The following is a 72,089-nucleotide window of genomic DNA, read 5'->3' as shown; positions in this document are numbered from 1 at the left end:
TTTCATTAATAACCTTGGAATTCTGGACCTTTTATTCTTCCAGATGAATTTTGTTATTTTTTTCTAGCTCTAAAATATATTTTGGTAGTTTGATTGGTAGGGCAGTGAATAAGTAATTTAATTTAGGTAGAAGAGTTATTTTTATTATATTACCTTGACCTACTCATGGTCAACCGATGTTTTTCTAATTATTTAGATCTGACTGTATTTATGTCAAAAAATTTTTTTTTACTTCTGTTTATACAGTTCTTGGGTTTGTTTAGACAGGTAGAATCCCAATTATTATATGTCTACAGTGACTCTAAATTGAATTTCTCTCTGTAGCTCTTTCAATTGGGCTTTATTAGTAACATGTAGAAATGCTGATGATTTATGTGTGTACATTTTATGTTCTGCAACTTTGCTAAAGTTATTTCTTTTTTTCTTTTTAAACTTTTATTTACGTTTCACAGAAAGTGGGGTTTTATCTTTTAACATTCATTTTTTTTAAAGTTCTGAATTGTCTCCCTTCCTCCAGTGCCTCCCCCCACCCTTTGAGAAGGGAAATAATATGATACCCATTATATATGTGACTTCATAAAAATATTTCCATATTAGTCATGTTGCAAAAGAAAATGTAAGAAAGCTTAAAAATATTTCAATCTGCACTTAAAGTTCATCAGTTCTCTGGAGATGGGTAGCATTCTTTCATCATGAGTCCATTGGAGTTGTCATAAATCATTGCATTGAAACAAATATCTAAGTCTTTCAAAGTTGATTCGATCTAATATTTTTTTTACTCATTACTTTAAAAAAAATTGAATAATTTATATTTTGTTTTCAACATTCATTTCCTCAAGATTTTGAGTTCCAAATTGTCTTCTCATCTCTCCCCTCCCCCAATCCCAAAATGGTGTTCATTCTGAATACCCCTTCTTCCAATCTGCCCTACTTCTATCACCAATCAACCTTTTTTATCCCTTTGATTGTTTTCTATACCCCATTGCCTGTATATCTTATTTCCAAGTTGCATGTAAAAACAATTTTTAACATTTGTTTTTAAAACCTTGAGTTCCAAATTCTCTCACTTCCTCCCTCCCCATCAACCGTCACTGAGAAGGTTAGAAATTCAATGTAAGTTATACATGTGTAGTCACGCAAAATACTTGTATAATAGCCATGAAACACTAACTGTATTTCCTCCCATCCTATGCCTCCCCCCTCCATTTATTCTGTTCTCTCCTTTCACCTTGTCCCTTCTCAAAATCTTTATTTTTGATTACCCCATCTCCCAAACTGCCCTCTCTTCTATCTCCCCCCCCATTCTTTTCCCCTCTATTTTTCTGTAAGATAAGATAGATTTCCATATTACAATTGAGTGTATATGTTATTCCCTCCTTAAGCCAAATCCACTGACAGTAAGATTCACTCACTCCATTTCATTTCCCCTCTCTTTCCTTCCACTGTAAAAGCTTTTTCTTCCCTTTTATGTGAGATAATTTACCCCATTCTGCCTCTCCCAGTACAATCCTTTCTCACCCTTGGTTTTGTTTTTTAAATATCATTACTCCATATTCAACTCACCCTGTGTCCTGTGTGTATGTATGTATACATGTATGTTTGCTTATGTATATGCATTTACATATGTGTATACATGTGTGTACATATGTAAATGTATAAGTACATGTATGTGCATGTGTATGTATGCGTTTATGTGTGTATATTTATATATGTGTGTATCAACTTTAATAAGTCCCTCAAGATATATCTTTCCTGTATGCTTTTTCTTGATTCTCTTGAGTCTTCTACATGAAGGACAATTTTTCTATTCAGCTCTGGTCTTTGCATCAAGAATGCTTGAAAATCTTTTTTTTTTTCACTGAATGTCAGTTTTCTGTCATAGCATTATACTCAGTTTTGCTAGATAAGTGATTTTTGGTTTTAATCTTAGCTCCTTTATCATATTCTAAGCCCTCTGACCTCTTAAAGAAGGTGCTAAATCTTATGTTATCATGACTGTGCTTCCACAATACTTTAATTGTTTCTTTCTGGCTGCTTGCAATATTTTCTCCTTGACCTGAGAACTCTGTAATTTGATTACAATATTCCTAGGAGTTTTCCTTTGGGGATCTCTTTCAGAAGGTGATCAGAGGATTCTTTCAATTTCTGTTTCACCTTCTGGTTCTAGAATATCAGGGTAGATTTCCTTGATATTTTCTTGAAAGATATTTTCTAGGCTCTTTTTTTGATCATGGTTTTCAGTTAGTCCAATAATATTTTTTAATTATCTCTCTTGGATCTATTTTCCAGGTCAGTTGTTTTTTCAATGACATATTTCATATTGCGTTCTATTTTTTTCATTCTGCTTTTTTAAAAAAATAATTCCTTGATTTCTCATATAGTCATTAACTTCTATTTGCTCCATTCTAATTTTAAGGAATTATTTTCTTCAGTGAGCTTTTGGACTTCCTTTTCCATTTAGCCAATTCTGATTTTTAAGACATTCTTCTCTTTCTTGGCTGTTTGTAACTCTTTTGCCATTTGGGTTAGACTTTTTTTTAAATTTTTTTTTTTTAATATACATATATATATATATGAGGCAATTGGTGTTAAGTGACTTGCCCAGAGTCACACAGCTAATGTGTGCTATATGTCTGAAGCCAGACTTGAACTCAGGTCCTCCTGACTCCAGGGCTGATGCTCTATCCACTGCACCACCTAGCTGCTTCTAGACTATTTTTAAGGTGTTATTTTCTTCAGTATTTTTTGGGTCTCCTTCAGCAAGCTATTTACTCATTCTTCATGATTTTCTTATTTCTATTTCTAATTTTTCTTTTACTTCTCTTTCTTTATTTTCAAAACCCATTTTGAGATCTTCCACAGCCTGAGACCAATTTATATTTTTTTTGGAGGCATTAGATGTAGGAGCTTTGACTTTGTTGTCTTCTTCTGATTATTTGTTTTGATGTTCTTTATCACCAAAGTAAGATTCTATAGTCTGAGGTTTTTTTTCTGCTGTTTTCTCATGTTCCCAGCAAATTACTTAACTATTTAACTCTTTGTTAAAGTAGACCTCTGCTTTCAGTGTTGAGGGTGTAATGTCCCAAGCATCAGGGGTTTTCTGAAGCTATTTTCAGAGATACTTCAAGGGACCTATAAATTTTCATTTTTTCCAAGGAGATATGAGCAAAGGAGAAGTGTTTACTCCTGTCCTGGCCTTTGCTTTGGTCTATGGGTGACTACAAGCACTCTTCTCTGCCTTGAAACTGTGAGGAGGATTCCCTTTTCCCAGCCAAAGCTCTCTCCACACCAGCATTCCTCTTTGCCCCATAACCACCAAGGACTGTGATCAAAGTCCAAGCAAAGGCAAAGCAAAAGAATCTGGCCTCCCTGCCAGCAAAGAGATCCCTGTAATCCTCCTCATATCAGCCACTCCATCTTCCCACTATTTGTGGACTGAGATCTCCAGAAACATCCACAGCCATTGCCTGAAGGCTCCACCAGGGTTAGGCCTGGACTACGCTTCTCTCTCACTAATGTCCAATAGAACATTCCTACTAACCTTCTAAGCTGTCCTTGGCATTTGTGAGTTGAGAAGTCTGGAAACTGCCACAGCTGCTCGTGATTAAGTCCCCTGAAGCCAGATCCAGATTTGTTTGGGACCCATCTTTGCCTATATAGCCCATGCTGAACTGCGCTCCTCTGCTAGCCAGCACAACCAACATTTCCCATCAACCATCGAGGTTATCTTGTGCTGGAAATTTGTTTCACTCTGTTTGTGAAGGTTCTGCTGCTCTAAAATGTGTTTAGAATGATTTTTACAGGCATTTGGAGGGGTTTAGGAAAGAGCTCAAGCAAATCACTGCTTTTACTCAGCCATCTTGGATCTGCCACCAGAAGTTTATTATTTAAAGTAGATTTTTACGTGATTTTTGAGGATTCCATAAGTACATTATCATGTCATCTGCAAGGAGTGATAGCTTTGTTTTCTTTTTGCCTATTCAAATTTTTCAATTTATTTTTCTTCCCTTATTACTAAAGCTAATGTTTATATTGGCATATTGAACAACAGTGGTGATGATAGACATCCTTTAACTTCTGACCTTATCAGAAATGCTTCTAGCTTATCCCCATTATGTATAACACTTGCTGAGGGTATTAGTTAGATGCTCCTTATCATTTTAAGGAAGATTGAATTTATTGTATGCTCTGTAGTGTTTTTAATAAGAATGGGTGTTGTATTTTGTCCAAAGCTTTTTCTGCATCTATTGAGATAATTATATGGTTTCCATTAGTTATGTTGTTTATATGATCAATTATACTGATAGTTTTCCTAATATTAAACCAGCCCTGAATTTCTGGTATAAATCCTACCTGGTCATAGTGTATTATTCTTGTGATAAGTTGTTGTAATCTGTTTGCTTATATTCTATTTAAAATTTTGTCAAGTGAATTCATTAGGGAAATTTATCTACAATTTTCTTTCTCTGTTTTGACTGTTCCCACTCTAGGTATCAGCACCATATTCATATCATAAAAAGAATTTAGGAGAAATCCTTCTCAGCCTATTTCCCTAAATAGTTTATACAGTATTGGAATTAATGGTTCTTTTAATGTCCGATAGAATTCACTTGTAAATCCATCTGGCCCTGGGGATATTTTCCTAGTGAGTTGATTGATGACTTTCTCAATTTTTTTTCTGAAATAGGGTTATTTAAAAAATTTATTTCATCTTCCATTAATCCAAGCAATGTGTATTTTCATAAATATTCACCCATTTTACTAAGATTTTCAAATTTATTGACATACAGTTGGGCAAAATAGCTCATAATTATTGTTTTAATTTCCTCTTTGTAGGTGGTAAATTCACCCTTTCCATTTTTTAGTACTAGTTATTTGTGTTTATTCCTTTTTTTAATTGAGTTAAACAAAGTTTTATGTATTATTGTTCTTGTTCATAAATCCATTTATTAGTTTTATTTATTAATTCAATAACTTTTATATTAGTTTTATTAATCTCTTCTGTCATTTTCTGTATTTTTAATTTGTTTTATAATTGGGGATTTTTAATTTGTTCTTTTTCTAGGTTTTTTAGTTTTATGTTGAATCCATTGACTTCCTCTTCCTGTGTTTTATTCATGTAAGCATTTAGAGATAAAAACTTCCCCTAAAATCAACTTTTGCTACATCCCGTAAGTTTTGGCATGTTGTTTCATTATTGTCATTCTCTTGGATGAAGTTAATGGTTGTTTCTATGATTTGATGTTTAACCTATGTTTTCTTTGGAATTAGGTTACTTAGGGGCAGCTACATGGTGCAGTGGATAGAGCATTGGCCTTGGATTCAGAAGGACCTGAGTTCAAATCCAGCCTCAGACACATAACACATACTAGCTATGTGACCCTGGGCAAGTCACTTAACCCCATTGCCTATCTTGAAAAGAAAAAAAAAGAATTAGGTTATTTAGTTTCCAATTAATTTTAGTCCATTTTTCCATGACCCTTTATTACATGTAATTTTTATTGCATCATGATCTGTAAAGAATGCATTTAACATTCCTGCCTTTTTTCATAGGATTGTGAGGTTTTTGTGCCCTAGTAAAATGTCAAATTTTGAGTAGGTACTGCGTGCACCTGAGAAAAGGTGTATTCCTTTCTAGCCGCATTAAATTTTCTCCAGAGGTTTACCATATCTAAGTTTTCTAAAATTCTTTTCACCTTAATTTTTTTTTTTACTTTGTGGTAAAATTTATCTAGTTCAGACTGAAGAAGGTTGAGGGCCCCACTAATATAGTTTTGCTCTCTATTTCTTCCTCTAACTCCCTTAACTTCTCCTCTAAGAATGTGGGTGCTATACCACTTGGTGCTCATATGTTTAGCAATGATATCACTTGATTGTCTATGGTGACATCTAGCATGATATAGTTTCCTTCCTTATCCCTTTTTAATTGGATCTATTTTTGCTTTTGTCTTGTCTGATATTAGGATTACTACCCCTGTTTTATTTTTCTTCAGCTGAAGCATATGTTCTACTCCAGCCTTTTACCTTTATCCTGTGTGTCAAATGTGTTTCTTGGGGTCATGGAGGCAGAGCCAAGATGGCATAGTGAATGCTCTAAATACCTTTACTTTTTTGCATCTATATTCATTAGGGAAATATCTCTAAAAAGTGACTCTGAAAAAATTCTAGAGTGATAAAAGTCTAGAGTGACAAAGAGACAGAGTAAGACAGATTTCCAGCCCAAGACAACCTAGAAGGTGGACAGAAAAGGTCTGTTGCACCAGCCTGAGAGGAGCATCCAGCATGTAGGGCATAGTGGAGACATGACCTAAGCCAGTTGCAGCAGGCTTTGGGGGACTGAATCATCAGCAGTAGTGGTGGGTTCCTGTCTCTTCAGCCCACAGATTCCACAGACAACTTAGAAGGACTGCAGGAGGGGTCTATCAGATTTAGGTGAGAGAGAAGTACAGTTCAGCACAGGTCTTGCAGTCAATAGAGCCCTGGCACCAGTAAACCAATAATAGGCCTCGGGAGTCGGGCTGCTGTGGCAGCAGTGGCAGCTCTGCTCCTTGAGCTCTTAGCCCACAGACTGAACGTTTGAAAGTCATCTATTTATACTTCCAGGACTCAAGATGGTGGAAAAAGCAGTAAGTCACTATCACTTTCCCTTTTTGACCTTGCAAAACTCAGAGAATATTGCCTCAGGAAAAAATCCTAAAATAGTAGAGTTAGCCGAAAGTCTAGCTAGATACAGCAATCTTTTAGCTCATGAGGTTAGGGAGATTAATGGAAAGGTCCCTCTTGCTGTGGCTGAAGGAGACTAGTACAGGAAGGGAGGTGTCCCAGCAAGCCAGTGGCAAGTTGCACCTCAGTAAACCAGTAACCAGGCCCCTAGCCTCTATCCCTCTTTTGAAATGTATTTTCTATGAACAAGATATTGTAGGATTATGATTTTTAATCCATTCTGCTATCCACTTCCATTTTATGGGACAGTTCATCCCATTCACATTAACAGTTAAGATTGCTATCTGTATCTTTCTCTCAATTCTATTGCCCCCCCATCCAATTATGCATTTCTTTCTCCTTTTTCCCTTACCCTCCTCATTACAGTTTTGCTTTTGACCATCACTTCCCTCAGTCTGCTCTATCAGCTCCCTCCCTTTTCTTCCCCTTTACCCTTACTACTTCTTCCCTCCCTTCTATTCCCCCTCACTTTTATTTCCCCTTTCCCTTCCTACTGTTTATAGGGCAAGTTAGATTTCTATACCTAAGTCAGTATGTTATTACCTCCTGGAGTAAAATCTGATGAAAATTCAAACAATGCTTATCTACCTCCCATCTTTCCCTTTAATGTAATATATCTTTCTGCCTCTTCATGGGATGTAATTTACCCTTTTCTGCCACCTCTTTTCCTCATTTACCATTACAATTCCTTTTCACCAATTCATTAAAGTTTTTTTTTAATCATTACAGCAAAGTCAACTTAAACCCACCCCATCTATCTATGTATATCACTTCTAAATGTCATAGTAAAGATACAGTTCTTGAGAGTTATAAGTATTGTCTTCCCATGAAAGGATGTAAAATGTTTTCCCTTATTGAATAACATATTTTTTTTCCTTTCCTGTTTACCTTTTTATGCCTCTCTTGAGTCTTGTATTTGAAAATTAAATTTTCCATTGAGCTGTGATCTTTTCACGAGAAATTCTGGAAGTCCTCCATTTGATACAATATTCATCTCTTCTCCTGAAAGATTATGTCCATTTTTGCTGGGCAGTTGGTCCTTGGTTGTAATCCAAGCTCCTTTGCCTTATGGAATATCATTCCACACCCTCAAGTCTTTTAAAGTAGAAGCTGCACAATCCTGTGTAATCCTGACTTTAGTTCCGTGATATCTAAATTGTTTCTTTCTGACAGCTTGCAGTATTTTCTCCTTCAGCTGATAGTTCTAGAATTCGGTTACAATAGCCATTGGGATTTTCAATTTGGGATCTCTTTCAGGTGTTTGGTGGATTCTTTTGATGACTGTTTTACCCTCTGATTCTAGAACCTCAGGACATTCTTTTGATGATTTCTTGAAAGATGCTGTCCAGGCTCTTTTTATGATGATGATGATGATGATGATGATGATGATGATAGAGGCAATTGGGTTAAGTGGCATGCCCAGGATGACCCAGGCTCTTTCTTTTTTTTTATCATGGCTTTCAGGTAGATCAATAATTCTTAAATTATCTCACTTGGATCTATTTTTCAGGTCAGTTGTTTTTCCAATGATGTATTTTATGTTTTCTTCTTTTTTTTTTCAGTCTTTTGATTTGGTTTGACTGATTCTTGATGTTTCATAGAATCATTAGCTTCCACTTGCCCAATTCTAATTTTTATCAAATTGTTTTCTTCAGTTAAATCTTTTACCTCCTTTTCCATGTGGCCAATTACACTTTTTAAGGAGTTGTTTCTTCAGTGTCCTTTTTTTCTCCCATTTTGTGAGTTGTATTTTTAAAATAATTGTTCAATTTTTCTTCTACCACTCTTATTTGACTTTTAAAATCCTTCTTGAGCTCTTCCAAGGAGGCTTTTTGGGCTTGAGTCCAGTTCACATTCCCCTTTGAGGTTTTTTATGTGGGTATATTAACAATGTTGTCCTCTCCTGAATTTGTGTTTTGATCTTACCTGTAACCAAGGTACTTCTCTATGGCCATTACTTTTCTACATTGCTTTTTGCTCATGTTGTTTGCTTTTGTCTGGCTTTTTTTTTCTTTGGTGAGGCAATTGGAATTAAGTGACTTGCCTATAGTCATACAGTTAGTGAGTGTTATGTGTCTGAGGCCAGATTTAAACTCAGGTCCTCCTGACTACAGAGTTGATGCTTTATCCATTATGCATTTTTCTGGCAGCCCCTTTTTTTCTGGCTTTTAAATTCTGATCTCTGCTTCTTGGGCATAGGGGCCACTGTCCCAAGCCTTTTGTGCTGGGGGGTAGGGGCCTGGTTACTGGTTTTGTGTGCTGGAGCCTCAGGTGCTGGCAACTAGAAGCAGAAGGTATCTGGTAGCTTATGCGTATTCTGCTGGAGCAGGTGGTAGTGGCTGGTGTATGCCTGGTGTTGGAGACTTTCTGCTCCACCTCTCTGGGGCTCATGATCTCCCATTTGTTTGTTGAAGTTGGGCTTACCACCGGCTTGCTGGGTTGCCTCTCTTCTTGTACTGGTCCCCTTTAGTCATAGCAAAGTGATCCTGTTAATCCCCCTAGCCTCCTCTGCTAAAAGATTTCTACACCTCATCTTTCTACTTTGTCCACTATTTCAGGATTTTTCCTATATAGTATTCCCTTGGTTTTTCAAGGTCAGTAACGTATGGTGAGAGTGACTTACTGCTTACTCTACCATCTTTGCTCCCAGAAGTCAAAATACGTGATTTTCAAACATATTGGCTGTGGACTGATAACTTCAGGATCAGCCGCTGCAGCTGCTGTGTCAGTCACTCCCAATGCCTTCTCGTTGTTGGCTGGGGCTGGGGCTGTATTGGTACTTTCTGTGCTGATCTGTGCTTCTCTCTCACCCAATTCCTACAGACTCCTGTCACTGACCTTCTAAGTTGTCTCTGGCATCTGTGGGCTGAGAAGTCTGGAAACCACCACTAACCCTGAGGCTTACTCCAGCTTTGCTCTGGCCAGGTCTATGCTGGAACACCCTATGCTAAACTGTGCTCCTCTCTCAGCGTGATGCAATAGACATCTCCTTTTGAACTTCCATGTTGTCTTGGGCAGAAAATCTGCCTCATTCTGTCTCTTTGTGGGTTCTGCCACTGCACAGTTTGTTCATTGCTGCAAGTGTCTGCTTCCACAGCAGTGTTTGTTTTTCGGCTGAGTATGAGAGAGAGAAAGACACGCAGGCCAAATGGGATAAAAGTAAAGAACCAAGTCTGATAATTAATCTGAGGGCTAAGGTTTTTGTACCTCATTCATGGGAACAGAACCCAGAGTAGCAAAGGCAAAGTATTAACAATTATTTTTCTCATGGGAACAGTAACAAGGGGGCGTCACCCCCAAACAGTTTCCCCGCCTCCTGTAATCTTCAAGGTTCTTCTGTTCTCAAGAGAGACAGAGCAAGGGGGATTGGAGAGCCCACATTTCTGACCTAGGTAGCCAATCAAACATAGGAAAACAATAGGTAGAACGTGGACTGGCCTGAATCATCTGACTTGTCAGTACTGGCCCTCGACTGTTCATAGTCACTTTTTCAAAGTATTTGAAGAGATTAGGGGAACAGCTTATGTCAGTCTTTGCTTTCACTCCACCATCTTGGTTCCATAAGCAGGAATTTTTAAAAGACTTCAACATGATGCTAAAATAAAGCCAGCAAATGGATGAATATAGTGTCAATGCACAATCTTGTAAAATAAAAAAAAATCAGGAATTTTAAAGTGAAGTGTAAGTGGAGACCATGGTAGAAAAATAAAGAGAATAAAAAAAAAATTAAGTTTATATGGGGATAGAAAGATTATTTTTAATAAGTTAGGTATTTTGCCTGAGGTGCAAAGGATGATGCTAAGTTAAAACTGAAGGAACAAAGGTACTCAATCCTTCTTTTGTTTCTGTTTTCACTCTCACAAGGAGTGATACGTGCACTAGAATTTGGAAAAAATGATGAGCAAGGAGCCAGCATCAGTTTTTAAAAAGTAGTATGTACCCCTGATTGATTGAGTCCTGTAACCATAATGAGGCCATCCAGATGGCACAGGCTTAGAGTCAAGAAGACTCATCTTTCTGAGTTCAAATCTGGCCTCAGACAGTTGCCAGTTATGGGCAAGTGATTTAATTTTGTTTGCCTCAGTTCTTCATTTGTGAAATGAGCTGGAGAAGAAAACAGCAAGCCACTCCAGTATCTTTGCTAAAAAGCTCCGAATGGGTCAGAAAGAGTTAGATATGATTGCAAAACAACTAAAAACAATAATAAACTGCATTGTAGGTTCCTGAAAACCTAGTGGACTGTATTGTTGAGTCAGTATTAGTGACCTTGACAAAGAATGAAAATGGGAAAGTTAGCACAAGGTGAGAGAATTACCATTTGGCTAAAACTTGAAGAAGAAGGAGGAGGAAGAGGAGGAGGAGGAGGGGGAGAGGAAAGGGGGAAGAGGGGGAGGGGGAGAAGGGGGAGAAGATGATGATGATGATGAAGGAGAAGGATGAGGAAATGAGAAGGAAAAGCTGGAGAAGATGAAGGAGTAGAAGAGGAAGAGGAAGGAAGGAATGAAGGATGGATGAAGGAGGAGTCAGCAAACCATAAAATACTAAAACACTTTTTTTATTCCTTGGGAATTTTTTTTTTTAGTGAGGCATTTGGGGTTAAGTGACTTGCCCCGGGTCACACAGTTAGAGAGTGTTATGTGTCTGAGGCCTGATTTGAACTCAGGTCCTCCTGACTCCAGGGACAGTGCTCTATCCACTGCGCAATCTAGCTGCCCCAACATGGGGAAATTATTGAAAGAATCATCAAAAACTATTCTTAGTACATCTCTAAAAATGCAATTAATTGTTACAAAATGCATGTCGTTTCATGAAGAAAGATTACTAATGAGAGGGAAATTATGAAAAAAATAAGTAATAAAATATTATCTTTATTTTTACAAATCAGTTTTTGCTAAGTAATCACACTCTTGAAGAAATGATTGATACATATCAGAAGATAATGGAATCAGAATAACAGTTACTAGAATTTATATAGCTCTTTAATTTTTGCAAAGAAAATTCTATGTTATCATATTTGATTGGATTGTATGGCAAGGGTCAGAGAGTAGTTATTAATGGTTGAGTCCATTTATCAGGAGATCTCTAATGGAGTATTTCAGAGGTCTATACTTGCTTTCTACTATTTAAGAATTTTAGTCATGGCTTGAATAAAGGCATGTATAGTTTATTCATCCTATTTAATGAAGACACAAAGGCAGTAGGGAAAGGTAATACTGGATTACAGAATTAATATTCAAAAGGATATTGACAGACTAGAATACTTGACTGAATTGGATAATATGCAATTTCAGACAGATATCTTGTACTAAGATGCACACACACACACACACACACACACATACATATCAAAAACATTAGATGGGGGTCAGAGTCAGTAGTTGTTCTGAAGCAGATATAGGTGTTATAGTGTGTTGCAATGTAGTGTGGCACTAACAATAACAACAATAATAAAATTAAAATAAATTTTGAAAAACAGTGTAATCTTGTACTGCTTTGGGAAAAGAACAGCTTCCAAGAATAGGGAAATGGTAATTCAAGGTTTCTTTGGCAGTTGATGGATGTCATCTGCATTTTGTACTTAGTTCTTGTTACTAGGTATAAGAAAAGAAGAAGGACATAAAAAAGTTGTAGAGCATTTAGAGGAGGGAAACCAGGATTCTGAAGCACAAATGAGTTCATAAACTAAGGATTGGTGGAAGACTCTTGACCTTGTTGAGATTGAAAAAGAAAAGAATAAGAAAAAAAGAATAAGAAGAGGTGGAGAACATGATTTTTTTCTCAGATATTTGAAGTAATGTCATGTGCAAGAGAGATCTAACTTGTTCTCTTTGCCTGAAAAAAAGAAATGGCAGTAATGGATGGGTTTCAAACATGCAAATGCAGAATTTATGTAAGGAAAAATTTGTGAACAATTAATCTGTACAAAACTTTCAAGAAGCGGTGTATTACCCCTCCTTAGAAGTCTTCAAACAGAAGCTAGTTAAACAATTGTTACCTATATTATAATGCAAAATTCTTCATGCATGTTTTAGAAGAGGTGCTCACTAAAATCCATTCCAACTGTCAAATTCTGATATTCTGTGAAGTAATTTAATCTGTCCATTTAAAAAAAATAATCTGTAAAAAGGGGAAAAAATAGCTAGAGCTATATACGTCACAGTCTTATTGTTAGAAGCAAATGGGATATTGTACATGAAAGCATATTGATTAAAATGAATTTTAGAAATATAAATTGCAATATGTAGGCATATGAACTTATTGAAGAAACAAGGTATATAGCCACAGTGAGCATTCTATTCCATTATCATCATTGTTGTCATCATCATCATCTTTAGCTAGAATCATATAGATATGTGTGTATATATGTATGTATATATGTATATTTGAGCCTGGAGGTCAAGAAGACTTATCTTTGTGAGTTCAAGTTTGGTTTCATACACTGTGAGCCTGGGAAAGTCACTTAACCCTATTTGCTTCAGTTCTTCATGTACAAAATGAGCTGGTGAAAGAAATTGCAAACCACTCCAATATGTTTGCCAAGAAACCCCCAAATGGGATTGGGAAGAGTCAGACAAAATTGAAAAAGACTGAACAATAACAACACATGTGTGTGTGACATGTAAACATTAATAGTTTTCTTCTTTGTTTTTTTTTTAATTTAAAGTTTACTCATATAATTGTTAAAGAGAAAATGTCTACATAAAAGAATGGAACAATAAGAACTTCATCATCATCATCACCATCAATAACAATAGTAATGATATATCACACCCCTATTCAACCTACTCAAATAGCTCCACATTTGGTTACATTGTTATTATTATTATCATTACTATTACTGTATTTGACTTCTAATGTCCTTCTTAACCTGAATCTACCCTACCTGTACAGAGAGTTCAGATGAAAAGTGTGATCTCAATTGAAAATAATTTTCCAAAAGTTATTGCTACTGACAAGAGGAGGAAAATAATTACTAGCAGGGAAAGTCTCAGGATGATCCCTCTATGTTGACAATGACAGTCAACAGTACATGATGCAGTGTGGGATTGGGAGAGAGTAATCCATGTTCTATTCAAAGACCATGAGATCTTGAGCACTCAACCTTAAATATGTGAGGCAAAAAGGCAATTATGATACCAATGGAAAACTATCTTATCAACCATAGGACTGGTAAAATAAAAGAATTCTCTAAATTACTTAAAAAGGAAACTGGAATGCAAAGCAGGAGTTTAGGAATGAAAAATAGGATGGTGAGAAAGTTAGCCCTAATCATAACATTATAGCAATAAGTTGAAAGTGAGGGGCAGGGACCATACCAGTCAAACTGTGTTTTACCTATTGGCTTTCTTGGCTTTTTCAAGGTAAAATATCAACTTCTGCAAGAAACTTTGATTTGAAGTAAGACAAAAACAAGTTAAACTTATTGATTACTTTCTAGAAAAAGGTTGAAAATGAAGGGCTGCAACTATTCAGTTAAACTGTTTCACTGACTCACACTACCTTTCCAATCTTGATACACCTTACTCTTTTCCCTTCTGGGATCCACTGACACTGGTCTCCTTGATGTTCCTTGAAAATGACTTTCCATCTCCAGACTCCAGGAATTTATATTCACTATTTCTTATGTCTAGAACTATTTTCCATCACATCTCCATGTTCTGAGTATATTGATTTGATTCAAATCTCAAATCAAATTGCACTTTTTAAAAGAAGACTTTCCTAGTCCTTATATTGTTGTTTTCATTCTATTATTATTTATTTTTATCCCTTTTGTATCCTGTATTATTTATACATAGTTGTTTGCATGTTGTGTTCCCCATTAGGTCATGACCTCCTTAAAACAGAAACTATTTTTCTCTTTTATTTGTGTCATTAGCACAGTGCCTGCAAGAGAGGAACTTAAATATTTGTTAACTGGACTTTCAAAACTATGTCTAATTTCCTTATTTATATGTTGAAAATTCTACAAACCTATCAGCCAAGTTTCAAATAGATATAAATGGTTAAGGAAAAACAGAATTCAATTAGCAACTTCTAGAAGTGGTAATTTTGTATCCTATCTCCTTTGAAGGATGACCTGAAAATTATAGACCTGTAAATGTAATTTTCATCACAAGAAACATTCTAAAGCATTGAGCGGTTTATGGGTAATCACTGTAGAAAGTACTAGTGAATAGGAAGTATCATGTGTTTGCAAAGAATCAATCATACTGTGATTGCTACATTTCCTGTCTTGACAAGTCTGCTCTGTTTATTGATCAAAAGAATACTGTAGCAATAGTATGCCCAGAATCAAGTTGAATCAAGTCAACAAACATTTATTAAGGATCTCTAATGAAAAAACATTATGCTAAGTCAGAGTATATAAAGAAAGACAGAAAGTGTATGTTTGTATATATGTATGTGTATCTATGTATATATGTGTGTATAGATGTACGTATGTAGATGTACGTCTGTGTGTTTATGTGTGTGTATGTGTGTATGTATGTATGTATGTATGCATGTATGTATACGGGGAATCTAGGGGGCGCAATGGATAGACTGCTGGGCCTGAAGTCAGGCTGACCCATCTTCCTGGATTCAAATCTATCCTAAGACATGTACTAGCTGTGTGACCCTGCACCAGATATGTAAGCTTGTTTAGCACAGTTACCCATTTGAAAAATGAACTGGAGAAGGAAATGGCAAACCACTTCAGCATCTCTTCCAAAAAAAACCCCAGAAAGGGTCACAATGAATTGGATATGACTAAAAACAACTGAACGACAACAAATACAGATGCATATATATGTATATACACATGCATATATGTATATTACATATGTATACATATACTTTATTTAAAAACCTATGTATATATATATATACATATATATGTATATATATATACACACACACATACACATATGCATGAATGCATATAGAGTACACACATATATACATATATACACATATGCATGTATATATGCATATATATGTGTATATGCATATATATATATATGTGTATATGCATATATATATATATATATATATATATATAATCTTGTTATTAGACATAGGAATTAGAAATTAAGAATTGAGGTACAGCACCATTTCTAAAACACCTTTTGTTTTTCGTTTTTAAATACTTGTCTTTGAAAGAAAAATACAACAATCAGAATTAATAGGAAAGAGCTTTTTTTCCTCTTGAATATATTTCTTTGAAGCTGATAAATATGATATAATGGAAGAAGCATTGAACGAGAATTTATAAGGCCCAGATTTTGGTCTGAATATGTCTGTCACTATGGAAAGCACATCAATATTTTAAAGAGAAGTTAGGTTCAAATCCCACCTCTAATGCTTACTATTATGTTATCTTGGGCAACTCAGGTAACCTCACTAGATCACAGTTCCTTCAACTGTAAAACAATAATACTAGTAGCTAGAATTTATATAATGTTAGAAAATTGTTTTACAAATATTATATCATTTAATCCTCTCAACAACCCTGGTAAGTAGGTGCTATTATTTATGCCCATTTTACATATGAGAAAATTGAGAAAGACAGGGAATAAGTCTTACGACTTGGCCAGGGTCACACAACTAGGAAATGTCTGAGGCAGGATTATAACTCAATTCTTCCTGAACCCAGACCCAGCATCTAGCTGCCTCCTAAAAGGAGTTTGTTTGACAAAATGATTTTTCTGTTATGTTTGATTTCTAGATCTTTTATACTCTGATCTTATCTACTTTCTGTGGAATATTAACACATCATTTACATGCTCATAAACTCTTTGATTTTCTCTAAATGAGGATCACAATCCGCGTATTTCACAGAGTTTTTGGGATAAGGACCTTTGAAAACCAACAAAGTAGTATAAAACTGTAAGGTGTTGTTGTTATTGTTTGGATTAAATTTCATACTATAAGAAATGTGTAATTCAGTTTTGGAAATTTGTGCCAGAGTTTACATTAAGAACCACAAAGTGACTTTAAGTAAAAGCCTCACACTTAGCTATTTCAGTTGATTTTTATCATAGTAACAATGATAGCTAGCATTTATCTATCACTTTAAGGCTTGCAATCCATCAATATTTATTGTTTACCATATGTCAGGCATTGTGCTAAGTGCTGGGGATACAAAAAGACGCAAAGAATGGGCCCTACCATGAAGGAGATTACAGTTGAATCGGGGAAACAACGTACTATCTACTGGATTAATAAGAAATAATTATAAATAAAAGGCACTTGAAATAAAAGGGGATGTGGAAGGCTTCCAGTGAAAATTTGATTTTCAGATGGAGCATAAAGGAAGCCAGGGAAGTCCATGGGCAGAGCTGAGGAAAAATCACTCAAGAAATAGGGGACAGACAGCTGGAGAAAATGCCAGGAGCTGAGAAATGGAATGTCTTTTAAGTGGAATGGCCAGGGGACTAGTGTAACTGAATAGAACAGTATATGGTAGAGAGTAAGGACTGAAAAATACTGGAAAGATAGAAGGAGGTTACACTATAAAAAAGACTTTGAATGCCACCAAGAAGTTTTCATTTTGTATCCTGGAGGCAACAGTGAGTCAAAGGGTTTTATTGAGTAAGGTAGTGATATGTATATGCTCTTTTGGAAAACTACTTTGTTGGCAGAGTTGAGGGATGGATTGCAGTGGGGAGAGATTTAGTGCAGGCAAATGTACTAGAAAGCTGTCAGAAAGATAATGAAACTGAGGCACACAAACATCAAAAAACTAGAGTCTAAGGAGAGATTTGAACTCAGATCTTTCCTGACTTCAGCCCCAGTGCTCAATCCAACCACATCACCTAATAGCCTCATATATTTATTTCTTTTGTTTTGTAATTTTTAAGTTATATATATTTTTTAGTAATTAAAATTATTTTTAGTTTTCAACATTGACTTCCACAAGATTTTTGAGTTCCATATTTCTCCCCATCTCTTCCCTCCCCCAAAACAAGATGGCATGTATTCCAAATACTCCTTCCTCTAATCTATTCTCCCTTCTACCTACCCCCCCTTATCTTATCCACTTCCACTTCTATTTTCCTGTAGGAGAGGATATATTTCTATACCCCATTGCCCGTATATCTTAGTTCCCAGTGCATATGAAAACAATTTTTAACACTTGTTTTTAAAACTTTAGGTTCCAATTTTCTCCTTTCCTCCCTCCCCACCTACCCTCATTGAGAAGGCAAGCAACTCGATATGGTTTATAAAAGTGGAGCAGGCAAAACACTTTGATAGTAGTCATACTGTGAAAAACTTAACTATATGTCCCTCCATCCCATCCCTAACCCTGTTTGTTCTAATCTGTCTTTTGACCCTGTCTCTCTGCAGAAGTATTTGCTTCTAATTACCCCGTCCCACAGTCTGCCCTCCCCTGTATCATTGTCCTATTCTCTTATTCTCTTTCTCTCTATTTTCCTGTAGGATAGGATAGATTTCCATACCCAATTGAGTGTATATGGTATTCCCTCTTTAAGCCAAATCCAATAAGAAAAAGATTCACTCATCCCTCTCAATTTCCCCCACTTCCCCTCCACTGTAAAAGCCTTTTCTTCTCTATTTTATGTGAGATAATTTACCCCCATTCTACCTCTCCCTTTCTCCTTATCCCAGTATGATCTTCTCTCACACCTGAATTTTATTCTCCACATATCACCTTTGCATCTTCAACTTACCTTGTGCCACCTATCTATCTCTATCTATCTATCTATCTATCTATCTATCTATCTATCTATCTATCTATCTATACATATGATTTTTTTCCCTCCAACTACCCTAATACTGAAAAAGGCCTCATGAGTTTCAAATAGCATCTTTCCATGAAGGAATGTAAACAGTTCAACTTTAGTAAGTCCCTTATGATTTCTCTTTCCTGTTTACCTCTTCATGCTTCTCTTGAATTTTGTATATGAAAGTCAAATTTTCTATTCAGCTCTGGTCTTTTCATCAAGAATGCTTGAAAGTCCTCTATTTCACTGAATGTCAATTTTCTCCTGAAGCATTATATATGGGTAGGTGATTCTTGGCTGTAATCCTTTCTCCTCTGACTTTCAGAATATCATATTCCAAGGCCACTGGTCCCTTAATGTAGAAGCTGCTAAATCTTGTGTTACCCTGATTGTGTTCCCACAACACTTGAATGTTTTCTTTCTGGCTATTTTCAATATTTTCTCCTTGACCTGGGAATTCTTGAATTTGGCTACAATATTCCTAGGAGTTTTCCTTAAGGGACATCTTTGAGGAGGTGATTGGTAGATTCTTTCCATTTCTATTTTACCCTCTGGTTCTAGAATATCAGTGTAGTTTTCCTTGATAATTTCTTGAAAGATGATGTCTAGGCTCTTTTTTTTGATCATGACTTTCAGATAGTCCAATAATTTTTAAATTATCTCACTTGGATGGATTTTCCAGGTCAGTTTTTTTTTTGTTTTTTGTTTTTTTTTCCAATGAGATATTTCATATTGTCTTCCATTTTTTCATTCTTTTGGTTTTGTTTTACAATGTCTTGATTTCTCATAAAGGCACTAGCTTCCATTTGCTCCATTCTAATTTTTGAGGAAGTATTTTCTTCAGTGAGTTTTTTTGACTTCTTTTTCCATTTGGCCAATTCTGCTTTTGAAGGCATTCTTCTCCTTTTTGTCTTTTGGGACCTCTTTTTTTCCATTTGGGTTAAACTAATTTTTAAGGTGTTATTTTCTTCAGTATTTTTATTAGGTCTCCTTCAGCAACCTGTTGACTTGTTTTTCATGATTTTCTTGCATCATTCTCATTTCTATTCCCAGCAAGAGCTCAGGAAGCAGTCACCACCCTAGGGCTCCCATAAGAGTGGGGTTGGGACCAAGCTTATCTCTCACGTTGTTCACAAACCTTTCCCACTTACCTGCTAAGTTGTCTTTGGCATGTGTGGGTTGAGAAGTCTGAAAACCACCACAGCTGCTGGTGATTCAGTCCTCTGAGTTCTGCTCCAAATTCACTGGGGCCTGGTCTTTGCCTGAGTGCCAAGCCTGAACTGTGTTCCTCTCCCTGCCCAGCACAATAGACCTTTCTGATCAACCATCTAGGTTCTCTTGGGCTAGAAATTTGTTCCCCTCTTTTTGTGAGTTCTGCTGCTCTAAAATGTGTTTAGAGCCATTTTTTACATAAATTTGAAGGGGTTTGTGAGAGAGCTCAAGCAAGTAATCGCTTTTACTGCACCTTCTTGTATCTGCCCCCAACAGCCTCATTTAAAAACCTCTGTACAATTCTATATCATTTTCATATACATCATCACAGTTATTCCTCCCCAAAATGACCCAGCTGGCCAGTTCCAATTGGGCAACTGATTTTTTCCCCACCCCTCCTCTCTTCTCCCCTTTCCTTAGGGTTTTCTAATGAAACAAAGGTAAATTTTGATGGCTGGAAGGAGCCAAGTTAACTTGGGATTTACTGGCTAGATTTCTTTCTCAAAGTCCGTGCCTTAAACCCAATTTACTCTGGATCTCATGGATTGGATAAAAATAGGTTCCTGCCAAAGCACTGTTTAATGGGTGTTTTTGGACCCTCCTGGCTGAGATTCATTGCAAACAGTAACTATTTCTCTTTTCTCTAGAAACGCTGAGGGTCTTCCTCTCCCAATTTGACTATTTTTTATATATCAAAGGGGCCATCCCTTGACTCCCTTTTTTTTTTTAGATAAATTAGAGCATTTTAATATTATTGGTTCGAGCCCCAATTCAGTGTTCACTCCTCGATGTCACTCATATCTTACAATGAATACCTCCATTACATCATTGATGTTCATGTATCATGTAACTAGTTTTAATTAATTAGTTTTTACAAAGGGGTTATATACTGAGAAGATAAGAGCAAGAACAAAGTTATAAACATTTATTTCTAACAACTGAGGGCATATTTGCCCTTATATACTGCCCCACCCCCATCCCTGAGGATAGGGGTTCAAACTTAAAGCATTTTCTACAGAGTAATTGCCACACCAAGTTCATTTCCAAATTTTGTATAGTTTGTGGATTGGTCACTGTAGCTCCCTCTGGGAAGCCTTCCATCTATGCTGAATCAAACAGGTTGCTCAGAACTTTCCTCCTCATATTGCCACTTTCTGGTAAATATTGGCATGGACTACAATTCTCAGACCTTTTGAAGCTCACAAGGTCATAGCTATCTCCAATTATTCTTTACCTTTTCATGCTTCTCTTGAGTCTTGTATTTGCAAGTCAAATTTTCTATTTAGCTCTGGTCTTTTCATCAAGAATGCTTGAAAGTCTTGTATTTCATTGAATATCCATTTTTACCCCTGAAGGATTATACTTAGTTTTGCTGGGTAAATGATTCTTGGTTTCAATTCTAGTTACTTTCAACTCAGGAATATCATATTCCAAGGCCTCTGGTCCCTTAAGGTAGAAGCTGCTAAATCTTTTGTCATCCAGATTGTGTTTCCACAATATTTGAATTGTTTCACTGTGGCTACTTGCAATATTTACTCCTTGACTCAGGAATTTGGCTATAATATTCCTAGCAGTTTTCCATTTGGTATATCTTTCAGGGGTAATCAGGGGATTCTTTCAATTTCTATTTTACCCTCTGGTTCTAGAATATCAGGGTAGTGTTCTTTGGTAATGACATGAAAGATGTTATCTAAGCTTTTGTTTTGATCATGTCTTTCAGGTAGTCCAATAATTTTAAAATTATTTCTCCTGGATCTATTTTCCAAGTCAGTTGTTTTTCCAATGAGATATTTCATATTGTTTTCTATTTCTTTTTCATTCTTTTGGTTTTATTTCATGATTTCTTGATTTCTCATAGAGTTGTTAGATTCCATTTGTTCCATTCTAATTTTTAAGGAGTTATTTTCTTCATTGAGATTAAAACTCAAGTAATTGGCTAGGAACATGAGCAAATTGCTCAAAAAAAAAAGTTTCACCATTGAATCTTTCTTTGTTGACAAAGAAAATCAAAACATAAAAGCAGAAGACAACCAAGTCAAATGTCCTACATCCAAAGCCTCCAAGAAAAAAACATGAATAAGTCCCAGGCCATGGAAGAGCTCAAAAAGTATTTTGAGAAGAAAGTAAGAGAAGTGGAGGAAAACTGGGAAGAGAAATGAGAATGATGCAAGAAAATTATGAAAAACAAGTCAACAGGTTGCTGAAGGAGACCTAAAAAAAATACTAAAGAAAATAACACCTTAAAAATTAGTTTAACCCAAATGGAAAAAAAGAGGTCCCAAAAGACAAAATGGAGAAGAATGCCTTCAAGAGCAGAATTGACCAAATGGAAAAAGAAATCAAAAAATTCACTGAAGAAAATACTTCCTCAAAAATTAGAATGGAGCAAATGGAAGCTAGTGCCTTTATGAGAAATCAAGACATTGTAAAACAAAACTAAAAGAATGAAAAAATGGAAGACAATGTGAAATATCTCATTGGAAAAAACAAACAAACAAACAAACAAAAAAACTGACCTGGAAAATCCATCCAAGTGAGATAATTTAAAAATTATTGGACTATCTGAAAGCCATGATCAAAAAAAGAGCCTAGACATCATCTTTCAAGAAATTGTCTAGGAAAACTACACTGGTATTCTAGAACCAGAGGGTAAAATAGAAATGGAAAGAATCTACCAATCACCTCCTCAAAGATGTCCCTTAAGGAAAACTCCTAGGAATATTGTAGCCAAATTCAAGAATTCCCAGGTCAAGGAGAAAATATTGAAAACAGCCAGAAGGAAAACATTCAAGTGTTGTGGAAACACAATCAGGGTAACACAAGATTTAGCAGCTTCTACATTAAGGGACCAGCGGCCTTGGAATACGATATTCTGGAAGTCAGAGGAGAAAGGATTACAGCCAAGAATCACCTACCCAGCAAAATTGTGTATAATGCTTCAGGGGAAAATTGTGGGTTCTGCTGCTCTAGAATTTGTTTAGAGTAATTTTTTTACAGGTATTTGGAAGGGTTTGGAGGAGAGCTGAAGTAAGTCACTGCTTTTACTCTATCATATTGACTCTTCCCTCCTTGACTCATTTCTTTTTTTTTTGTCTGTAGAATTTTTTTTTTTTATTTTTGATATATATTTATTTATTTGACAATTCTGCTTTAGAAGGCATTATTCTCCTATTGGCTTTTTGGACCTCTTTGGCCATTTGGGTTAGTCTATTTTTAAGGTATTTTCTTCAGCATTTTTTGGGTCTCCTTGAGCAAGTTAGTCATTTGTGTTTTTTTTAAATTTTATTATTTTCTTGTATCACTCTCATTTTCTTCTACTTCTCTTTCTTGAATTTAAAAATCCTTTTTGAGTTCTTCCATGGCCTGTGGCTGTTTCATATTTTTCTTGGAGGCTTTAGATATAGGAACTTTTACTTTGTTGTCTTCTTCTGGTAGTATATTTTGATCTTCGTCACCAAAGTAAAACTCTATAACCTGAGATCTTTTTTCTTCCCTCTTTTTACTCATATTGCCAGCCAATTACTTGACATTTTAATTCTTTCTTAAGGTAGAGCTCTGCTTCTAGTGTTGAAGCTGTATTATTCCAAGCTTCAGAAGCTTTGTGCAGCTATTTTCAGAGATAGCTCTAGAAACCTATAAATTTTCAGTTCTTCTAAGGTGGTAAGATCAAAGGAGAAGTGTTTACTCCTTTCCTGTCCTGTGCTGTCATCTATGAGTGACCACAAACACTCTTTTCTGCCTTAGAACTGTGAGGAGAATTCTCTCTACACCACCACCACCAAAAGCTCTCCTGTGCCAGTGCTCCTTCTCCCCCGAGGACTGCCAATGAGGACTGCGACCCAGTTCCAAGCATAGATAAAGCAAGAGAATCCTGCCTTATCACCAGCAAAGAGGTCCCTGCAATCCCCCTCTGATCAGCTGTTCAATCTCCCCACCTTCTGTGGGCCAAGAGCCCCAGAAGCAGCTGTTGCCACTGTGGCCACCACATTGGGGCTGCATTAGGGCCAGGACTGAATTGCATTTCTCTCTCACCCACTTCCACCAGACCTTTCCCACTGACCTTTTAAGTTGTCTTTGGAGCTCACATGTTGAGAATTCTAGAAACTGCCACAAGTGTCTTTCATTTAATATCCTGAAGCCTGCTCTGCCTTTGCCTGTGTGGCACATGCTGAATTGCACTCCTCTCCCAGGTGAGTTCAAAAGACTTTTCCTATTAACCATCCAGGTTGTCTTTGGCTGGAAATTTGTTTCATTCTCTTTTTGTGGGTTCTGCTGCTCTAGAATTTGTTTAGAGTCATTTTTTACAGGTATTTGGAAAGGTTTGGAGGACAGCTTAAGCAAGTCACTGCTTTTACTGTATCATCTTGACTCCTTCCTCCTTGATTCATTTCTTTTTTTCTCTGAAAATTTTTTTTAATTTTTTTATATAAATTTATTCATTTTTAGCTTTCAACATTTACTCCACAAGATTTTGAGTTCCAAATTTCCACCCCATCTCATCCCTCCTCCCACCCCAAGATGGCATGCATTCTGAATACCCCTTCCCCTAGTCTATCCACTCTTCTATCTCTGCCCCCCCTTCTCTTATCCTCTTCCCCTTCTATTTTCCTGTAGGGCAGGATAGACTTCTGTACCCCATTTCCTGTATTTCTATTTCCTAGTTGCATAAGAAAACATTTTTTGAAACATGTGTTTTTAAAACTTTAGGTTCCAAATTTTCTGTCTTCCTCCCTTCCCACCCACCCTCATTGAAAAGGCAAGCAACCCAATATAGGTTATACACATGCAGTTACACAAAACATTTCCATAGTAGACATTTTGTGAAGAACTAACTTTATTTCCCTTAATCCTGTCCTGCCCTTGTATTTATTCTCTTCTTTCTTTTGACCCTGTCCCTCCTCAGAAGTATTTGCTTCTGATTACCCTCTTTCCCAATCTGCCCTCCTCTCTATCATCCCCCTGCTCTCTTGTCCCTTATTCCCCCAATTTTCCTGTAGGGTAAGACAGACTTCCATACCCAATTGAATGTGTATGTTATTCCCTCCTTAAGCCAACTCCTATGAGAATAAGATTCATTCATTCCTCTCACCTTCCCCATTTCCCCTTCCACTGTGAGAGACTTTTCTGTTTTTTTTTGAGATAATTTACCCCATTCTACCTCTCCCTTTCTTCTTCTCCAAGTATAATCCTGTCTCATCCCTTAATTTTATTCTACAGATATGACCCCTTAATCTTCAACTCACCCTGTGCCCTCTATCTATCTATCTATCCATCTATCTATTATCTATCTATCTATCTATCTATTATCTATCTATCTATACATACATATATAATTTTCCCCTCCAATACCCTAATACTGACAAAGGTCTCATGAGTTATAAATATCATCTTTCCATGCAGGAATGTAAACAGTTCAACTTAATAAGTCTCTTATGATTTCTCTTTCCTGTTTACCTCTTCATGTTCCACTTGAGTCTGTATTTGAAAGTCAAATTTTCTATTCAGCTCTGGTCTTTTCATCAAGAATGCTTGAAAGTCCTCTATTTCACTGAATGACCATTTTTCCCTGAAGGATTATACTCAGTTTTGCTGGGTAGGATTCTTGGTTGTAATCCTATCTCCTTTGCCCTCCTGAATATTATATTCCATGCCCTGCAGTCCTTTAATGTAGAAGCTGCTAAATCTGTGTTATCCTGATTGTGTTTCCACGTACTTGAATTGTTTCTTTCTGGCAGCTTGTAATACTTTCTCCTTGAACTGGGAACTCTGGAATTTGGCTACAATATTCCTAGGAGTTTTCCTTTGGGGATCTCTTTCAGGAGGAGACCTATGGATTCTTTCAATTTCTATGTTGCCCTCTGGTTGTAATATATCAAGGCAGTTTTCCTTGATAATTTCTTGAAAGATGATGTCTAGGCTCTTTTTTTAATCATGGCTTTCAGATAGTCCAATATTTTTTAAATTCTCTCTCCTGGATCTATTTTCCAGGTGAGTTTTTTTTTCCAATGAGATGTTTCACATTGTTTTCTAATTTTTCATTCTTTTGGATATGTTTTACAGTGTCTTGATTTCTCATAAAGTCACTAGCTTCCAATTGCTCTATTCTAATTTTTAAGGAAGTATATTCTCCAGTAATCTTTTGGACTTCCTTTTCCATTTGGGCAATTTTTCTTTTTAGGGCATTCTTTTCCTCATTGGCTTTTTGGACCTCTTTTGCCTTTTGGGTTAGGCTATTTTTCAAGGTGTTATTTTTTTCAGTATTTTTTTGGGTCTCCTTTGGCAAGCTGTTGACTTGTTTTTCATGATTTTCTTGCATCACTCCAATTTTTCTTCCCAATTTTTCCTCTACTTCCCTTACTTGCTTCTCAAAATCCCTTTTCAGATCTTCCAAGGTCTGGGACAGATTCATGTTTTTCTTGGAGTCTTTGGACATAGGAGTTTTGACTTTGTTGTCTTTTTTCTGGTTTTATATTTTGGTCATCTTTTTCACCAAAGTAAGATAATATGTTCTGATTCTTTTTGCACTGCTTGCTCATGATCTTGGCCAATTACTTGAGTTTTTAAAATTTTTATTAAGGTAAGAGTCTGCTTCCAACATGGAGAATGCACTGTCCCAAGCTTCAGCGATTTGTACAGCTGTTTTCAGAGATACTTATAGGGATCTGTGAATTTTCATTTCTTGCAAGGTGGTATGATAAGTGGTGAGGTGTTTACTCTATTCCTGGCCTGTGCTGTGGTCTGTTAGTGACCACAAGCACTCCTTTCGTACTAGACCTGTGAGGAAGGTTTCTTCTCCACAGCCTCTACCAGCTCCACCAAAACAGTGCTCCTCTTCACCCCAGGTCCTACATCCAGAACTATGACACAGATCCAAGCACAGGCAAAGCAAGAGATTCCTTCCTCAGCACTGACAAAGAGATCCCTGCAATCCCCCTCTGATAAGCCACTTGATTCCCCCACAGTCTGTGGGCTGAAACCTCAGGACACAGCCACCAGACCAGGCCTGTTCTCTGCGCTCTGTGCTCTCACCTGGCTCTGAGACCTAGCTCCTCTCTCAGCAGAGAAACAGACTTCTCCTACTGACCTTCTAAGTCTTTGGCATTCGTGGGTTTAGAAGTTTGAAAACCTTCTCAGCTGTGCATGATTCAGTCCTCTGAGGCCTGCTCCAGGTTCACTGTGGCCTGCGTGCCCATGCCACACTGCGCTCAGATCCCAGCCCAGTGATATACCTTTCTGATTAATCATCCAGGTTGTCTTGGGGTGGAAATTTGCTTCAATCTATTTTTTTGTGGGTTCTGCTGCTTTAGAATTTGTTTAGAGCCATTTTTATAGGTATTTTGAGGAGTTTGGGGGAGAGCTGAAGCAAGTCACCCCTTGACTCATTTCTTAAAGAAAGCTATTGAGTGAATGGGCATTGCCTCTTTCAAAGTGAGAGCATAAAAAGATCTTAACTTAAAACAGCCAAGGTCTCTGACTGTATCCTGGGCCATCTCCAGTCATCCTGATCAATATCTGGCCATTGGATGCAGATGACTGTGAAGGGAAAAATGAGGCTGGTGTCTTTGCACAGTCTTTCCTTACCAAAATCAAAGTCAATTGCAACTCATGTAGTCTCCCTGATGTCACAGTCCCCTTTTAGAATGAAAGGCAAACAACAACCACAACCCCAAATTAGCACAGTGTGCTATATTATCCTATCTTTGGTGGTAAGAAAACTTGAACATAGAAAAAAGTAGGTGACTTATTCAATGTCACACATGTATAAGTGATGGGATTGTAATGTGACTTCTGGTCTAGTACACATTCTACTACACTAGGCTGACATTACTTGAAGAGCTTTCCTTGATTCAATTGTTTTAAAATCATTAAGAAGTAAAATTCTTTAAAATATTACCCCCATTACTGGCAATCATCATGCATGATCTCCAGAAACAATAGCTGGTTATTCATAAATGTTTTATGACAGAAAATGTCTTGTAAATGAAAGATCTTTATCATTTAACTAAAAAGTGTCATTAATTTTAGAAGCATTTAACATAGACTCTGTATGTGAAATAAAGCACATTGCAATTGCCAATAATATATCACAATATGACAGTGCCCACAGTGTTCCTACCACACAGGAATATAATGTATTTTCTAATATCATTCATTTATCTAATATATGTATATATCTTTAATTGAAAACATTTATTTCAAGATGGACAGGTAAAGATCCAGAAGGTTCATTAGGCATGACGTTAAGAGATTGCATTTCAAACTAATTATATCACACACTCCAAATATCCTTTAAGGATTATTTGATGCCTCTAATTAGCTGGTCATTAGTGCCATCAGTCCCCTGCTGCCTTTAATAATAACTTACATTGTACCAAAACATGGAGAACTGGCTGCTCTCAAAGCTAAATAAATTGCTTCAAGAATTACTTTTACAGTCAGAAAAGTAAAAGATGTTGAGGCACTTTTGGTAGATGTGATATGCAATGCTTAAGCCAGTCCTCTAAATTTGGAATTTATCTGGGATAAGAAGCAAGTCACCTTTTATTCTTAAAAAAAAATGAGGAGAGTTTTGTTTTGTAATGGTAATAGAGTATTTCAGAATTATTGGATCATTGGTTTGTTCTATTATTTCACATGGGAGAATTACATTTTCTGTAAATACTTTCTGATAGTCTAATCAGAATTCATATTCTGAAAGAAAAAAAAGAAACCTAAGGTAACTTACTACCCAGGTATATTCTATAACATCTTAGAGTTGTAAGAGATGTTAGTGGACCACTTTTTCATTTTGTAGTAGAGAAAGTGAAGCCCCAGAAAGTAAACTGAATTGCCTAAAAGACTCTAGGCTCTATGATTTTTATTCTTTCCACTTTACTTTTCATCTGTTTCCGTTACTTTTTGGGTGTTTGTTTTAGTGTTCACTTGTTATTAGAGTTAAGGTTTATTTCTTCTGCTTAGTGCATGCCTTGTGAGGAAATTCAACTAACCAATATTTATGGGCAATTGCTATGCTACTTAGAGCCTCAAGTGTACTGATAGGGTAAATGTTTTGCCAGGGCTCTATACCCTGTATTTATTAGAGGTGGAACTTCTTGGCTCCTAATCTAGCCACATGGAATCTCAGAAATTTCTTATAATTATGTCAAAGATAAGTGATTTTATTTATTTGTACTATCTTAAGTTTCTTCTTTTTAAAAATTTTCTTTTTTTTTAAAATTTTGCACTCAAACACCAGAACTGAAAAACAAACGTATCAAAAACAAACATATCATAAACAGATATTGAAACTTAAATACAAAATAAGAAAAAAAACCATATACACAACAGAACATGAGAGAGGAATCAAAATATATAGCAATAAATTTTCATTTCAAGAAAGCCTGTATGATTAATACTACACATTGTTTTGAAAGTTTCTCATCTTTGCTTTCTTGTTAGTTTTCTTTTGTTCTCTGCTATTCACTTTTTACTTTGTTCTTTTTTCCCTGTTCTCCCCATCTTTTGAGGGCTACAATTAAGTATACATATATTTCTGCAGAAATATATATACATATATACACATACATACATACATATATACATACATTATCCATAAGAAATTGTGAGTATCTCATATTTCCTATCCCTCCCGACATATATTTTACATTTTACGTACATAAAAGGTAGCCAGTCTATCCTTATTGAATACCTTGATCAGTCTTTGGTACGTACCTTATGTTTCTCTTGGTTGTTGTATGTCAAATCTTCTATTAAGTTCAGTTTTTTTTTTTAAATGAAGTCCTGAAATTGTGACAGTTGATCAAATACCTATTTTTTTTCATTCAGGATTATGCTTACCTTTGCTGGGTATGATATTTTTGGCCAGAACCCCAATTCTTTTGCTCTTCTATTAAGTCCCTTACAATTTCCCTTTCCTGATAGCTTTTTTTATGCTTCTCTTGAATCTTGTTTTTGAAAGTCAAATTTTCTATTCATCTCAGTTTGTTTGTTTGTTTTTCCCAAATCAGGAATACTTGAAAGTTATCCGTTTCATTGAATATCCAATTTCTCCTTAAAGATTATACTCACTTTTGACAAGTAGATTATTCTTGCTTGTAAATTCAGCTGTTTTGCCTTTTAGAATAGCACATTCCAAGTCCTCTACTTCTTTAAGGTGGAAACAACCAAATCTTGTGTTATTCTGATTGTGACTCCCCAATACTTGAATTGACTCTTTCTGCCTGCTTGCAATATTCACTCCTTTACCTGGGAAGCTGGAATTTGGCTATAAAATTCTTGAGAATTTTTTTTGGGGGGAGGATACCTTTCAGGACATGATCAGGTAGATTCTTTCTATTTCTATTTTATACTCTGCTTCTAAAATATCAGGGAAATTGTCCTTGATAATTTTTTGAAAGAAATTGTCTAGGCTTCTTTTTTTGATCATGGCTTTCAGGCAATCCAGCAATTTTTAAGTTATCTGTCTTGGATCAATTTCCCAGGTCAGTTGTGTGTCCAGTTTGATATTTCACATTTTCTTCTAGGTTTTTTAAAAAAATTTCTATTATTTTGGTCTTGCTTTATTTTTTCTTGATTTCTCATAAAATCATTAACTTTCACTTAATTAATTTTAATTTTTAAGAAATTATTTTCTTCAGTGAGCTTTTGTAGCTTACTTTCCATTTGGCCTATTCTACTTTTTATACAGATCTTTTCTTCGGTAAAGTTTTGTACCTCTTTTTCCATTTGGCCAATTCTGCTTTTCTTTTTTTTTTCTCTTTCTCTTTTCCCTTTTTTATTGTGTTTTCAACATTCTTGTTTTGAGCTTTTGTGTTCCAATTGTTTTTCTCCCTCTTTTTCTCCCTGCACTCTCCCCAACAGATCACGTAATCTTATACAGGTTATGCATGTACAATCATATCAAATGTATTTCCATAGTGATCATGTTGTGAAAGAAAAATCAGAATAAAAGAGAAAAACTACGAGAAAGAAAAAAAAATTAAAAAGGTGAAAACATTATGCTTTGATGTACTTTCAAACTCTTTGTTTCTCTGGAAGTGGTTAGCATTTTCCATCATGAGTGTTTTGGAATTGTCATTGTATACAATCTGTCATTGTATTGCAGAAAAAAGCCAAGTCAATCAAAGTTGGTCATTGTACAAGGTTTCTGTTACTGTGTATGACGGCATCCTGGTTCTGCTCCCTTTTCTAAGTATCAATTCATGTAAGTCCTTCCAAGTTTTCCCTGAAATCGGCCTGCTCATCATTTCTTATAGCACAATAGTATTACATTACATTTATATTACACAATTTGTTCAGCCATTCTCCAGTTGATTGGCATCCCCTCAATTTCCAGTATTTTCCTATCACAAAAAGAGTTGCTATCAATATTGTACATATGTGGGCCTTTCCTCTTCTATGATGTCTTTAGTATACAGACCTAGAAGTGCTGGATCAAAGGGAATGCACTTTTTTATACCCCTTTTGGGTATAGTTCCAAATTACTCTAATGGTTAGATCAGTTCAGAGCTCCACCAACAGTGCATTAGAATCCCAGTTTTTCCACATCTCAAACATTTATAATGTTCCTTTTCTGGCAACTTAACTAATCTAATACGCATAAGATGGTAATTCAGATTTATTTTAATTTGTATTTCTCTAATAAAGAGTGATTTAGTCCAATTTTTTTCTTATGACTATAGAAGACTTTAACTTATTCAACTAAAAATTGCCTGTTCATAACCTTTGACCATTTATCATTTAGGGAATGACTTACATTCTTATAAATTTGATGCAGTTCTCTATATGTTTTTTAAAAAACGAGACCTTCATCAGAAATACTAACTGTAAAATTTATTTCCTAGCTTTATGATTTCCTTCTAATTTTGGTTACATAGTCTTTGTTTGTGAAAAACATTTTTTTTATTTAATGTAATCAAAATTACCCGTTTTATATTTCACACTCTTCTTTATATCACTTCTTGTCATAAATTCTTCCCTTCTCCATAGTTCTGACAGGTAAATTATTTTGGCTCTCTTAATTTGTTTATTATACAACAATTTATGTATAAATCATGTATTATCTTGGTTTAAGGTGTAAGATGTTGGTCTGTGCCTAGTTCTTATATATTATTTTCAAATTTTCCCAGCAGTTTTTGTCATTTAGTGAGTTCTTATCTCTGAAAATAAAGCCTTTGGGTCTATCAAACAGTAGATTACTATAGTCATTCACTACTGTGTCTTGTGTACTTAACCTAATCAGCTGATCTACCACTCTACTTCTTAGCCAGTACCAAATAGTTTGGATGATTGATGCTTTTTTAGTTTAGTTTTATATTAAGTACAGGCCACTTTCCTTTGCATTTTTTTCATTAATCCCTTTGAAATCCCGAACCTTTTGTTCTTCCAGATAAATTTCATTATTATTTTTTCAAGCTCTATAAAATAAATTTTGTTGGTTTGATTGGTATGGTACTGAATAAATAAATTAATTTATGTACAGTTGTCATTTTTATTATATTAGCTTAGCCTACCCATGAGCTATTTCTTAGCCAGTACCAACCATTTTTGATGATTTTGCCTTTAAAGTTTAGATCTGATATGAGCAACATTCCTTGGCATTTTTTTTTCATTAATCCCTTTGATATCCTGAAACTTTTGTTCTTCCAGATGAATTTTGTTATTATTTTTTCAAGAGCAATAAAATAGTTTTGGTAGTTTGATTAGTATAACACTGAATAATTAAATTAATTTAGGTAGTATTGTCATTTTCATTATATTAACTCAGCCTACCAATGAGCAACTGATATTTTTTTCCATTTATTTAGATCTGACTTTATTTATATGAAAAGTTTTTGTAATTCTGTTCATATATTTCCTGGCTTTGCCTTGGCAGGAAGACTCCAAAATATTTTATATTGTCTACATTTTTTTAAAAATGGAACTTCTGTTTCTGTCTTTTGCTATTGGGTTTTGTTGGTAATATATAGAAATGCTGATTTATATGGATTTATTTTATACCCTACAACTTTCCTAAAATTGTTAATAATTTCTGGTATTTGATTTGTTGGTTGTCTAGGATTCTCTAATAATAAAATCATATCATCTACAAAGAGTGATAATTTTGTTTCCTCATAATCAATTACAACTCCTTTCATTTCTTTTTCTTCTCTTATTGCTAAAGTGAGCATTTTTAGTGCAATAGTAAATAATAGAGGTGACAATGGGCATTCTTGCTTCACTCCTGATCTTACTGGTAAAGCTTCTACCTCATCCCCATTACATATAAAGGTTGCTGATTGTTTTATGTAATTACTATCTGTCTTTTTTTAAGCAAAATTCCATTTATTCCTGTGTTCTCTATTTTTTTCATAGGAATCAGCTGTATATTTTGTCAAAAGTTTTTTTTTTTTCTGAGATTATTGAGATAATCAAATGTTTTCTATTAGTTTGGTATTAATGAGGTCAGTTATGATGATGGTTGTCCTGATACTGAACCAGCCATTCATTCCTGATTTAAATCCCACCTGTTCATGCTGCATTATCCTCAGGATCATTTGCTATAACCTCTTTGCTAATGTTTTACTTAATTTTTTGCATCAATGTTCATTAGAGAAACTTGTCTACAATTTTCTTTCTCTCTTTTAGCTTTTCCTGGTTTAGGTATCAGCCCCATATTTAGGTCAAAAAATAATTTCATATGACTCTTACTTTGCCTATTTTTTTTCAAATATTTTATGTAGTACTGGAATTAATTGTTCTTTAAATTTTTAGTAGAATTCACTTGTAAATCTATCTGGCCCTGGAGATTTCTTCTCAGGGAGTTCATTGCTTGTTCAATTTCTTTTTTTATTTTCTAAAATGGGGTTATTTAAAGATTTTTCCTGTTAATCTAGACTATATTTTTGTAAATATTCATTTATTTCACTAAGATTTTCAAATATATTGGCATGCAGATGGGCAATATAGCTTTTGATTATTGTCTTAATTTCCTCTTTGTTGGTGCTGAATTCACCCTTTTCATTTTTGATGTGAGCAATTTAGTTTTCTTCTTGTTTTTTAAAGAAATTAATTAAAAGTTTATCTATTTTATTTTTTCCATAAAACCAGCTTTTAGTTTTATTTATTGGTTTAATGTTTTCTTACTTTCAATTCTATCTCTCTTTTGATTTTCAGAATTTCTATTTTGGTGTTTAATTGGAGATTTTTAATTTGTTACTTTACTAGCTTTTTAAGTTGCATACCCAATTCATTGATCTCCTCTTTCTCTATTGTATTCATTAAATATCCAGAGAAATTTAATTTCCCCTAATGACTTCTTTGACTGTATGTGATAAATTTTGGTTTATTTTCTTATTACTATTGTTTTCTTTTGTGACATCATTGTTTCTACGATTTGTTGTTTGACTTACTCATTCTTTAGGATTAGATTATTTACTTCCCAATTACTTTTTAGGCTATTTTTCCTTGGCTCCTTATTACATATATTTTTTATTGCATTATGATCAGAAAAGGAAGCATTTAATATTTCTGCTTTTCTGCACTGGATCATGAGGTTTTTATGTCTTTAAATGTGGGCAGTTTTTGTATAAGTAACATGTGCCACTGAGAAAATGTATATTCCTTTCTTTCTCCATTCAATTTTCTCCAGAGTTCTACCTAATCTACATTTTGTAATATTCTATTCACCTAGTCATGACTGTTGTTGCCTGGTTTCCAGGGCTGGCAACTTGGATTCTGTTCAGTCGTCACTGCTGACCTGTTGTTCCCCTGGCCTGCTGAGCCAGTACTGAGGGCCCTTGGTTTCTGATTTTGTGCTGTGGCTAAGAGCACCCTGCTGGCTAGACCATACTGGACTGCACTCCCCTTTCATCTAAGTGAGATAGATCTTTCCTTAAGTCCTTATAAGTTAATCTTAAACTGGAGAATTATTTTTCTTTTCATCTTTTTGTAGGTTCTGTTGTTCCAGAATCTGTTTAGAGGCTTGATTTAACTTTTTTTTTTTTCCTGAAGGAAACTGGGGAGAGCTCAGGCAACTTCCTGGTGTCTTTCTACTATTTTCCCAATTGTGCTTTTCAAGGCATTCTATACTCTATTGGGTTTTTATACCTCTTTTACCATTTGGCCTAGTCTGTTTTGTTTTGTTTTGTTTCAAGGTATTTTCTTCAGTACTTTTTGTTCCTCTTTTGCCAAGATGTTAATTCTTTTTCATGATTTTCTTTCATCATTGTCATTTCTCTTCTCAATTATTTCACTATCTCTTTTACTTAGGTTAATTTTGTTAAGCTTTTCCATGACATGACACTGATTCATATTTTTCTTGGAGGCTTTGGATGTAGGACTTTTGACTTTCTTGTCTTCTTCTCAGTGTGTGTTTTGATCTTCCCTGTCACCATAGTAGTTTTCTTTAGTCAGAATTTTTTCCAAGCCTATTTCTCGACTTTTAATTCTTTGCCAAAATGGAGCTCTGCTTCCAAGTGGAGGGTGTACTCTTTCATGATTGAAAGGTTTTGTGCAGCTGTTTTCAGAGCTACTTCTAAGGGTCCATAAGCTTTCAGTTTTTCCACTGTTATGATCTAAAGTAAAGCCTGCATCCTTGAGGCCAAATGTGACTCTTTAGGTCCTAAAGTGCAGACCTTTGACTGAATTCAGATCTCTTCTGGGAAGTTTGGCTTCAGTCAAAGGGCCCCACTTGAGGACCTAGAAAGCTACATGTGGCCTTACAGCCACAGATTCCTCACCCCTGATCTAGGGAGAGATGTGTTTACTACTTTCCTGGCCTACATTCTAGTCTGTGAGTAACTACAAGTACTCTTTTTTTTTTTTTTTGGCCCTGGAACTGTGTCCAAGGTCCCTGCTCCACTTCAGTGGGAACCTGTCACGTGTTAGTGTTTCTTTTCACTCCAGGACTGACACCCAGGACTAAAACCTGGACCTAAATATGAGCAAAGCAACAGAGTCCTGACCCCAACACAAGTGAACATATCCCTGTAATCTCCTTTTGACCAGTTGTTTTGCCCCCTTACCATCTGTGGCCTGACAGCCTCAGAAAGTAGCAGCAGCTGCTGATTCAGTTGCTCCCAAGGCCTATTCCTGGTTTGCTGGGCCTGAGCCTGCACTGAACTGCCCTCCATTCTCTCTGTGGTACAATACACTTTTCTTGCTGACTTATAAGTTGTCATGAGTTGTGAAATTATTTTATCCTGTCCTTTCGTGGGTCCTGCCATTCTATAATTTGTTGTAGGGCATTATTTAAAGGTGTTTGGAGGGGTTTTTGGAAGAGTTCATGGGAGTCCCTTATTTTTGTCAGACATCTTGGCTTCATCCATGCAACTCAAAACTTTTTTTTTTTAAAGTGCTTAAAAATTTTTTAAACATGTTATTGGGGAAAAATAAGACATATTAAAAATGTTTAAATACACAAGCCAAAAATAATGTAATAAAAAAGGAAGAGCACGACGTGCATTGAATACTAAATATAAATTTCATACTTAAAAGTGAATCTCTAGCCAGTGTAAACTAAGAGAAATTTAAAATAACATTTTTAAGAATTTCTCTTCTAGAAAAAGAAATGAACTTTCTGATTAATTGAAATGTTCTTTATATATGTGCTACTACATGACTAAACTATGCCCCCTATAAGTACCATGAATTCCTAAGACTTTTTGGATAAAATTGTAATTATTAGAGATAATTTATTTCTTTATGGACTCCTGGATCTAAACAATAAATATTTTACTATTTGCCAACACTATGGCATTAAATTATTATTATTAAATTCCATAAATGTAGAATAGACATCTCAAACATAAGAATTCAGTACTGTGATATTGCAACTAAACAGTTATTTTTCCTAAAGTTTTTAATTGGTTTTCATATATTTGGTATGATAGCAGGTGATTTATTTACTAAAATTATTTTAGATAATCTTCATACTTGTGTTCTCTTCACACAAGAATGGAAGATAACCAAATGTGATATTGCTGTTTTACTCATTATAATTGAATATTTATAAAATGAAATGTATGTTTTACATGAGTACTTACCAGTACATTCAATTTCTAGTATTATGTTCAAGGAATCTTGTCCTAACTCTCTCTCTGTCTCTCTCTCTTTCTCTCTCTCTCTCTCTCTCTCTCTGTCTCTCTCTCTCTGTCTCTCTCTCTCTGTCTCTCTCTCTCTCTCTCTCTCTCTCTCTGTGTGTGTGTGTGTGTGTGTGTTTGTGTCTATGTCTCTGTCTCTATCTTTCCCACACTATAGTATTCCTTCCCTTAATCTGTTAACCCTTATTCCAGATGCTTCTGGACATATAGGGAAAAAAAATAAAATAAAGATTGTGAGATAGTGGAAGAGAAGAAGTTCATGGAATGCTAATATTGCAGATACAATTCTGACCCCCTTAACTGTTATTAACGAATCTGTGTTCATTATTATAGTTGTGTTACTCCTGGTATCAATGAGCTTGACAACTAAGATGGTATGAGTAATATTTCTTCCAGTCATGATTTGCTAAAAATTATGAGTATACCTTAAATTGCTCATGTATAGAATTCATCCAAATATATTAGAAAACAAAGCTTATCCAAAATGTATTATCCTATTTTTTATGAAGATGCACTATCATCCTTATAATCATTGTAGAAATCACATTAATCTCTTTATTAATTAGATACCTCAATCTCTTTATCAATTGGGTACTTTGAGGTACATAGGATACAGGGATTTATACCATATGAGAAAGTGATGACTTCTAAGAGAATTCAGTTTAATCAGAATTTATTACATACCTGCTATGTGCAAAAATTGCAAAAAATTAATCCAATTTTAAAAAAGTAGAATCTTAGTAGGTGTCAGATTTTTTTTTTTAATTTGGGTCAGCTTTGGTATCATTACTATTTTTCAAAAGATTTAATTTTGGACAAAAGTCAGTCTTGGATTTATTTTTTTTTCAATTCATTTAATAAGATTTTTCACTGCAATGATTAAATTATGCTTTGAACTATGAACGAGTTAATTAACCTCCCGCGGTGAATGTGTTTCACTCTTTTTGTTTTCCTCTGCTAGCAAAGCTGTCAAATAACTTATTCTGGCTCATCAGAGAATCAATCCTTGCATGTTGTATGGAGCCCATGGGGCACATTCAGCAAATAAATAATTACTAGTTGCTTATTGTTTGAAAAATCACAACAAGGCATGGGGATCACAATAGGTGATTTCTCATGGAATAGTATAAGCAACTATTCATAATTTTCTTTTTCACAGAATATTGACATATTTCCACAAATTGAAATCCTTGTCTTTCATCAAGTCTGAGCTTAGATTAAGCTTCTTCTAATCAGTGTGTACCCAAATATGTATATGCAGATTTTTCTGATCACATTGCCTAGATATTTTCTTTATCTTTCTTACATTCCTAAATGGGATATATTAAATCATGAATTTTAGAGATAGAACCTTAGAAAACATTTTGTCTGAAACCTTCATTCATAAATGAGAAAACTGAGGGCCAGAGAGCTGAAATTATTCGCCAAAGGTCATACAAGTAGTCAAAAACAGAGCCAAAACTGTGACTTCCACATATACATACATTTTATACACACACACACACACACACACACACACACACACACACACAAAGTTGTTTTACTATTTGATGGTAAGTTTTTTGAGGGGAGACATTATTTTGTTTTGTGTTTTAAACTTTGTAACTTTAGTGGTTTACTCACTATAGCTGCTTAAAAAACATTTGAGTTGATTTTAATTTTACATTCCAAAATATTGCATTTTATATAGGTAGATGATACACAGCAGATAGATAGATAGCTATATTACTTATTAAGTGCTTTCTGTGTGCCGACCACTGTGCAAAATGCTAGGAATATGAATAAAATCAAGCTAGACAGCCCCAGACCTTAAGAAGTTTCTCTTCTAATGAGGAGAAGCTACATTCTATAAAGAAGATATGAGAAGGGAGTAAAAGTTGATACATACACAATGGCATGGCTTGAGATGTTCTAGAACTGCAAGTGAAAGTTTGCATACATACACAATGACATATCAAAGTTAACAACTCTAGGGGTGGAGGCCCATTCTCAAATAGGAAGATGAGATGATGGACAAAGTTCAGAAAGTGGTAAAACCTTAATAGTGAGCGAGCATGACACATGCTTTGCACCTGTAACTTGACACCTGCACCTAAAAGAAATGACAAAAAGAAAAAAACACTAGATGGTTTTGTTTAGAACTGTGAGCAGAACTTGCTAATATGAAATTCTCCTATTTCTACATTTCATGATAAGGTGTGAAAAAAAGTATTTTTCCCAATCTAGACAAAATTGTGATTTATGTAATTTTTATTTATCCTCTCCTCTTAAATTAGTGAGAGGCATAAATAAAGTGGTGGTTGCACAATCACCAGATAAATGGTCTCATATTTAAAAATTCCTTTAACATCTCCTTTGGGACAACCAAGTGGATAAAACACTGGGCTTAAAATCAAGAACTAGATACAAGAACCAGGTAGTTATCCTTTGCTTGCCTCAATTTGTTCATTTGTAAAATAGAGATAATAAAAGCACCTACATTACAGAGTTGTTGTGAGCATCTAGTAAGGTAAAAATTGTGATGAGATTAGAATAGTGCCTGACCAGAGTAAACATTATATGTGTGCATGTATGTATGTGTGTATTAGCTATTATTATTATTATTATTATTATTATTAGACAATTTAAATGAAGCAGATTTATTCACCACAAGAAAAACATTGGTTTATATATTGACAAGACCTAAAACTGACTAAAAATGGGAATTTTGCCTTTATTTTTGAAAAAAATAGAGTGCTCATTGCTACAACAGGACTATGGCATTAAGGTTATATCTGTCAAAACTCAGGTTTCAAAATACCTAAAGCACAGTTGGAAAATCCAGTTAATCATCTGCTTACAATAAATATCTCACCACTTTCAAAAAAGGAGAAATAAAACTATATAGTTGTACTTATGACATATAATCATAATTCAGTCAATAAATATTTATGAAATACCTAATGTGTGCCAGACCTGACATACATTCAGGAGAGGCAAATTAAGGAAAAAGATGGCCCTAGCTTTCAACAAGTTCATAGTTTATAACAGTAAAAAATGCCATTTTATTTGAGTAAAACCATGTAAGATGAAAGAAAAGATGACACTGTACTCTTGATAACCTCTCTAAATAGAAGGTATTTAGAGTATTATGAGGATTTCTTTATAATTAATTATGATAAAATATGTAAGTATTTAAACTTAGCACTATACATTTCATATACTTAGTTTATTCCTGTCACTATTGTTGTATTACCATTGATTATTTTAAAAATATATATGATTGATAACATGTTATTATTTCTTTCATAATTACTTAATGTTCAAATTCTTCCACAATAAATTGTATTTAGGTTCATTGATGAAAATTTAGCATTTCCTAAACCAACTTTACAGCTGGATTTACTTGATCTTCTTACTTAATCTAATGACATTTATCATGATCATTATCATGATCATCAACATCATGACCATCATAATCATATTCACTATTTTATTATCATAATCACATTTATAAACATTTAAAAACTGATGCTGCTCTTAATTGACATAATGATTACATTTGTGTGAAAAGAAAACATTGTTACAACTTCCTACTCTTAAAACAATTCCTTCCTTGTAACACCATGCTACAAAGAGATTATAGCTCACTACAGATTTAATTAGAAAGACAGAAAAAGAATATAAAAAACATGAACTGAATTTTTCTTCATAGTAACAATCAAAGACAAATAGAGCTTCAGCATGTTCAGATAAGAAACAAAGTTTCATAACCCAAAAGGAACCACAGATACACCCAGGGGCTCTAATGATACCTCCTCATTTTTCCCTCTGTTAGAGTTTTCAGGCTTACATGAAATCTACACATGAAAAGGTACAAACTTTTATTTTTTTCCTCCCTCTGGAAGGAAAACAACTCTTGTGGACAAATGAGTAAGTTTTTAGCTGTTCTTGGTAATATTCTTTTAAGCAGTTTTGATGCCTTTTATTCTTTATTTTTTTTAGTGCACAAATATGCTTATTCCAAATAAATCACATTGGCTCTGGTGAAGACATCATAGTTACTGTTTGTCTTTACAAGGTAAATGTTAAAAAATCTATAAAATGTAATTTGTGAAAAACATTCAATTAGGGCAATGTGACATTTTATGTTTATGGTTACAAGTGGACATTCACTTAGGCAAAACTCTGTATTTTAAAATTCAGGCAGAAGATGTATATTGCTTTGACCTGATAACCTTTGCACAAAATATGTATATTTTAACATAAAAAGGATGACAGATGTTTACTACTTTGGTAAATAGTATAAAAGAAACATAATTTCCAACGTAAGCTATGTCATTGTGCTGAAGGCATCTGTGCACTCATATGACTATGTTCCCTCTTTAGTTATTACTAGAATGCCACAAATACATAAATTTTCCCTTTCTACCAAATATCATATTTGATTTTATTTTTTTTTACAGAGCCTGGTAAGATAATTCCTTACAAGAATTTTTCATTAATTTAATTTAATTAAGATAAATCTTTATAAGAATATTAGCTAGCATTGCTGATGGAGCCTACAAAAAAAAATTGGGGGCAGCTACAGGGCACAGTGGATAGATTAACAAGCCTGGAGTCAGAAAGACTTATTCATCTTTGTGTGTTCAAATATGGTCTCTGATAGTTACTAACTGTGTGACCCTGGGTAAGTTACTTAACCTTGTTTGTCCCAGTTTCCGTTTCTATAAAATACAGTGGAGAAGGAAATAGCAGACCACTCAAGTATCTTTGGCAAAAAAACAAAAACCCAAGTGGGTTCATGAAGAGTCAGACACAACTGAAAACACTGAAGAGCAACAACGAGAGAGAGAGAGAGAGAGAGAGAGAGAGAGAGAGAGAGAGAGAGAGAGAGAGAGAGAGAGAGAGAGAGGTTTAGTTTTTCAGAGTGAAACACATCACCAAAGGTCTTTGATGATTCATACCACAGAAAAGAGGGCTTAGCTTTCTGAAATGTAACATGTGTAAGATACTCCTTAAGGTATCTTAACTTCTTAGAGATAGGGGGCATCAAAAGATTCAAGAGATGTGACAGTCAATGACAGTCAATCAATTAATCAAAAAGCATTTATTAAATGTGCACTATGTGTCAGTGTGTTTAGGTGAGACTAGTGCCTCTGGCATGTGAGCTGAGGAGACCTTTTCAGGGCTGCTTTTCAACTTTGGTATCCACCTGTTCCACCTACCTCCCCACTGCAGCTTGAAGGACCTGTAGCATGTGCAGCTCCTACACCCCTGCAAATGGTTTTAGCAGACAAGCTAAAGCAGGTTGAGGGTAAGCAAGGGGTCTCAGACCCATTGGTGAGTTACGGGGAAGTCTATGCCAAGCATGTGAAGACTTCCCCTGGTGGAATGGGTAGATGAAAACAATTTGTTCCAAAACCCATAAAGACATGGTAGAGCATCTTTACTGTGTACTGCCACTGGACTGTGATGACTTTGGAGGAAAGAACGAGGCTAACAACTTCATGCTACTCTACCTCACTTCAATCCAATTTACTCATGACTAAAAAAATGTCACCCATAAAATTTTACTATTTCAGATGTCGAAGGTACACTTGCCAAAAAGAGTACTTTATGGAGAATTCACACAGGGCAAGTGCTCACATGGTGGTCAGAAGAAGTGACAAAAAGACACTCTCAAGGTCTCTCTTAAAAACTCTGGAATTGATTGTGTGACATGGGCGACACTGACACAGAACTGCTCAGCGTGGTGTGCCCCCATCAGAGAACTTGCTGTGCCCCATGAACAAAGCAGGATTGAAGTAGATCAAAAGACATGTGAGATGTGGAAATATAGAGAATCCATCCCAAATGTTCACATGGACTATTTGTGCCTGATCTGTTGTAGAACATTCCAAGTTCATACTGATCTGATCAGCCACAATCAGACACAATATAACTTAACTCTAGCATAGTGATGTCATTTTGGTCTACTTCAAGAATGAAGGAAAGCATACACACACACACACAAAAAAAAAACCCGACAACAACAACAACAACAACAACAATAAAGTAAATAAACCTTTGGTTATTTTGATTTTAAACAAAGAAGAAAACCAAATCACCACCATCAAAAATGAAAAGGGTGAATTTGCCACCAATGAAGAGGAAATCACAACAACAATTAGGAGCTATTTTGCCCAATTGTATGCCAACAAATTTGACAGTCTTACGAAATACATTAATATTTGCAAAAATATAAATTCCCCAGATTAATGGAAGAGGAAATAAAATACTTGACCAAGCCTATTTCAGAAAAAAAAATTGAACAAGACAGCAATGATCTCCCTAAGAAAAAGTCTCCAGTGCCAGATAGATTTACATGTGAATTCTTTTGAATATTTAAAAAACTAGTTCTAATACTATATCAACTTTTTGGGAAAATGGAGTCCTACCAAATTCTTTTTATGATACAAATATGGTGCTGATACCTAAATCAGGAAGAGCCAAAGCAGAGAAAGAAAATTACAGACCAATTTCTTTAATGAATATAGATGCAACAATTTTGGATAAAATATTAGCAAAGATATTGCAACAACTTATCATGAGGATAATACACTACAACTAAGTAGGATTTATACCAGGAATACAGGGGTGGCTCAATATTAGGAAAACTACCAGCATAATTGGCCATATCAACAACAAAGCTAACAGAAATCATACGATTATTTAATAGATGCAGAAAAAGCATTAGACAAAATACAATACTCATTCCTATTAGATAGCATAGGAATAAATGGAATCTCCCTTAAAATGACAGATAGCATCTATCAAAAACCATCAGCAAGTATTATAAGCAATGGGGACAATCTAGAAGCATTTCCAATAAGATTGAGGGTAGACTAACAACACTGTTATTCAATATTGTGCCAGAAATGTTAGCTGTAGCAATTAGAGAACAGAAATAAGTTAAAGGAATTAGAATAAGCAAAAAGGTACAAATATATTACTTCTTGAAGTTAATATGATGGTATATTTAGAGAATCCTAGAGAATCAAGTAAAAAAAAAACGTGAAATACTAAACAAATTTAGCAAAGTTGTAGTATATAAAATAAACCCACACAAATCACCAGCATTTCTGTATATTACTAAGAAAGCCCAGCAGCAAGAGATAGAAAGAGAAATTCCATTTAAAATTATTGTGCACACTATAAAATATTTGGGAGTTTACCTGCCAAAACAAAACCAGAAACTATATGAACACAATTACAAAACACTTTCCACACAAATGAAGTCAGATCTAAATAATTGGAAAAAAACATCAGTTTCTCATGGGTAGACAGAGGTAATATATAAAAATGAAAATTCTACCTAAGCTCATTTACTTATTCATTGTCCTACCAATCAAACTAACAAAAATTATTTTATAGAGTTAGAAAAAATAATAACAAGATTCATTTGGAATAACAAAAAGCCCACAATATCAAGGGAACTAATAAAAAGGAATGCTAGTGAAGGTGGCCTAGCCATTATAGATCTTAAATTGTATTATAGAGCAATAATCATCAGAACTACTTGACATTGGCTAACAACTAGAGTAGTGGATCAGTAGAATAGTTTAGGTATGCAAGACATAATGATCAATAACTATACTAATCTACTATTTGATAAATCCAAAGACTCCAGCTTCTGGGATAAGAAATCACTATTTAATGAAAACTGCTGGGAAAACTGGAAAATAGTATGGCAGAAATTGGGCATAGACCGACATCTTACATTGTTGGTGGAGTTTTGAAATGATCCAACCATTTTGGAGAGCAATTTAAAACTATGTCCAATATAAAATTGTTCATGCCCTTCGACATAGGAATGCCACTTCTAGGTCTGTATCCCAAAAAAGATTATAAAAACGGGAAAAGGACTCACATATATAAAACTACATATAGCAGCTCTTTTTGTGGTGACAAAGAATTGTAAACAAGTTGTGGTATATAAGTGTAATAGAATATTATTCTGCTGTTAGAAATGATGAGCAGGTATACTTAAAAAAACTTGGAAAGACTTACATGAACTTATGGAGAGTGAAATGAACAGAACCAGCAGAACAATTCAAACAGTACCAGCCACATTATGGGATGATTGATTTTGATAGACTTGGCTCTTCACAACATTAAATAATCTAAGACAACTCCAAAAGACTCACATTAGAAATTTCTATCCACACCCAGAGAAAGAAATATGGAGTTTGAATACAGATGGAAACATACTACTTGCTCTCCTTTTCCTTTGTTGTTTTTTTTCTTTTTATTGTGTTATTCTCGTGGTTCCTCCCATTAGTTCTAATTGTTCTTTACATTGTGACTAATGGGAAAACATGCTTAATATGAATATATATGTAGAGCCTATATCAGATTGTATGCTGTCTTTGGTTGGGGGGCAGGGAAGAAGTGGGAGGGGAGAAAATTTAAAACTCAAAATCTTATGGAAGTGAATGTTAAAAGCTAAAAATAAATTAATTAATTTTTCCAAACAAAAGAACAAACAAACAAAAGAGTGAAGGACAGCAACCAAACAACTAAACAAACAACCGTGTGCCAGGCACTCAGCTAGGTACTATTAGTGCAAACAAAGCTAAAAGACAACCCCATCCTCAAGGAGCTCAGACAGATAGAAAGATAGGTAGATGGAAAGATATAGATAGATAGAGATATGTATATCTCTATATCTCTATACATCTACACATATATACATATATGAACATATATGCTCTCTCTCTCTCTCTATGTATATATATATATATATATATATATATATATATATATATATATATATATATATATATATATATATATATATATATATATATCTGTATCTGTAGATAGATAGATAGATACACACATACAGACATACAATTACTTTACATACATAATTTTTTCTCAGTCACTGCTTGCCACCCTCTCTAGATCATAATAGAAACTTTCATTTCTCCAATGCCAGTGGAGTCAAATATGCCATTTTTACTCATACCTACATAAGATAAATTTTAAATAATCTAAAAAGAAAGACCTGCCATTGTCTACAACAGAACAAGGAAAGAGAATAATGTGTAGTAGAGACAACAGAATAAAAGAGTGTTATCTAGGGGAAAGCAGTTGTATAAGATCAAACTTGCATTGTGTTTCCTCCTACCATTCTCCTACATATATAGTAGCTCTTTTAGTGGTGTTTTCCTGGACTCCATGCTGACACTCTGCTTTTGAATGATAGCTACAAACTCTCTTGTCAAGTAATTAATTTTTTTTATTCTGTGTTCTATCACTCATTACTACAAAGACCACCAACTTGTTACAGATCTCCTTTCTCATATTACCTCTGATCACTTTTCAGTTCCCCATCAGTGTATTCCCATTATACCCATATTTTATAATAAATATTCACCTTTCCAAAAGCTAATTGTACACAGACCAATTGATTAATTGATGTGGTTTTTTTCAACCTTTAACAGTATGTCAAAAGACACCTTTCCATATAATTAGAAAGATTAGGTTCCCCTACTGCTTATTGTTAAATTCTGTTTATAACCCAATTTACTGAAAATGAATTCATACACACTAATTGACATTTATATAATGCTTTAAAAATTCAAAGTATTTTACATACATCATATTTTCTTTGTCACTGACTACCACTTACTTAGATCACAATTGGAATTTTGATTTCTCCACTGAGACTAAACTCCAATTCACCATTCCGACTTAAAAAGAAGAAAGCCCAGAACTTAATCACCACTTCAACATTTTTACTTACACTTTACCATCCAAGTAACCAGAGGCCAAAGCCCTTGCAGAACCTTGGCTGCAGGATAGGCCTAGCCTTTGAAACCACTTTGATTAATAGAAAATCACCATCTACAACTATTCTAGTAAGATGGAGTACCAACTATATTCCCAGAAGATTCACTCTTTCAAGCTTACCCTAGATTATTCTGTCTGTGTGGACACTGATCCTCAACAAATACTTAGTCTTTTTATCTGCTCTGAAGATGAACCTTCCTGTACCTATTGTCTGCCCAGTAAGAATATAAGCTTCTTGAGAACAGATCTTTTTTTTTTTTATTTCTTTCACCAGTGCTTAGCACATTGCTTAGTCCAAGGTAAACCTATAAAAATAATTAGCATTTGTATAACATTTTAAAGTTTGTTATATGCATTTTTATGTGATCTAATTTTATCCTTAAAATTAACTTTTGAAGTTAGCATTTTTATCCTAATTTTCAAAAGAGGATATTGAGTCTGAAAGAGGTTAAATGAGTTGTCTAAAGTCACATAACTAGGAAAAGTATGATGAAATATTTGAATTCATGATTTCAATGAATCGTCTAGTTCACTGTATTCACTGCATTATTTAGCTGCCATAAAATTAACAATAATTATTATGATGATTATCCCTAGTATTATTATTCATAAGTGAATCAATAAATGTTTATTAGGCAAGTACTATGTACCATACATTTTGCTATGTGATGGAGATAAAATAAAAGAAGCAAAAGGTAGTCTCTGCCCTCAACGAGCATACATTTGAATGTAGTGCATAACATACAAATATATATATATATATCTATATATATATAGATATATATATATATATATAAACTAAGCTATATACAGATTAGACAGAGGGTAATTAATGGAGGGAAGGAACTAGAATGAAGAGGAGCTGGGGAAGGTTTCCTGTAGCGAGTGGAATTTTAATTGGGACTCAAAAGAAGCCAGGAAAGTCAGCAATTGGTGGGAAGATAGACAGAGTCCTTGATGTGTGCAAGAGCCAGAAAGAAGTCTCAGAGCTGAGAGATGGAGTATTTGTGGAACAGGCAGAAAGCCACTGTTACTGAATGAAAGAGTATATCTCAGGGAGTGAAATATAGGAATACTGGAAAGATAGGAAGGAACTAGGTTATTAAGGGCACTAAATGTCAAAAAGAACACTTTGTATTTATTCCATGGAGGAAGTTTAGTGGTGTGTGTGTGTGTGTGTGTGTGTGTGTGTGTGTGTGTGTGTGTGAGATATGATCAGACCTGCATTTTAGGAAAATCAATTTAATGTCTGAATAGAAGATAGATTAGAGTTGGGAGAGACTTGAGGCAGGCAGACCCACCAATAGACAGTTACAAAATAAAGGCTTGAGTTGATTGTGGCCTTCACTATAGTGGTAGTGTCACATGCGAGAAAGGGGCATATTCAAGGGCTGGTAAAAATTTGAAATTGACAGGAATTGGAAATAGTTTTGGTATGGTAGATGAGAGATAATGAAGCATTCATGACGACTTGTAGGTTGTGAGCCTGAGGAACTAGGAGGCTAATGTTTCCCCCTATGGTAATAGGGATGGTAGAAGTGAAGGATGTTGGAGGGTTTTTTTATTTGTTTGTTTTGGGGGGGCAGGGGTGAATGAGTTGTTTTGGACATATTGAGATTAAGATGTCTACTGGAGATTCAGTTCCTGATATTTGAAAGACAGCTGTAGATAACAAGATTAAAGGTCATCAGAGAGAATGAGGCTGGAAGAGTAGATTTGAGAATCATTAGCAAAGAGATATAATTAAATCTATGAGACACTGATGAGATCTCCAAGTAAAGAAATATAGAGGGAAAAGAGAAGAGGGCTCAGGATATAACTTTAAGGGACATCAACATTTAGGGGGAATGATCTGGAGAAACACCCAGGAGAGGAGACTGTTGTTCTGAAAACCAAGAGAGAAGAGAGTATCAAAGAGGAGAGAGTAATCAACAGTGCCAAATGTTAAAGAAAAGTCAAAGACAATGAGCATTTTGAACAAGGCATTGGATTTGGTCACTCAGAGATTATTAGTAATTTGGAGAGGCAATGTCAGTGAAATGATAAGGTTGGAAGCCAGAATATAAGGGTCAAAAAGAGAATGAGATGAGAAAACTTGGAGGTACCTACTGAAAATGACTTTTTTAAGGAGTTTACATACAAAGGTCAGAAGAAATATAGGATGACAGTTAACAGAGTTGAAAGAATCAAGTGAGGTTGTTTTTTTTTTTATTTTCAGAATGGGGGACATGGTTATATTTGTAGGTGGAAGGGAACAATCTAGTTAATAGGAACAAATTGAAAATAAGTAAAACTGTAGGGATGGCAGAGGGGGAATTATGTTTCAGGACATGAAATGGAATGGGACTGCTTGAACAGGGAGTGGGATTAGCCTTAGTAAGGAGTAATGTCATTTCTTCAAATGAGACAATCATAAAGGAGGAGAGACTGTCAGAAGGCATATGGCTGACAGGAGATGAAGCAGAGGGGAAAAAAGGGAGTTTAAGGCAAATAGCCTCAACTGATTTTCTGTAAAATATGAGGCAAGTTTCTCAACTAAGTAAGTGGGGGAAAGGGATCCATGAATACTTGAGGGGGAATGAAAAAGTTTAGAACAGTCACTGTGGAGAGTGAAATAGGTTGATGGTTGGTTGTTGTCCTTCATTCTAGGACAGGACAAAAATGACATCACTATGGTAGAACCAAGTTAAATTCTGTCTAACTGTAGCTGAGCAGACCAATATGAGCTTGGAATGCTCTAGCATAGGTCAGGCACCAACAGTCTGTGTGAACATTTGGGATGGATTCTCTAAATTTATGCATCTCATGTTTCTTTTGACCTTTGATCATAGAACATAGAACCTTCTCTGATGAGGCCATGTCATTCTGGCCTTTCCTGTGCCGCTGTCTCCCAAGTCATGCAATCAATTCCAAATTTCTGAAGACAGACCTTGAGAGTGTCCTTGTATCACTTTTTCTGACCACCATGTGACCACTTGCCCTGTGTGAGTTCTCCAAAAAATAATCTTTTTGGCAAGCATATTCACATTCAAACAACATGGCCAGACCATTGGATTTACACTCTCTGCAGTACAGTTTGAATACTTGGCAGTTTAATTTGTGAAAGGACCTTGGTGTCTAATATCTTATCCTGTCAGGTGATCTTCAGAAACTTCCTAAGACAATTCAAATGGAAGTAATTTGGTTTCCTGGCATGGCACCGGTATACTGTCTAGGTTTTATAGACATACAGCAATGAGGTCAGCATGACAACTCTGTAAACCTTCAGTTTGGTAGTGAAATACTTGGAATACAGTTAAATACTTCTTCTATCCCATACTTTGTTCCTTCCCAAACACTGAGCTAGCTCTGGAAAGGTATGTGTCAACCTATTATCATTAAGGTAAATGAACCTATCTACAGTATTCAAAATTTCTCCATTTCCTGTAACCAATGGTTCCACATATGAATGGTATTGTGCTGGTTGATGGAGCACCTGTGTCTTCTTAGTGTTAATTGTTAGGCTAAAATTAATACAATCAGCAGAGAATTGATCCATATTTTGTTGCATCTCAGCTTCAGAGGCTGCACTGAGTGCACAATCATCTTCAAACAACAATAACAACAATAAAAATCATGCAACTACACTCCCTCAGTAAAAGATAGTTGAAAGAAGGAGTGAGAGAGATATAGATTTAAAATGAAGGAGAGATTGTTGCCTCCAGAACAGGTATTCCAGAGGGCACAATGCAAGGGCTAGTAGAGTTAGGGTAGAGTTACTGCTACTACTACCACCACCACCACTACCACCATCACTACCACCATCACTACTACTACTACCACCACTACTAACTGTATGCCATTTTATCTCACAAATCCACGGGATAGGTAAAACAGTTTTTAAAAGTTTTATTCATGTATTTTTTACTTTTTTTTGGAAAATATCATTTCTGAATACACACAAATATCAACTCTCCTTACCTGATGTTTTTCTTTGGTGGGGGAAAGAAACTTAAAAAGTAAAGCAAACCAAATCAAGTTATTGTCCTTGTCTTCAGCAGTCAAGTTCATAGCACTTATGGGTACTTCTGCCTTTACTAAATCAACACATAAATGCCTATATGCAAAGTGAACTGTCTCCAACAAATATCCATACCTTTTTCTTTCCTTTTAGATTAAGCTTTATTATTGTAGTAAAATGGTTTTCAGTTCCTTTAGTTCCTTTTGTTGTTCTTCTGTGCATGTGGTGTGTGTGTGTGTGTGTGTGTGTGTGTGTGTGTGTGTGTGTATGTTTTCTGTTTTAGTTTACTTGACACTATATTGGTTCAGATAATTCTTTCTTTGCATCTCATTTTTTTTTCATTTTTGCTATTCTTCATTAAAGACAGTTCAACCATTGACATAGTATATTTTTACTGTCTCTCTCCAATTCAAGGAATTTTACCCCTCTTCATCTTTGTCTCTTGGCTTTGCTATATACCTTAAAATCTTAGCTGAAACTTCTTGTACTAGAAAAAGGCTTCTAATTATTCCTTCATTAATCTAGTTTCCTCATTTATTTGATTATTTACAACTGATATAAGAAAGAAGGAATGAAGAAAAGAAGGAAGGAAAGAGATGCAGATAAGAGTGAAAGAAAAGACCTATGTAACTTCTTTCTGTCATTCTAGCTCCTTTACAAACATGATAGGAAAATAACTTTTCCAAATATCACTATCAACAGTTTCTCCAAACTGACAGCTAAACTGAAATTTCTACAGCATTATTTCATTTGGTTCTAAAGATATACATGTGTGTGCATAAATATATATATATATATATATATATGTACATATATATATATATATATGTACATATATATATATATATATATATATATATATATATATATATATATATATATGCATATACAATATCTATAATCTCTATGGAAGAATTCAGTGAAAAAGTTCCACAAGGTTTGCTAATTAGCTTTTCTTTTGTTTTCTTTTGTTTTCATTTTCTTTTGTTTGCCATAGCTGGGGGGCATAATAGAAGACAGTGAATTTAGAATGGCTTCAGGTAAACAATCTTACTTCAATACAGTTTTTTTTAAATGGAATCCTAAGACATAGAGCTAAGGTGGAAGTATTTCGAAGGCATGGGAGACAGCCAGTACAAATGCAAGGAGATGGGAAATGAAATGTCATGTGACAGGGGGCAGAGCCGAGATGGCAAAGTGAAAGCAGTAACTTCCTTGAGCTCTCCCCCAAACCCCTCCAAATACCTATTTTAAAAAATGGCTATAAACAAATTTTAAAGCATCAGAACCCACAAAAAGACAGAGTGAAACAAATTTCCAGCCCAAGACAACCTGGATGGTTGATCTGAAAGGCATATTGTACCAGGTAGGGATAGAAGCGTGGTTTGGCTTGGGCATGCCGGCTGCAGGGAAACTGGGGCAGACCACAGAGGACTGAATCACAGGCAGCTGTGGCTGCTTCCAGACCTCTCAACCCATGAACACCTAAGACAACTTAGAAGGTCAGTGGGAAAATTCTGTTTCTGCAGTGAGAGAAAGGAACAAAATGATTTCAGCTCCAGTCCCGGAGCTTGCCCAGGAGTGGCAGCTGCCTCCTGAGCTTGCGGCCCACAGACTGAGGGGGAATTGGTTGCCTGATCAGAGAGGGACTGCAGGGATCTCTTTGCCAGTGCTTCAGTAAGGATGTCTTGCTTTGGCCATACTTGCATCTGGGTCAGAGTTCTGGGTGGCGGTACTGGGGTGAGGAGGAACACTGGCTTGGTGGAGCTTGTAGTGTCTATACAGATAAAATCCTCCTCACAGTTCCAGCACAGAAAGGAGTGCTTGTGGTCACCAATAGACCAGAGCACAGGCCAGGAAAGCAGGAAACACCTCACCCTTAATGACACCACCTTGGAAGAACTGAAAATTTACAGGTCCCTAGAAGTATCTCTGAAAACAGCTTTACAAATCCCTGAAGTTTGGGACACTATATTCTCCACATTGGAAGCAGACCTCTACCCTAACAAAGAGTTTATAACTCAAGTAATTGGCTGCAATCATGAGCAAACCTTGCAAGAAGTGTCAGACCATACAATCTTATCTGGTAACAAAGAAGATCAAAACATACAACCAGAAGAAGACAACAAAGTCAAAGCTCCTACATCCAAAGCCTCCAAGAAAAATATGAATCAGTCCCAGGCCTTGGAGGAGCTCAAAAAGGGTTTTGAGAAACAAGAAAGAGAAGTAGAGGAAAAACTGGGAAGAGAGATGAGAGTGATGGAAGAAAACCATGAAAAACAAGTCAACAGCTTACTAAAGGAAACCCCAAAACATACTGAAGAAAATGACACCTTAAAAAATAGCCTAACCCAAATGGCAAAAGAGATCCAAAAAGCTAATGAGGAGAAGAAAGACCTAAAAAGAAAAATTACCCAAATGGAAAAGGAAGTCTAAAAGCTTACTGAAGAAAACACTTCCTTAAAAATTAGAATGGAGCAATTGGAAGCCAGTGACTTTATGAGAAAACAAGGCAATCTAAAACAAATCCAAAAGAATGAAAAATTAGAAAACAATGTGAAATGTCTCATTGGAAAAACAACTGACCTGGAAAAGAGATCCAGGAGAAAGAATTTAAAAATTACTGGCCTATCTGAAAGCCATGATCAAAAAAAGAGCCTAGAAATCATCTATCTTTCAAAAAATTATCAAGGAAAACTGCGCTGATATTTTAGAACCAGAGGGCAAAATAGAAATTGAAAGAATCCACAATCTCCTCCTGAAAGAGATCCCCAAAGAAAACTCCTAGGAATATTGCAGCCAAATTCCAGGTCACAGAGAAAATATTGAAAGCAGCAAAAAGAAACAATTCAAGTATTGTGGAAACACAATCAGGATAACACAGGATTTAGCAGGTTCTACATTGGGGGACCACAGAGCATGGAATATAATACTCCAGAGGGCAAAGGAGGTAGGATTACAACCAAGGATCACCTACCTAGCAAAACTGAGCACAATCCTTCAGGGGAAAAATAGACATTCAATGAAATAGAGGACTTTCAGGCATTCTTGATTAAAAGACCAGAAGTGAATTTAACTTTCAAATATAAGACTCAAGTGGAACATGAAGAAGTAACAGGAAAGAGAAATCAAGAGACTTATTAAGGTTGAACTGTTTACATTTCTGTATGGAAAGATGATATTTGTAACTCATGGGACCTTTATCAGTATTAGGGTAGTTGGAGGAAAAAAATTATATGTATGGAATAGATAGATAGATAGATAGATAGATAGATAGATAGATAGATAGATAGATGGATAGACAGACAGACAGGCAGACAGACAGACAGACAGGCAGACAGAGATAGATAGATAGATAGATAGATAGATAGATAGATAGATAGATAGAGGGCACAGGTCTAGTTGAAGATGAAGGGGTGATATCTGGAGAATAAAATTAAGTGGTGAGAGAGGATTATACTGGGATATTGAGTTATTCAAGTTGGTTAGAAGATGTAACAACTGAAGGGTAATACTTTAAGGAAAGAACATTTTAATTTAGATTGTAAAGGACTTATATTCTAGGATAAAAACACATTCCCTGACATTGTACTGTAACAGTCGTCCAAAACATCACTTTGACAATAATATTTGACAAGTCTAACTAATTAATGTCATGACATTTGATATGATCTTTGAGTCAAACTCAGTGCACTGATTTCTTTAGGTAGCCAATCAAGGGTTTCTATGTATACATGTCGAAGCATGCTTTGGTCTTTCAACATTAAAAAAAAGGAATGCTCCTAGCAATTTAGGAGCATAGGAAATCATAGCCAAGAGGCATTTTTCAGCATAGAAAATATAACCTTTGTCAACTTAAATAATTGTCTCTTTTCAGATTTTTCCTTCCAAAATGAAACAAGACGCCCATTCATTCACTGAACTCTTGCAACAAATATTTATTAAGTGACACTTTGTTTAAGGTGATATTCTGGAATCTGAACAATGGCAGAGTTACTGTTCTCAAACAGCTGACCCAGTGGAGTGGTTACGTCATTTACGCTAATACTGGAAATACTAGGTAATGAATGAACATCATTATTAGTTTAACAAACTAAATGCTAAAATATGTAATCTCAATCAGATTGTATTCAAATATAACTTAAATTTTTATGGAGATTCAGTGAAAAATGTTGGATTTACAAATAAATAATTATTTTTTAAAAAGTTATTAAAATTCCTACTTAAATTAATGAGTGGTTGTGATTTCCTTATTCTTTCTGTAATGGCAAATCAACAGCTGAATTTAAGATACAAACTAACTGGTCTTTTAAAAAAAAGGCATTATAGCGTTTATGCTGTCTTTGAGGTTTTTGAGCATAAGATGAAAAAGAAAAGAAAAAAAAATACTCATGCACCCTAGGATTTGGACCTTATAAGCTGAATTGGGCACTCCCTTCACAACTTCCCTACTCGAGTCACTTTTTTTCAGAGCTTTCTCTGATCTGCTGTGTATATGTGTGTGTGTGCATTTTTAAGGGTCAGTATTGCAATCATTCCCTCCTTCTATCAAATAGCAAAGGTAACAGAATTCTTTGGCCTAATACAAAAGCCTTGAAGCAGATTTTTCTTTTTTTTTTCTTTTATTCTTACCTGATTTATTAAATTTACAACAATTGATTCTTAATAAACATAATTTTGGTCTCATATTTCACTTGAGGATCCATGCAGTATGTACTGTATCTAAAAGAAATACATTCTAGCCAGTTTCTTTATGTGATCCACAGTTGTCTTTTGCATTACCTTAGAGGCCAATGTCAAATATATATCAAAAGCAATTGGAAATTATTTTCCCTCAGTTTAGAAATGTGAGTTAAAAAAGGAATCATACACTTAAAGGACAGTAAAATTTTAAACTAAGTGTTTCAGAATTAGATCAAATACAGACAAGGGAGGGAAGTTAAGGCACTTCACCCTCTGTATGAATTTCTTGTTAAGGGCAAATTTTGCACTTGCCATGTAAATACCATGGTGCAGCTTGAGATACTACATTTGCTTAGGTGGACAAGGACACTAGCAATCCCGCTAAATTTCACTTATATACAATACACTTTGCAGTCTTCTGTCCCTCTTTACTCACTTTCGAATTTTATATTTTAATATATTTATTTCATTAAATAGTTCCTAAGTATGTGTAGAGAGGAAGATAGATTTTAGATAGATAATCAAATTGTCTTCCTCTCTTATCTCCTGTTCCCTCTTTGAAAAGACATAAATTATTGGCCTAAGAACATTGCCCAAAAGCCTAGCCAAAATAGAGTGGGGATTCTTCCAAAGAGTTGTGTCGTGAATCCCTGAGACAGCAGAAAGAAGGCCAAAGAATATTGATATATCGTTATTTTAACCACTGAAGCAATGTAGTTCCTTCATATAAATTTTTTCTTGGGCTCCTCCCTCAGGTTGGGTAGTTACTAGCTGAGTCACCTTTTGCAAGTCACTTCACTTCTGCCTGCCTCAATTTCCTCTATTGTAAATATGTACAAAAACAAAACCTACTTCCTACTTATGGGGTGATGGGATGTGGACCCCTAAAGGCCCTGAATTTTCCCATATATTCTAACAGCCCAGATCAATGACTCAGTGGGCATAGACTGACCACTTCTCAATCTCCCACCTAGATCATCTAATTAGCTTACTTGATAATCTTTTCACTGTCACATCTGTCCCTCTCCAGACAATTTACCACTCCTTAATCCATCCAGATCCTTTCACTGTCTCTTTTCTATATAACCATCAGTCTCCCCCCACCCCCGCCACCATTAAGCTGCAGGTTCATTAGGAATACTGCCCACTTCTACTGGTGTTTCAATACAATTTGCCCCCTGAGATTTCATTGTGTGAATTTATTCCAGGTGGACACCACCCTGTACCCTAACCTTTCGGGGTTTTTAATGTTGCCAAACCAGGTCGTTACTATGGTTGTAAGGGATCGAATGTAGTCATACTTGTAATTTCTTTTTGTTGTTCAATCATATCTGACTCTTTATGGTACTGCATGGCATTTTCCTGGCCAAGATAATGGAGTGTTTTTATTTTTTCTTTCTCCAATAGAATAAGACATAGTTTAAGAGGTTTTCACATAGTCACCCTACTACTGAGGGTCTAACTCAGGTTAGACTCAAGTCTTCCTGCTCTATCCACTGAACCACTTAGCTGTCTTCTTAGGGGGAATATTTGTAAAGTGCTTTGCAAACCACAAAATGTTATACAGGGTGTTGCAAAAGTCTATTAAAAGCTTAAAACTGATTTTGGGACACTGTGCAAATTTGTTAATTATGGTTTCAATCACCTAGGAGACTCATAGTGGATGGCTGACATATGAGTTAAGGTTTGTTTAAAGATATTGAAGCGGCTGTGAGTTCTTCTGCTTTGCATAACATCATGCAGCACTCAAATAGCCAAGAAGATTCAGTTGATTCTGGGAGGTAGGTGCTATTATTATCAACATTTTATAGCTCAGGTACAGGGGTCATGGCCATGGTCCCAGAGAAAAGAAGACTGCTTGTGCTCACTTAGAGATCACAACACAGGCTATGAGAGAAATGACCACATTTCTACTTGGACCATGCCATCCTGTAAGGACCAAGCATTTGCAGACCCCCAGAAATAATTCTAAAAAAAGTATGTGACAGGAATAATAGTCCCTCTTGGAGAAGGGTGAAGGAATATGAGGCTAGAGATGTCTATTCTGACTCCCATACAGCCACACACAATTGTGGACCCTTATTACATTTGGTCCCTTTCTCCAATTGGGGCACCATCTCTTTACATGCAGGTGCCCTGTCCAAAAGAACACATGTTTTTATTGGTTATATTTCGTAAGTTATTTGGGGGTTTGAGGGTTAGTTTATTTATCTATTTTTTGTAAAACCTGGGACAATTTACTTTTGTCTTGTGCAATTCTCAGTTATGATTTTTTTTTGAATCATAGCTCTGAAAATTAGGCTTTTAAGAAACAATACATATTTTTTTATTTTTATATAAATTTATTTATTTTTAGTTTTCAACATTCACTTCCACAAGTTTTTTAGTTCCAAATTTCTCACCCCTCCCCCCACCCCAAGATGGCATGCATTCTGAATACCCCTTCCCCTAGTCTGCCTTCCCTTCTATCTCTCCCCCCTCCCTTCTCTTATCCCCTTCCCTTCTATTTTTCTGTAGAGCAGGATAGACTTCTGTACCCCATTTCCTGCATTTCTTATTTCCCAGTTGCATGTGAAAAAATTTTTTTTAAATGTGTTTTTAAAACTTTGAGTTCCAAATTTTCTCCCTTCCTCCCCCCCACCCACCCTCATTAAAAAGGCAAGCAACTCAATATAGGTTGTACATGTACAGTTATGCAAAACACTTCCTTAGTAGACATGTTGTGAAAAACTAACTCTATTTCGCTTAATCTTATCCTGCCCTCCCATTAATTCTATTCTTTTTTTTGACCCTGTCCCTCCTCAGAAGTATTTGCTTCTCATTACCCCCTTTCCCAATCTGCCCTCCTCTCTATCATCCACCTGCTCTCTTGTCCCCTTCTCCCCCTATTTTCCTGTAGGGTAATTTCCATACCCAATTGAATGTGTATGTTACTCTCTCCTTAAGCCAAATCCTATCAGAATAAGATTCCCTCATTCCCTCTCACCTTGCCCTGTTTACCCTCCACAGTGACAGACTTTTCTGGTTTTTTTTGTGAGATAATTTACCCCATTCTTCCTCTCCCTTTCTTCTCTGAGTGTCATCCTCTCTCATCCCTTAATTTTATTCTCCAGATATGACCCCTTAATCTTCAACTCACCCTATGCCCTCTATCTATCTATCTATATATATATACATACATATATTTTTTTTTCTTTCAACTACCCTAATACTGACAAATTCTCATGAGTTACAAATATCATCTTTCCATGCAGGAATGTAAACAGTTCAATCTTAATAAGTCTCTTATGGTTTCTCTTTCCTGCTTACCTCTTCATGTTCCACTGGAGTCCTGTATTTGAAAGTCAAATTTTCTGTTCAGCTCTGGTCTTTTCATCAAGAATGCTTGAAAGTCCTGTATTTCACTGAATGACCATTTTTTTGCCTGAAGGATTATACTCAGTTTTGCTGGGTAGGGGATTCTTGGTTTTAATCCTGTCTCCTTTGCCCTCCTGAATGTTATATTCCATGCCCTGCAGTTCTTTTATGTAGAAGCTGCTAAATCTGGTGTTATCTTGATTGTGTTTCCACGGTACTTGAATTGTTTCTTTCTGGCAGCTTGTAATACTTTCTCCTTGAACTGGGAACTCTGGAATTTGGCTACAGTATTCCTAGGAGTTTTCCTTTGGGGATCTCTTTCAGAAGGAGATCTGTGGATTCTTTGAATTTCTATTTTGCCCTGTGATTCTAATATATCAAGGCAGTTTTCCTTGATAATTTCTTGAAAGATGATGTCTAGGCTCTTTTTTTAATCATGGCTTTCAGATAGTCCAATAATTTTTAAATGCTCTCTCCTGAATCTATTTTCCAGGTCAGTTGTTTTTCCAATGAGATATTTCACATTGTTTTCTAAATTTTTCATTCTTTCGGATTTGTTTTACAGTGTCTTGATTTCTCATAAAGTCACTAGCTTCCAATTGCTCTACCCTAATTTTTAAGGAGGTATTTTCTTCAGTAATCTTTTGCACTTCCTTTTCCATTTGCCCAATTTTTCTTTTTAGAGCATTTTTCTCCTCATTGGCTTTTTGGACCTCTTTTGCCATTTGGGTTAGGTTGTTTTTTAAGGTGTTATTTTCTTCAGTATTTTTTTGGGTGTCCTTTAGCAAGCTGTTGACTTGTTTTTCATGATTTTCTTGCATCAATCTCATTTCTCTTCCCAGTTTTTCCTCTACTTCCCTTACTTGCTTCTCAAAATCCCTTTTGAGCACTTCCAAGGCCTGGGACTGATTCATATCTTTCTTGGAGGCTTTGAATGTAGGAGCTTTGACTTTGTTGTCTTCTTCTGGTTGTATATTTTGATCTTGTTTGTCACCAAAATAAGGTAATATAGTCTGACTCTTTTTGAGCTGTTTGCTCATGATCCTGGCCAATTAGTTGAGTTTTAAACTCTTTGTTAAGGTAAGAGTCTGCTTCTAATGTGGAGAGGGTACTGTCCCAAACTTCAGGGTTTTGTATAGCTGTTTTCAGAGATATTTTAGGAACCTGTAAATTTTCAGTTCTTCCAAGGTGGTATGATAAGGGGCGAGGTGTTTAGTCCTTTCCTGGCTTGTGACCACAAGTATTTCTTTCTGTCCTGTAACTGTGAGGAGGGGTTTCTCTACACAGCCACTACAAGCTCCACCACACCAGCATTCCTCCTCACCCCAGCACCTCCGCCCAGAAGTGTCACCGAGATCCACACACTGGCAAAGCAAGAGATTCCTGCCTCAGAACTGGCAAAGTGATCCCTGCAATCCCTCTCTGATCAGCAACTGGATTCTACCTCAGTGTGTGGGCCGGAAGCTCGGGAAGCAGCTGCCCCCCACCCCTGGCTTCACTCTTGGGGAATAGAGCTGAAACCCCACCTTCCTCTCTGACCACAGACAGAAACAGAATTTTCCCACTGACCTAAGTTGTCTTTGTCATTCGTGGTTTGAGGAGTCTGGGAACCTCCACAGCTGCCCGTGATTCAGTCCTCTGAGGCCTGCTCCAGGTTTGAGGTGGCCTGTGCACCCACATCGGGCTGTGCTGCGCTCCCAGACTAGTGTGATACTCCTTTCTGATCAATCATCCAGGTTGTCTTGGGCTGGAAATTTGTTTCACTCTGTCTTTTTGTGGGTTCTGCTGCTTCAGAATTTGTTTAGAGCCAATTTTTATGAGTATTTGGAGGGGTTTGGAGGAGAGCTCAAGCAAGTCACTGGTTTCACTCTGCCATCTATACAAAATAATTTCAAAACTTAGAGCACACCAAGAACTGGGGGAGAGCAAGAAAAACTCATACAGAAGTGAGAGTTTAAGAAGCAGAAGTAAAGGAGTGTTTCTCAGGCATGGGGCATATCTTATGCACAGTCTCAGAGGTGGTAGATAGAATGCTATGTGGGTGATAAGTAGGCCAATTTGACTGGAATGTAAGTGCATGAGGGGGAGTGATGTGAAATCAAAAAATGATAGATTTTAAAGAAGCCCCACTTTGAGGGTCTTCCTCTTTCAGACTGATATTTTTGCTAATGGTTATTTAGGGTATCTTTTGTCTCAATTATTACCTAGTCATTAGTCTACATGAAAAATGAGACAAAGAATACTCTCTTTAACCTAATCCAAACCTTCATCATTGAATAGGCTTTGCCACCATCAGAATGAGACCTGTTAAAAGCCTTAGCTTTAAAAGACCAAAATCTTCCACTACATTTGAGGCCATCTCCAGTCATCCTGATGTGTATCTGGCCCCTGGACCCAAATGGCTTTAGGAAAGAAAATGACTTTGTGCATCCCTCCCTCACTTCAATCCAATTCACTTGCATGTCATGGCATCATCTCCCTGCTGTCATGGTTCTCTTCAAGAATGAAGGAGAAACAGCAACAAGTCCTTATTCATTAAATTGGCATTGCTCAAACAAACCAAGGTCTGGGGAAAAAAGCAAACAAACTTTAATATAGAAAGGTCATCCACTGCATTCTGGGCTATTCACAGTTATATTTACTTTTGTTTTGCTGCTGGATTTCAATGTCTGTGGAGGAGAGAATGAGGCTGAAGACTTTGCATAGCTCTGCCTCATTTAAATTCAAATCACCTCATGTCAGGACATCTCTCTGACAATGGAATCAGTCTTCATTGAGAAAGGATAACAACATCAATTTGATGTTGTTTATTCATGTGAAGTCATGCAAAATATATTTCAATATAATCCATATTGCAAAATAAGAGACAAAAATTCCAAGAGCAATAAAACAGGTACAAGAAGTATGCTTTATTTTTTTCTTCAGAGTTCATCAGTTCTTTCCAGAGATGGATAGCATCATGGGTTTTTTGAAACTATCTTGGATTATTATCATGCCCGAAGTAACTAAGTCTCACAATTGATCATGCTTACAATATTGCAGTTACTATGTACAGTGTTCTCTTGGACCTGTTTGTTTCACTTTGTATGACCTCATATAAGTGTTCCCAGGCTGCTCTAAAATCATATTTCTTATAACACAGTAGTATTCCCTCATAATCATATACCACAAGTTGTGTAGCCATTGCCCTAATGAAGAGCATTCCTTTGATTTTCAATTCTTTGTTAACACAAAAAGAGTTGTTATAATTATTTTTGTAGATGAGTCATTTTGCCTTTTCTTTGATCTCTTTGGGATACAGATCTAGTAGTGATGCTGCTGGATCAAATGGTATGAAAATTTTTTTTTTATAGCCCTTTGGATATAGTTCCAAATTGTTTTCCAAAATGGTTGGACTAATCCATAATTCCACAAGCAGTATATTAGTGTCAATCTATCCATGTCACCTCCAGCACTTGTCATTATCTCTTTCAGTCATGTTAGTCAATCTGTTAGGTATGAGGTGGTTTCTCAGAGTATTTTTAGTTTGTGTTTCTCTAGTCAATAGTGATTTAGGGAATTTTTTCATGTGACTATTGATATTTTTTATTTCTTCTTCTGAAGACTGTCCATATGCTTGGACCATTTATAAAATGGGAAACATTTTTTTATTTTTATAAATTTGTCTATTCCCTATTTATTTTAGAAAAGAGATTATAGAAGTTTTTTTTTTCCCAGTTTCCTGTTTCCCTTCTGATTTTGGCTTCATTAGTTTTGTTTGTGCAAAAACTTTTTAATTTCATGTAATCACAATTATACATTTTACTTCCCATGATGCTTTTTATCTATTGTTTGATAATAAACATCCCTTTTTCATAGATACAATTGGTATTTTTTTTCCATTTTCCTTTAATTTACTTATGTGATAGTACCCTTTATGTCTGAATCATTTATCCATTTTAATCTTATCTTGGTATATACCATTGGTTTATACTTAGTCTCCTCCAAACTACTTTCTGTTGTCCCAGCAATTTTTGTCAAATAGTAAATTTTTACACCAAATTTTGGATCATTGTGTTTATAAAACTCTAGTGACATTGGGGAAGTGACTTAATCTCTTTTTGTCTTACTCCAATGAAGGAGGAAAACCCAATTGACAGTACTGTCCACGGATTCACAAAAGGTTGGACATGAGTGACTGCCTGAACAGAAACAAAAATAAAAGATTACTATGAACGTTTACTGCTGTGTACTTTATCTATTCCACTGATCCATCATTCTATTTCTTAGCCACTACCACATTATTTGAATGATTACAACTTTGTCATACAGTTTGATGTCTGAAACTCCTACGCTGCCTTTATATTTTTCCCCATACATTCCCTTGATATCCTTGAAATACTGTTCTTACAGAGATATTTTGTCATTGTTGTCGTAGCTCTAAAAAATAATTCTTTGGTAGTTTGACTGGTGTGGCATTGAATAAGTAAATTATCTCAGATAGAATTGTGACTTTATTGTATTGGTTCAGCCTACCCATGAACAATAAATAGTTCTCCAGTAGTTTAGAAATCTTTATTTTTGTGGGGGGGAGGGAAATGGTATGTAATTGTATTAATAAAATCTCTGAGTTTGTTTGGGTAAGTAGATTTCCATGTTATTTTAAATGGAATTTCCCTTTTTATCTCTTCTTTCTGGGTTTTGTTGGTTGTACATAAAAATGCAGATGCTTTGTGTGGGCTTATTTTACATGCTGCAACTTTTCTAAAATTGTTAATTGTTTTAACTAGTTTTTTTTTTATTGTTGTTGATTCTTTAGGGTTCTCTAAGTACATCTTCATATCAGTAAATATAGTTTTGTTTCTCTCTTGCCTATATTTATTCCTCTAACTTCTTTTTTTTCTTATATTATTGCTATAGCTAGCATTTCTAGTACAGAATTGAATAAAAGTGGTGATAATAAATATTTGATCTTATTAGGAAGGATGTAAGTTTATCCTCATTAAAACTAATGCTTGCTCTTAGTTTTAGATAAATAGTATTTTTCATTTTAAGAAAAGCTCCTATGATTTTTATACTCTCTAGTGTTTTTAATAGGAATGGGTATTGTATTTTGACAACAGCTTTTCCAATATCTATTAATATAATCATATAATTTTTGTTGTTACTTTTATTGATAATTTCAATGATGATGATAATTTTCCTATTACCAAACCAAGACTGCATTCCTGGCTTAAATCCCACTTGGTCATGGTGTTTGATTTTTTTTTTTTGTGATAAATTACTGTAATATCCTTGGTAATATTTTATTTATTTTTTGCTTTGATATTCATTAAGGAAATCGGACTACAGTTTTCTTTCTGTTTTTGCTTTACCTGGCAAAGGTATCAACACTGTTTTTGTGTCAGACAATGAATTTAATGGGAGTCTTTAACTATTTTTTCCAAGCTGTTCATGTAGTATTGGGGTGAAGTATTTTTTAAACTGTTACACAGAAGTGAATATGGACCTTGGAGTGGCCAAGCAGTTCTGGTTCTGCCTCCTGCACTAATATAAAGATCACCTGTAATTGCTTTCTAACCACTTCTCAAGTTGGCTTATAATTTTTGGTTTTAAAGCTCCAAAAGCTGTTATTCCTTTTGTTGCTACCATCTTGTGCCCCCATTGATGTTTCATCCTTGTGGGACATGCTCCAGCCTCCACTCCTACATCACAAATCTCTCTTACTGACTTCCTAATTTGACCTAGACTGGACAAATGCCTAACATTGACCTTTTATGGCCTCTACCACTTCATACTTTGATTTGAGGCATTATATAAAAGTTGATTTTTTTAGAGGGTGGATATGAGGCAGGGATGTTGGGGGAGCTCAGCCAATGATTTTCTCTACTCCACCTTCTTGGTGCTACCCTTGGAAGTCTCTGATTTTTTCAAAATTCAACCACAAGTGAAAATGAACAGGAAATTCCCTCGCTTGATACTTGGCACTCCACTCAATCTCACTTCCATTCTTTCTCTTGACCCCAATATCCAGATACATCCAATATCCAGGTACATTTGTGAACCAGAGTGTCTGCTCTGACAGCAGAGGTAGCCAAGGCAACCTAGCCCCTTAAGCCTTTGAATTCCCTCTCTTCTCCTCAAGTTGTTCATTCTATGTCTTCTTCCAATTCTGTGTTTCTGGCACCATCTAGAATTCCAGGCATAGTATCTCTTACGATTTGACAGAAACAACACTCTCCCTTTAGGACTATATTTTCCTCAAACACACAAAGCTTTGATTTTGTTCTTTAATAATTTGAAGAATATCTTCTTTCATGTGATGGGACCTCTCCTAGAATGCTCCTTGGTTATGTGACAGATAAGAGAAAAAAAATCTTTGGACCCACTAGTTAAAGAATACTTTATTGATAAAGATATCTGCTACAAGGAGTTCTCCAAGTGTCAGTATACTACTTTACTTTTTAGGTTGAAGTCTCTGAAGCAATTAGATTTTTCAGAACAAGTTCTAATATCATAGTAACAATTTACGGAATTTTATTCTGAAGATTTTTTTTGTAACAAGACACCTGAGGAAAAATTTTCATCTGTGTGAAACATGTTTACCTTGAATATATATATATTTTTTTATTCACTCACATTTGGAAAGATGTATTGTAATGTTTTCAATAATGTTATCTTTAAATATGGGCTCAAACTAATTTAGTACAGTAGAAAGTAATATATTTACATCTTTGTTTAGTTCATTCATTAACTTACTCATCTATTTATTCATTATTTTAAAAGCACTCCAAACCTCAAAGGGTTATCCACTCACAGTTTGATTTTTTTTTTTATTAAAGAGGCCATCCCTTAACTCACTTCCTAAAGAGACCTATTGTGACTATATTTGTGTGAAAAACGTTTTGTGATTATGTTCATATAGTTCCTAGGTTTGTCTTGGCAGGTAGACTCCCAAATATAAATATTTACTGTCCACAGTTACTTATAAATGGAATTTCTCTTCTATCTCTTGCTGCTGGGCTTTATTGGCTACATATAGAAATGCTAACCATTTATGAAGGTTTATTTTATAATCTGAAGCTTTGCTAAAGTGTTAATTATTTCAAGTTGTTTTTCAATTGATTGTCTGGGATTCTCTAAGTACACTATCCTATCTTCTAAAAAATGATAGTTTCGTTTCTTCATTGACTATTCTAATTCCTTCCATTTCTTTTTTTTTTTCTGTTATTGCTAATGCTAACTTTTCATTGGAGTAAGACAAAAAGAGAATAGCAGTGGTGATAATGGACATCCTTGTTTCACCCACAATATTGTTGTAAATACTTCTAGGTTATCCTCATTATATGTAATGCTTGCTGATGATTTTAGTTAGATACTACTTATCATTTTGAGGAAAACTGCATTTATTCCTATGCTCTCTAGTGTTTTTAATGTAGTATTATGTCAAAAGGTTTTTCTGCATCTCTTGAGATAATAATGTGGTTTGTTAATTTTTTATGGATATGGTCAATTATGCTGATAATTTTTCTAATATTCAACATTCCTGGCATTAATCTTACCTGGTCATATTGTATTATGCTTGTGACAAGTCACTATAATCTTTTTGATAATACTGTATTTAAAATTTTTGCACCTGTATCAATTAGAATAATCAGCCTATATATTTTTCTTTCTCTGTTTCTTTCCTCTTCCTTGTTTAGGTATCAGCACCAAATCTGTATCAATATATATATATATATATATAAATATATATATATAATATATATATATATATATAATTTTCAGTACTCTTTTCCTTTTTTTTCCCCCAATGGTTTATATGGTATTGAAATTAATTGTTATTTAAATGCTTGATAAAATTCACTTATAAATAAAACTGGCCCTGAAGATTTTTTTTTCTTAAGGAGTTCATTGATGGCTTCTACAAATTCTTTTTCTGAAGAACACTGAATATTCAAATTACTTTTCTGAAAAATACATTTTCTGAAATGGGGTTATTTAAATATTGTATTTCCTCTTCTGGTAATCTGGGAAATTCATATTTTTTTCAATATTCATCTAGTATGTTTTCTCACTATTGTTATTCTCTTGGATGAAGTTATTGATTGTTTTTATGATTTGTTATTTGATCCACTCATTCCTTAGGATTAGATTATTTAGTTTCCAATGAATGTTTAGTCTATCTTTCTGTGGCCCTTTATTACATGTATTTTTTTTTTTTGCATTATGATATGAAAAGAATGCAATTAATATTTCTGACTTCATGCATTGGATTGTGAGGTTTTTATGCCCTAGTACATAGTTAATTTTTGTGTATGTGCCATGTACTGCTAAGAAAAAAAAAGTTTTCTTTTTTATTCCCATTCAATTTTCTCCAGATGTTTAACATTTAACATGTATGTCTAAAATTCTATTCAATTTCTTAACTTCTTTCTTGTTTATTTTGTGGTTAGACTGAAGTAGTTCAGGGTAGGGTAGGTTGAGGTCCCCCAGTCATATAGACTGTCTGTTTCTCCCTATAACTCCCTTAACTGCCTCTCTAAATATTTGGATGCTTTACTACCCCATGGATGTATGTTTAATATTAATACTACTCCATTACCTCCCATTTCTTTTTAAAAGAATATGTATATCTCTTACTTTCCTAATATATCTCTACATTCTGTATTCCTGAAAGAATTATCTATTATAATAAATCAATCAACAAACATGTGTCAAGTGCCTTGCAAAGGCTTTAGCATTGTACTAAGAGGGAGAAGGAGAGAGAGAAACAGAGAGAAAGACAGAGACAGAGAAGAGGGAGTGGTTGCAGGGGAGGCAGAGGGAAAGATCAGTAGTACATAGTTAGGCATATATTGGTTTCATAGATCTACTGCATTTGTCTTACATCATATTTATGCCATTTATATTTCTTAAGAATAGTATCAAGTTCAGGTGTATTGTCACATTCACAGAGTATTCATTCATTTATTTGGTCTATAAAAAAGATTTATTGATTCTTAATTTATACTAGGCATTAAGACAAGTAATTAGATTAATATAGGAGACTGGTTATATTTTGGGTTGTTCGAGGATAGCAATTCAACCAAAGTCTTTAGGTAACATTTCTGGAATTCAATGCACTGATGTTTCAAGATGTTTGGTAACATGGTTGATTCTGTACACACTCTTTCAGGATTAGATTTATTGTACCTTCCCTCCTCAGAATTCTTAGTAGTTAGGATTATTATTATCTTCATTACTGGATCAAGCACACATATAATTTGTCCCCCTCACCCACTTTTACAAGTGCAGTGACTATTGTTCCAGTTCTGTGACCATTGACATCAGATAGCTTTTATAAAGAAATATTTACTTCAAAGATAAAGAGAGAAAAATGAAGAAAGATTTCCCCAAACATTTCGGGGGATAACAATCAAGCTACCATTGGAAATGCTTATATGCCCACATGTAAGATCCTTAAGTGACCCAGTGTTCTTCTATTACCAGATATTCATATGGCCAATTTTTCAACACATCAGGTTTCTTCTGGACATATGTCGTGTTTGATGCATCATTCTCGTACATTAATTAGTACCTCTACTGCCAAAGATAAATAAAACTGGTCAGAAGAGATGCAAGTAATAAAAAATAAAATGATAAGACTCCCTCTATTCCACTTTAGTTTCTATCTTTTTTTGGGGAAAAGAGGATGAAATGGCTTCCTCATTTAGATGAGTTCCTATATAGCATTTGCTTTACTGAGTTAATTTGCGATGCTTGTATCACTAATGAACCATTGGATTACAGTCAAAAATCTTTGCTCCTCATGTTATTGCCAGTATCCTGTCTACTACAATGTATCTGAATGCATGGGTCCCCAAATTCCAACAGCATATTCCTGTGGCCTTCAAACCCCAACAACTCGCTATTCTACTCCCTGCAAGTAAAACAAAATGAAAAAGTAAAAGGGCCAAGAACCTTCTCTTATTTCTTGGTGGCCTTATGGCTTCAGAGTGGGGAGGGGGAAGAAGAAGCCTTTCCTCTTAATAGTTGGTCACACTGGTCAAGTCAAGGAACCATTTCATTCTTCAATATGGCAATTTAGCAAGTTAGAGTTGAATCTAGACCTTTTGAAGATTCTAGTAGTTGATCAAAATCTTCTCCAAACCATGTGGTGAACCAACAGGAACCAGTTACATAATAGACATGAATATTCTTGTCATCACAACTCTCCTGGAAGTAGTTATCTAGCATCTTCTAAGTGGATGTTGACACTTTAGAAAACTGCATATGTGTCAGACTGACATTAAACCTGTTATGACTGTAGTGACATAAGTATGTAAAAGAATCAGGTGATCTTATTTTTCCCTCTTATTTTGCTGTATACAACTTAAAAGATTCTTCAATAACAAAATAGAAGAATAAATAGAGATGATTCATTCCCATTCAGAATGACCCCCAGAAGCCAGTGACCCACTAATGGTGTTTCTCAAATCTGACTTTAAAATTCTAAAGTTTTAGGGCAGCTAGGTGCTGCAGTGGATAGAGCAGTGGCCCTGAAATCAGAAGGACCTGAGTTCAAATCTGGCCTCAGACCAAACACTTGACATTCACTACCTGTGTGAGCCTGGGCAAGTCACTTAACCCCAGTTCCCTAAAAAATAAATAAATAAAACAAAACTCTCAGTTTAATAAAAAAAAAACATGTATAGGTATTAAATAGTGTTCATTTTCCCAACTTTGGAAACCATTGTACCTATAAAATGAATTAATTTTCATTATTTTATCATTATTTTAATCATTATTATTTGAGACAGATTAGGTCAAGCCCCAGTGTTTTTTATTTAGTATACTCTAAGTGGATGTGGTAGTATTGAGCACGTTTTTCTTAATAAAGATTTTTTTTGAAAGATGATATTACAGAAAATGTAGACAACTTAAAGTCAGGTATATGAAAAAAAATAACATGCACACACCTAATAGCAAGTTTATTATAAATGCTGTAGAATCTGTCAGCTCTGAAGAATGAGGTAGCAGGAGTCTGCTTTAAATAAAAAATTCTCTTGAGAATAAAAACTACTCAATAACTTATTCAGCTGCAGCACTTTATTATTTTGAAAAATATTCCATAAGATGACAAGATTAAATTATCCAGTCAGTATTGAAGAGTTGGCTTTTGTCACAAATGTATTTGATGATATAAAAACATTCTCTGACCTATTTGTCATAAACTGTCTACTTTAATGCTTTGCAACTTTTGTCACTGGTTCTACCTATCTTTGGCAATAGGAACATTAATTAATGCATGGGGATGACACATTAACAACAACAAATGTCCAGAAGAGACTTACCGTGTTAAGAAACAAAAAGTGGTCACAAGAACACCTGTTAATAGTAGGACACTGTCTCTTAAAGATCTTACATGTGGGTATATACGCATTTCCAATGGGACTAGTATATAAGGGATTTTCCATTCTTAAATAAATGTAGTGGATTTGATAAACCAAACAAACCACTTTAATTTAAGTAATGATATACTTCAGGAGAAAATGTATGTAAATGCTAATGAGCTTCAAGTTCAAAGACAGAAACATGGAGGCTGCATTTCATAAAAGCTCTCCCCAGGAATGATTTCATTGATTCATTCATACATAGATACATACATGCATACATACATAGGTATAAACAATAATTTTTCCACAATAGCTCATCTAATCTAAATACATAAAATTTTAATTATTCTAATTCTTTTGAACTGAATCTTTACCAAAGTTCCTTATTTCTGTTGAGGATACTTCAACAAATATGTTTCTAGTCTCACAAGGTCATAACCCAAATGGTATCCTCAACACTTTCCTATTCTCCATTCCTAATATATTTTCAGCTTCCAAGTGTTGAGGATTCTACCTCCACAACATATCAGCATATACACTACTTCAAGCACACATAATATATTGGTTGGCCTTTTCTGATAGCTCCCTAACTGGTCCTTTGACTTTCAGTCTCACTCCTCACCAATCCAGTCTCAAAAAATTTACTAAATTTATATTTCTTAAGCAAAAATTTGATCATGTCATACTCCTCATTAAAAAAAATCTATGACTCTATATTGTTTCTAGATTAAAATACCAAATTCTCAAGCTGACATTTAAAACATTGTATAATATTATCCACCCTACCTGTCCAGTTGTTTTGGAGAAAATTTTTGCCCTAAATGAAATTGTGTTGCTTCTCACTACATTTTAAACAGGTAATTTTCCATGATAAAATGCATTCCAACCTCATCCTCACTTCTTATAATCTTTTATAATCTTGACAACTCTACTTCTGCACGACAAATTACCTAATTGTGAAAAATAAAGAAACAGGAGCAGAGCCAAGATGGTGGAGTGAAAGCCGTGACTTGCTTGAGCTCTCCTCCAATCTCCTCCAAATACTCATAAAAATGGCTCTAAACAAATTCTGAAGCAACAGAACCCACGAAAAAACAGAGTGAAACAAATTTCCAGCCCAAGACAACCTGGATAATTGATCAGAAAGGTGCATCACACCAGGCTGGGAGCACCGCACAGCAGCGGTGAGTGCACAGGCTGCAGTGTGGGCATGCAGGCCGCAGCAAACCTGAAGCAAGCCTCAGAGGACTGAATCTTGGGCAGCTGTGGAGATTTCCAGACTCCTTAATTCACCAATGCCAAAAACAACTTAGAAGGTCAGTGGGAAAAGTCTGATTTCTGTCTTTGCTCAGAAACAAAGGCAGGGTTTCATCTCCATTCCCCAAGAGCTTGGCCCTGGTGTGGGGGGGGCAGCTGCTTCCCGAGCTTCTGGCCCACACACTGAAGTAGAATCCAGTGGCTGATCAGAGAGGGATCACAGGGATCTCTTTGCCAGTGCTGAGGCAGGAATCTCTTGCTTTGCCCGTGTGTGGATCTGGGCTAGAGTTATGGGTGGCAGTGCTGGGGTAAGGAGGAGTGCTGGCATGGAGGAGCTTGTAGTGGCTGTGTAGAGGAACCCCTCATCACAGTTACAGGACAGAAAGGAGTACTTGTAGTCAAAGGCCAGGAAAGGAATAAACACCTCACCCCTTATCATACCACCATGGAAGAACTGAAAATTTACAGGTCCCTACAAGTATCTCTGAAAACAGCTGTACAAACCCCAAGCTTGGACAGTACATTCTCCACATTGGAAGCAGATTCTACCTTAACAAGAGTTTAAAACTCAAGTAATTGGCCGGATCATGAGCAAGCAGCAAAAAGAGTCAGACTATATTGTCTTACTTTGGTAAAAAAGAAGATCAAAATATACAACCAGAAAAAGACAACAAAGTCAAAGCTCCTACATTCAAAGCCTCCAAGAAAAATATGAATCTGTCACAGGCCTTGGAAGAGCTCAAAAGGGATTTTGAGAAGCAAGTAAGGGAAGTAGAGGAAAAACTGAGAGTGATGCAAGAAAATCATGAAAAACAAGTCAACAGCTTGCTAAAGGAGACCCAAAAAAAACTGAAGAAAATAACACCTTAAAAAA

Source organism: Phascolarctos cinereus, unplaced genomic scaffold, assembly GCF_003287225.1.
Source record: "Phascolarctos cinereus isolate Bilbo 61053 unplaced genomic scaffold, phaCin_HiC Scaffold_4;HRSCAF=312, whole genome shotgun sequence".
Lineage (NCBI taxonomy): Eukaryota > Metazoa > Chordata > Mammalia > Diprotodontia > Phascolarctidae > Phascolarctos > Phascolarctos cinereus.
This window is presented reverse-complemented; position numbering follows the sequence as displayed.